General features: G+C 39.6%; 2 non-coding genes across 2 annotated transcripts; one reads left to right on the forward strand and one right to left on the reverse strand.

Annotated features, from left to right (window-relative positions):
- Positions 1-21,788: 21,788 nt before the first annotated feature.
- Positions 21,789-21,863, reverse strand: Trnat-ugu (transfer RNA threonine (anticodon UGU)). The gene has a single exon. It is a non-coding gene; the product is annotated as a tRNA-Thr (tRNA).
- A 427-nt stretch (positions 21,864-22,290) lies between these two features.
- On the forward strand, positions 22,291-22,365 carry Trnat-ugu (transfer RNA threonine (anticodon UGU)). The gene has a single exon. It is a non-coding gene; the product is annotated as a tRNA-Thr (tRNA).
- Positions 22,366-72,089: the final 49,724 nt, after the last annotated feature.

The following is a 72,089-nucleotide window of genomic DNA, read 5'->3' on the forward strand; positions in this document are numbered from 1 at the left end:
CACCAGAAATCATTGCAAAAGTGCACAAAATGGTCATGGAGGATCACTGATTGAAAGTGCATGAAATTGCTCATGCTTGCCAGATGTCACCTGAAAGGGTATATCACATTTTAACTGAAGAACTAGAAATGAAAAAGTTATCTGCAAGATAGGTGCCGCGTCTCTTGACACTGGACCATAAACATGTGCCATCGCCATGGCAAAATTACACAAACTAAGGTATGAATTGTTGCCACACCCGCCTTATTCACCTGATATGGCTCCGTCAGACTTCCTTCTCTTCCCAAAACTGAAAATTTTTCTTGGTGAACAAAGATTCACTTCAAACGAAGAATTTATATCTGAAGTTGACAACTATTTTGAGGGTGTGGAGGAAACTCACTTTTGAGATGGGATCAAGGCACTGGAACATCATGCATTAATCTACAAGGAGACTACATTGAAAAATAAAAAAAGTTTCAGTTATGTAAGTACTTTTTTCTATTCTGTTCTAAGAGCTTCTCAAACGTCCCTCATATTCCCATCCTGTTTAATGCATAAGGGTTTACTGTCCCTAGTTGTGGAGGTATCTTGATACTTATTGATCAGTTTCCAGAATGCCTGCCTTACATTTGTAGATTGTGGGATTTCATTGCTGTGGACTTGTTTTATATGAAAGGCAATACTTCGTGTAGAAACTTCCTCATTCTACACTTTTGGCAGTTTGTGTAGATGGCTGTTATGTGATTTTATTTCAGTGATTACAAAAAAGTTGAATGAGCATGTTGTGCAGCTAAGGCAGCTAATGAATGTCAGTTCCATTGAACAAGGAAATGAATGTATCTAACAGGCTGCAATCCATTCCAGGAAGGAGGAATTCTTGTCAAGTGTGACACACCCCTGACTAAATCATAACCTCACTTCATGTGGTGTTTGGTGGATTGATGTTAGATTGGTATGCCTAATGGATTCAAACTCCATTTTCACAGGATTTGATCCATTGTCATGATATAGTTCCATCAGTTTATTTTTTTGCACAAGATTCCAAACTCCTCGAGATCTCCACATAAGGCATGCGTCTAGATTCGAATCCCAATTGCTACAAAAATTTCCATAAAGTCTTTTCAAGCTCTAGCATGTGCTTACCTAACTGTTGGTGCTAAATAATTTTGATTTGTAACACCTCTTTGTGTGTTGTCAGCAATAACAGTAGGTGTTAGTTTTGACTCTGTTACACAGAAATTTTCATCACATAATTCAGGTTCAAACATGCAATTCCTAGCTTCGGGTGAAAAGGAATTCTATAGTCAGGGTTTCTTTATCTTTAGTCACTGATGTGTGATGGTTCTACTCCCAGTCAGCACTGAACTGTTTGTCACATCATTTCTAGTTCAAACAGCCATACATCTCGCTGCTGGTAAAATGTCCATTTATGGCTAGAAAACAATGGTGATAGGTGCCGGGTTCAAATTGTGTGAAGAAAAACTTATTAATTTATCTTGTTATTTCAAATTTTACCATCTTACTACTGCTGAAAAAATTTTACATTTAACAATTTTTGTGGTTAGTTAACAGGGACAATAGCTGCTGCACAGGAGTCTAGTCTAGTACAAAAAATTTTTTGTGTATAATGTAAAGTTCAGATTTAATAACTCATATTGACTAGAATAGGATTAGAGTGAAATTACTAGTGATAAGCTATTGATGATGAATTTTCCATAGAGCATTTGACACTGTTAATTACATCTAAGAGGGTGCCTACGGGATACAGTGTTCTCAGAATACTATACAATAATTCAAACAAATAACTTTAGTGGTTTTTTTATTTCTAGAAAGCAAATTGACAATACCTAACTTCGGAGATTTACAAGTAGTAGTTTCAAACGAGGGCAACAAGCAATATAATTTTGTCTTTTCTATGTGAACTGTTCAGGCAAGTTGACATGTGTCACTGATAACTAACGTCTGCAATCCAGTGCCAATCCGCATGGCTGAGGCTGGCAGGAGCATTGATTATATTTGCTTCTTCCACATGTCACTCTAGGCGTGGCGCGGTCCGGTTCCGTGCATTGCCAAGTGAACAACAATTATTGGGTGGCTGGGAAACTTTTTAGTGAAGAAGAATACTTCTAATTATCATAGAATTTCGGAGTCCAGATATTTTTGCAAAATGTCTTATTAGCAAAAAAAAAAAATTGTGTAAGTATTACAGAATTATTTATGTGACCAAGTTAATGGCATTAGTTACATTGTGCTAATAAGAATTTTAACATTTTAGAAATGACACTGTCATAATAATTTTGAGTCTATAAGTGTCAAGGACTGTCTCATCTCTAACAACATGTTTCCTGATGTTTGCACTATCGTGGTATTAATTTACATCTGAACTTGTTGCCACACGTAGTAGTGTCCTGTAGTGGTCACTTGTGATAACCATTTTGTGTAGCCACCAACTGTACTAAAAGGAAATTAGTGGGCCTCCAAAAAAATTAAGTTTTGTGCTGTGGAGTAATGTGGATTTCAGCCACCTGATGCAAGCCCTAAATTTATGCCCCCTCCCATTTTCACATACTAAGCTAAAAATAAGACACCTTTGACAATGTGAACCAATATTTGGTTAATGCTTATCAAAAGATGATGAGGACATAATTTTTTGGTAGCTTTCTATGCTTTCCGCTATGCTGAACAAATCATTTTAGGGGATTGTTTATATGACTTATTTGTTTGATTTGTCCATAACAGCAAAGAAAAACATCATATATTTAAGACTGTTCGACAAAGAAAATATATACATTTGTGCATTAAGAGCAAATAATTTGTAACATTTGAACATACATAGAATGGGCTTTTGTAGCAGTGAATTATGCTGTTGTCATTTAAATTTGGGGAGTACTTTTATGTGGATTAAGTCTATAATAACCTCTTATCAATAGCACCTCAATAGGCATTTCCATTGTCCACTACACAAGGTCCATCTAGTCTGCATATGGACAGGCACACTCCACTTCATCGTCATACCACTGTCTGATGGGCTGAATTCAGTTAAACCAGGCGTTTTGGTTCAGCAGAATTCCATGACTCACAAAAGCTTATAAATTTTTTGTACGGTTAGGATGAAAATAATAATAATGAGTAGTTATGCCAAGAGTTTGAGAGTAAATCGGAGAAAGACGAAGGTAATGAGAAGTAGTAGAAATGAGAACAGCGAGAAACTTAACGTCAGGATTGATGGTCACGAAGTCAATGAAGTTAAGGAATTCTGCTACCTAGGCAGTAAAATAACCAATGACGGATGGAGCAAGGAGGACATCAAAAGCAGACTCGCTATGGCAAAAAAGGCATTTCTGGCCAAGAGAAGTCTACTAATATCAAATACCGGCCTTAATTTGAGAAAGAAATTTCTGAGGATGTACGTCTGGAGTACAGCATCATATGGTAGTGAAACATGGACTGTGGGAAAACCAGAACAGAAGAGAATCGAAGCATTTGAGATGTGGTGCTATAGACGAACGTTGAAAATTAGGTGGACTGATAAGGTAAGGAATGAGGAGGTTCTACGCAGAATCGGAGAGGAAAGGAATATGTGGAAAACACTGATAAGGAGAAGGGACAGGATGATAGGACATCTGCTAAGACATGAGGGAATGACTTCGATGGTACTAGAGGGAGCTGTAGAGGGCAAAAACTGTAGAGGAAGACAATTGATTGGAATACGTCAAGCAAATAATTTAGGATGTAGGTTGCAAGTGCTACTCTGAGATGAAGAGGTTAGCACAGGAAAGGAATTCGTGGCAGGCCGCATCAAACCAGTCAGCAGACTGATGAAAAGTTCTATAGCACTATGGTTTTATCATGGACATACAGCTGCAGCTTAGTAATAAGAATTTACTCAATGGCTTCAAGCGCTTGATCAAGGCCACTTAATGGCTTGTATATTGTAGATTGTATTTTATTGGTCCTGTTGTCTACATAGCAGCTTATGCATAAGACATTGGACAAGTCAAGTTATAAATATACAGGCTGAAAGTAATTTCAAGGCATACATATTTAAGCTTACAATAATACATTTTACACGTAAGTATTTATATAACACATTTCATAAATTTAAATATTCTTCAATGGAGTAAAAGCAGTGATGCTGTAAATATGACTTTAAGGATTTTCCAAATGTATTGACCTCAGTGATAGCTTTTATGTTTTCAGGAAGTTTGTTATAAAGCTTAACTCCCATGTGAAAAGTACCTTTTTGGCACAGTGCTGTGCTGATTTGAGTCATATGTAAGTTTCTGTTTTGTCTGGTAAAGTGCTCATGTATATCACAGTTTTTATGTAGTCTCTGGTCCTTGCCTATTACATTTAATTTAAAGAAGAAAAGGGTTTCCATAATGTATACACATGGTAATGGGGGAATACGAGATTTCTTAAACAGGGGTTTACAAGAGTCTCTTGGCTTGCACCCAAACAAGATTCTAATGGCCCTTTTTTGTAGTTTAAAAGTGCTATTAGCTATTTTAGAGTTTCCCCAGAAGGTGACCCCATACCTAAGACGAGAATGAAAGTACGCATGATATGCATTCAATACTGTTTTCTCACTACAGCATGATTTTAATGAACAAAGAAGATAACATGTTTTGCTCAGTTCTGCATTGAGATATTCTATATGCTTATTCCATCTGATGTTACTCTGCAGCCAAAGTCCTAAGAATTTGGTTTCAGTACTGTTACCAACTGGTTCGTCATTGATAGAGACTGATGGGATAAACATGTCCTTGTTAGGAACATTGTGGAATTTTAGAGCAACGGTTTTCTTACTGTTTACAGACTGCACATTTTGTGTTGAGGATGTCATTTTCCTCGAACGGATTCCCGTATGTCATTTACCCAGCACTACACGTTTAGAATACAGTCTGCTTGTCATACCTCAGTGAAAATTATCCAATGCACATAACTATTTTAAAATTTCATGTTTGGTTTTACATAATCAAGAGTTTTTTATTTACAATCTAACTAAATTTTTTAGCTATTACATTTCGTCTACTTGAAGCAACAGTCTTTGTTCCTAGAGAAGGAAGTTTTATCCATTTTTAACTGGAATTGTTCAAATGAAGTTATGTTATTTATAGGATTTTCTGTTATAATCAAACAATGGAAAATCCAGGATGGAATGTAACAATACCAGAAAAGGAAAGTTGCTACTCACCATATAGCGGAGATGCTGAGTCGTGATAGGCACAATAAAAAGATTCAGACACTCATAGCTTTCAGCCATTAAGGCCTTTCTCAGCAGTAGACACACACACACACACACACACACACACACACACGCACGCACGTGTCTGCAGTCTCAGAAGATAGCTGAAACTACACTGCGAGCAGCAGCACCAGTGCATGATGGGAGTGGCGACTGGGTGGTGGTAAGGAGGAGGCTGGGGCGCAGAGGGGGAGGGATAGTATGGTGGGAGTGGTGGACAGTGAAGTGTTGCAGTTTAGACGGAGGGCAGGAGAGAAGGTGCGGAGGGGGGAGGGGGTAGGTAGCAGAAAGGAGAGAAATAAAAATAAATCAAAAGACTGGGTGTGGCAGTGAAATGATGGCTGTGTAGTGCTGGAATTGGAACAGGAGGGGGCTGGATGGGTGAGGAAGTGACTAACGAAGGTTGAGGCCAGGAGGGTTACGGGAACATAGGATGTATTGCAGGGAGGGTTCCCACCTGTGCAATTAAGAAAAGCTGGTGTTGGTGGGAAGGATCCATATGACACAGGCTGTGAAGCAATCATTGAGATGAGGGGTATCATGTTTGGCAGCGTGTTCAGCAACAGAGCGGTCCACTTTCCCCCCCCCCCCCCCCCCACACACACACACACACGCACGCACACAGTTTGTTGGGTGGCCATTCATGCGGACAGACAGCATGTTGGTTGTCACGCCTACATAGAATGCAGCACAGTGGTTGCAGCTTAGCTTGTAAATCACATGACTGGTTTCACAGGTAGCCCTGCCTTTGATGGGGTAGGTGATGTTAGTGACCGGACTGGAGTAGGTGGTGGTAGGAGGATTATGGGACAGGTCTTGCATCTAGAACTATTACAGGGCTATGAGACATGAGGTAAGGGATTGGGAGCAGGGGTTGTGTAAGGATGGACGAGTATATTGTGTAGGTTCGGTGGACAGCGGAATACCACAGTAGGAGGGATGGGAAGGATAGTGGGCAGGACGTTTCTCATTTCAGGGCATGGCGAGAGGTAATCAAAATCCTGCCGGAGAATGTAATTCAGAATCCACAATGGGGTTGGTACCACTTCATAGTAGTTTTTTTCATTTGGGGTTTTAGATACAGTGGACATTGATATACTGTTCCAGTGAAAGGACAAATTTAACCCTTTGCACTCAGTAAGGCAGACACAGGGTGGCTCAGCGCGCTCTTATTTAAATCGCCGCCACCTGGGCGGCAGTGCACCGCAGAGATTTGCGCTGGTCTTTTTGTGGAAACAATGTGGCCACTGGCCAACAATTGGGGTATACATTAAAACAAAATGTGTGCTTTCATTCATATATTTACGTAAGCTTTTACAGTACAAAACTTTCCATTGTGTGGTATTTTTTGAAACACTCTTCAGGGTGGAGAGCTGGGTTTCGTGAGCATGTTTCGCAGTAATACAGTTTCACGCCTGCCACCTTTCTTTTTTCTGTCTGAGCACACTGCACAATCCTTATGCTTGTTCCCAGGAAGCTTGTTGATAATGTGCAACTTTCCGTTCAAGCGATCCTCGTCATCAGAAGTTGAACAACGTCCTCGTTTCTGTCCTTGAGTTCTTTCTTCGGCAACTAATCCTCTTATAACACTTTTACGCAATGCTTTGTGAGACGGTATTGTCAAGTTGTTTTTCTCACAGTGGTTCTTGTATAGTAAATAGCTGTTTACAAGTCCTACCTCCAACAGCCAGAAGTATAGTTTTCGCCACCACTTGAGACTTTTCATTAGAAAACCGTAACTGGAAATAAAATGGTCAGATCAATCAACTCCACCCATCTTTGAAGTATAATCAATACTCACATTTGGTTTCTTTATTTCTTCCCTTTCCTTTCTGTTTCTCCTTTCTATAAGTGACACTGAATTATTGGCTTTTGTAGAAAGCATGAAAACTGTTCGTTTATCTTGCCATGCCAGAACCATCATTCTGTTGTTGCGGAGGCATTTTATTTCGTGCTTCCATAGACGCAGAGCTCCTTTCTTGATTGCAGCTGGAAGGTTTTTGCGGTTGGCCTGAATCGTTCCTGTGAGATGCATGTTCTGTTTCAACAGCTCATCAGCTAATGCAACACTTGTATAAAATGGTCAGTGTACAAATGATACCCTGATTGCCCTGTAGCATTTCTGATATTAGCTAGCAGCTGAAGAACTATTCTCTCAGAAAAATTCAAGTGTGGACAAATCAATGACTCAGTTGTTATAGCACCAAAATAGGGTATCAAACTGCAGATATAACCATTTTATGAATCCGAAATTACATAAACTCTGAGTCCCCATTTTGTTGGTTTTTGAGGATTGTACATTTTGAATAATACATGACCCTTGAACGATACTGTAGATTCGTCAGCAGCTAAATACTGATATGGTCGATAAATTTCGAGAAACGTGCCAGACAAGTAATTCTGTACATTTGTCACGTTACTCAGACGTGACTGAACCTGACTGTTGACATATGTAGCACTCGTCGGATTAGAAACATGAAGTGCCCAGAAAATTTGCATAAATCGTCGGCGATTAAAACAGTCTGGAAATAAGTTGGATGATTGTAATCATTCTCTTGCAAAAAAGTCCTGCAAGTTCTTACACTTTTGTAGTGCCATATTCAGTAGCACACCATGGAAGCGTTTCATTTCTTCCATGGTAACATTTCTCCAGTCCCACGATGCAGAATGTTGTGAAAATGGTGTCCTTTACGTATTCGTTTCACCTGCTATTTGTTGAAATAGGTTATCTGTAAAAATTAACTGAAAGAATCCAACGGGCGACGATGGAACAGAACTACTTTCTGTTATAGAACCACACTTTGATTCATCAAAAGGAAAATCTGTGAAGTCAGTGCCACGAATCCTCTGCTGAATCACTAGAAACCTGCAGATTGTCACTGTTTTCTTCGTCATTGTCACTGGAATTGTTTTGAAATGAATCACTATCATAATCAAAATCATTTTTACTTAGAGATTGCTCTAAAAGATCTAAAATCTCTTCCTCAGAAAGGACTGTACGTGAAGAACTAGCCATTTCGAGCGCGTGGACTTGAACGTAATAATTACAATCTTTGACTAAACACAGCTGCTACTGTTCGACACCGAGTTAACACTAGTTCTCCTAGATGGCAGCACACTGCAGCAATAATGCGTAGTAGACTCAAAATACATCTGAGAGCTTCGAAAAGTCGTGTCGAATGAGGCTCGACATCGGAGCGGAAAACAAATTTTGCGATGTCAAGTGGCAATCGACATTGGAGTGGAAAGGGTTAAGTGAAATTTAATGAACATTTGAGTATTTTTTCAAAGAATCTGAACGATGCTGCCTTACATGCTAAAGTGAAGTGAGAAATGACCTGCAGTAAACTGAAACAAACTAGTTTGGCAGATGCAGCCGACAAAGTATTTATATATTCTCAACAATTAAGACCAGTACACTTATTGTTGATATTAAAATTTCATTGAATTTATAATTACAAAAATTAACTCTAAGTCAAATAGTATGCCATTTACTTAATAAGGTGCAAAACATATCAGTTATTCAGAACAAGATATTTAATATTTTAATTTGAAATTTATAATGTAACCAATTTTGACAATCAGAAGTCAGCAAATCTCAAGCATTGAATTAATGTTGTGACATTTTTGTTATCAGTATGGTATAATATAGCATTGGATATTCTTGTGTGGTGTATTTCATTAGAAATTGCATGAAGAGGAAATATGCCAGTGACGTGCATGGGATATTGACAGAATGTTTACATATTTGAAAATAAGTTAACATACAGTTTCTACCTGACAATAAGATTTTTTTCTTTTTTTTTATTAAAAAAGGGGGTCCTTGAGAACTTTTTATTTTTAATATATTCTGTCTAATCAGAATTGCAAATTGTTTTATTTATATAAAGTAGCTACATTATGAAGTTACCATTATACACCTGTTCTAACCTTATGCCATTCGTCATTTTGGTAATACAAGGAAAAATAAAATATAGGAAAAGAAATGGTTACATTAATTTCTATCTTCACTTCCCTTTTTGCTTATTATCTTAGCAAATAGTTCATAGTACTTGTATTTTTAACAACAGCAGCAACTTGTACCAACTTCCTTTGTAAGCCTGCTGCCATTTCATCCTTCCTTTGACTCTTCCCATATTGTCATCCACAGCATTGGATGAGCAACATTTCTTGACTTCCTTCATTATAGATTCAGTAAAGATTTTTCCCCAGGCAGTAAGAATCCGTGGGCCTAGCATAGATATTACAGGTTTCTTCGACTTTCCTCCTGGACTGAGGGCCCAGTCTCCTTGAAGAAACAACTCATGTAACTTGAACAAGTGAGCCTTAAAAGGTCTCTTCACAAAAACATCCATTACTTGAAGCTGTGAAATCATGCAACCATTAATTATTACCTGGTCTGTGGTGTTCTTTGATATCAAATCCTTGACTTCCTGGGTGAAGTGACCCACTGAAAGAATCTAGCACTAACATCTTCTCTCTATTATGCAAAGAGCCTGGCATTCTGTTCCAAACAACATTCACCCCATCTAACATCAGGTGATTAGTCATCCATCCATTTTCTTGCTATCTAAAGGTAAGCCCCATAGACAGATTTTCTTTTGGTTTGGTTTTCCTGCAACGAATTATATGTGGTAGGAGCTTCCATTCATTTCTCCCTTCATTACTGTTGTTCTGGCCATTCCATTGCTAGAACACTTGTTACGCCTTGAGCATCAACAGCAACCTTTTACAGAATGTAAAAATAACCAGGCATATGAGTGACATTGCCCATATGGCCTAGCAAACAGTATTCCATTTCCTTAGATTGATTGTATAACACTGATATTTAATTAGTTTTTTATCAAATGCTGTGGGAAGTTGTTGAGCTAGCATTGTCCTGTATCATAAGGTAAGCACCATCCTCTTCATAGTCCTCTCATAACGGCCAGTACTTGCTTTGAATTCCATGATGCATGCAGTTGGAAATTCTTCTTCAATTCCAGCTCCTTCATTCAGATAATTTCTTGAGTAAACAGGACGCTTTCATTGTGTTTCATCTGCACGTACTGAGAGATTTGCTACAAAAAATTTATGAAACTTTCCCCAGTTTAGTCCCCTAAAAGTTTGGCCATTGGAACTGGCATTCTTTAATTTAAGCTTCATCTTATGCAACCTGTGAACATTCACTTCTGTGATGTAAAATTTTCTTTCTGCTGCACAGTTGATTATGGCCTCTGCTTAATGACTCACTGTTAACCTAAAATTAGCATTGTGTTGTCTGCATAAATGAGTTGTGAATTGTGAACTGATAGTTCCACCTTTCTCAGAAGACTCACGGCTGTGATTTGCATCCTTTACCGATTGATACAGTTTACAGGTTTTACAGAGCTTTGACAATATGAGTGAACGGAATGACAATAACATGGTGTCCTCTTCAGTGTAATGGACCAAGCTGGTATTGTACCAATTCTGACATTATTATATTATTTTCTTTAATTGATTGCATTTTATTAAAGGCACAGTTACAAGATTTGCTACTTTCTTATTCAAACAGGAATGAATAAAATTTTATTGTTGATAGTTTAATTCCTCAATTACTGATAACAATAGTCTAATTATTGAGAAAATAATTTTGTATAAAGTTATACAACTCAATGAAAAGCCTTTATTCTCCTCTTCTCCAAAAACATCTTACTTTTTCCAAAAATGTATTCCAAAAATTAATCACAATCAAAGTTATCATGTTCCATAATGTTTGAATTCAGCACATTAATTTTGTAACTCAGATTTTTTCTGTCTCCAAAAATGTCAACTTTCTCTAAGACTCTAAGAGTACATGTTTGTTTGCCAATTATTAGATCTGCTAACTTTCATGTTCTGGTACTGCGAACGGCTGACTGCAAGGGGAAACTACAGCTGAAATTTTTCCCGAGGACATTTAGCTTTACTGTATGATTAAATGATGATGGCGTCCTCTTGGGTAAAATATTCTTGAGGTAAAATAGTCCCCCATTCGGATCTCCGGGCGGGGACTCAAGAGGACGTCGTTATCAGGAGAAAGAAAACTGGCGTTCTACGGATCGGAGCATTGAATGTCAGATCCCTTACCGGGCAGGTAGGTTAGAAAATTTAAAAAGGGAAATGGATAGGTTAAAGTTAGATATAGTGGGAATTAGTGAAGTTCGGTGGCAGGAGGAACAAGACTTTTGGTCAGGTGAATACAGGGTTATAAATACAAAATCAAATAGGGGTAATGCAAGAGTAGGTTTAATAATGAATAAAAAAATAGAAGTGCAGATAAGCTGCTACAAACAGCATAGTGAATGCATTATTGTGGCCAAGATAGACACGAAGCCCACGCCTACTACAGTAGTACAAGTTTATATGCCAACTACCTCTGCAGATGATGATGAAATTGATGAAATGTATGATGAGATAAAAGAAATTATTCAGGTAGTGAAGGGAGACGAAAATTTAACAGTCATGGGTGACTCGAATTCGAGAGTAGGAAAAGGGAGAGAAGGAAACATAGTAGGTGAATATGGATTGGGGGTAAGAAATGAAAGAGGAAACCGCTTGGTAGAATTTTGTGCAGAGCATAACTTAATCATAGCTAACACATGGTTCAAGAATCATGAAAGAAGGTTGTATACATGGAAGAACCCTGGAGATACTAAAAGGTATCAGATAGATTATATAATGCTAAGACAGAGATTTTGGAACCAGGTTTTAAATTGTAAGACATTTCCAGGTGCAGATGTGGACTCTGACCACAATCTATTGGTTATGAACTGTAGATTAAAACTGAAGAAACTGCAAAAAGGTGGGAATTTAATGAGATAGGACCTGGATACTCTGAAAGAAGCAGAGGTAGTACAGAGTTTCAGAGAGACCATAAGGGAACAATTGACAGGAATGGGGGAAAGAAATACAGTAGAAGAAGAATGGGTAGCTTTGAGGGATGAAATAGTGAAGGCAGCAGAGGATCAAATAGGTAAAAAGATGGGGGCTAGTAGAAACCCTTGGGTAACAGAAGAAATATTGAATTTAATTGATGAAAGGAGAAAATATAAAAATGCAATATATGAAGCAGACAAAAAGGAATACAAACGTCTCAAAAATGATATCGACAAGAAGTTCAAAATGGCTAAGCAGGGATGGCTAGAGGGCAAATCTAAGGATGTAGAGGCTTATCTCACAAGGGGTAAGATAGATACTGCCTACAGGAAAATTAAAGAGACCTTTGGAGAAAAGAGAACCACTTGCATGAATATCAAGAGCTTTGATGGAAACCCAGTTCTAAGCAAAGAAGGGAAAGCAGAAAGGTGGAAGGAGTATATAGAGGGTCTATACAAGGCCGATGTACTTGAGGACAATATTATGGAAATGGAAGAGGATGTAGATGAAGATGAAATGGGAGATATGATACTGCATGAAGAGTTTTGACAGAGCACTGAAAGACCTGAGTCGAAACAAGGCCCCGGGAGTAGACAACATTCCATTAGAACTACTGACAGCCTTGGGAATGCCAGTCCTGACAAAACTCTGCCGTCTGGTGAGCAAGATGTATGAGACAAGCAAAATACCCTCAGACTTCAAGAACAATATAATAATTCCAATCCCAAAGAAAGCAGGTGTTGACAGATGTGAAAATTACCGAACTATTAGTTTAATAAATCACAGCTGCAAAATACTAACGCAAATTCTTTACGGACGAATGGAAAAACTGGTGGAAGCCGACCTCAGGGAAGATCAGTTTGGATTCCTTAGAAATGTTGTGAAGCAATACTGACCTTACGACTTATCTTAGAAGAAAGATTAAGGAAAGGCAAACCTACGTTTCTAGCATTTGTAGACTTAGAGAAAACTTTTGACAATGTTGATTGGAATACTCTCTTTCAAATTCTGAAGGTGGCAGGGGTAAAATACAGGGAGCGAAAGGCTATTTACAATTTGTACAGAAAGCAGATGGCAGTTATAAGAGTCGAGGGGTATGAAAGGGAAGCAGTGGTTGGGAAGGGAGTGAGTCAGGTTTGTAGCCTATCCCTGATGTTATTCAATCTGTATATTGAGCAAGCAATAAAGGAAACAAAAGAAAATTTCGGAGTAGGTATTAAAATCCTTGGAGAAGAAATGATAACTTTGAGGTTTTCTGGTGACATTGTAATTCTGTCAGAGACAGCAAGGGACTTGGAAGAGCAGTTGAATGGAATGGACAGTGTCTTGAAAGGAGGGTATAAAATGAACATCAACAAAAGCAAAATGAGGATAATGGAATTAAGTCGAATTAAGTCGGGTGATGCTGAGGGAATTAGATTAGGAAATGAGACACTTAAAGTAGTAAAGGAGTTTTGCTATTTGGGGAGCAAAATAACTGATGATGGATATAAAGATATAAACTGTAAACTGGCAATGGCAAGGAAAGCGTTTATGAAGAAGAGAAATTTGTTAACATCGAGTATAGATTTAAATGTCAGGAAGTCGTTTCTTAAAGTATTTGTATGGAGTGTAGCCATCCATGTATGGAACTGAAACGTGGACGATAACTAGATTAGACAGGAAGAGAATATAAGCTTTCGAAATGTGGTGTTACAGAAGAATGCTGAAGATTAGATGGGTAGATCACATAACTAATGAAGAGGTATTGAATAGAATTGGGGAGAAGAGGAGCTTGTGGCACAACTTGACTAGAAGAATGGATCGATTGGTAGGACATGTTCTAAGACATCGAGGGATCACCAATTTAGTATTGGAGGGCAGCGTGGAGGGTAAAAGTCGTAGAGGTAGACCAAGAGATGAATACACTAAGCAGAGTCCGAAGGATGTAGGCTGCAGTAGGTACTGGGAGATGAAGAAGCTTGCACAGGATAGAGTAGCATGGAGAGCTGCATCAAACCAGTCTCAGGACTGAAGACCACAACAGCAACAACAACATTGAAATGAAATAATGCAATAAAACTAACAATTAATTCAAATAATAGAGAAAAGTAATAATGCAATACAAATGAAACATACCTTACATCTACTCTTTCTAGTGTTTATGAAGTGTACCTTATGTATACCCTTTTAGTGTTTATGAGAAACATTAGCCTGATGTGTCCTCATGATTTCTTCAATGCTTGGAGATATATTTGAAAGACAACTCTCATTTCCTCATCAATACATTGAAGAGTCCCTCTTTTTTTTACATATAATTGGGACTGAGGGAAGAACATCCTAATTCTCATAAATATGATGTTCAAACCCTTTTTAGATATCAACACATGTTCTTCTTTTATAAATATCCAAAAGGCTTCAAGACACAATTCCTTATGCTTAATCATCAGTCCACAATCAGTAGATATAGCTGCCAGTTCTCCTTCTTCTGTTAATGTTAACCGGAAATCGCTGAGGTTTCCATGAAGAGGTTTCATCCAATTGTACTGTTCAGTGGTAAGGGATGGCAAATATAAACTCAGTTTCGGTTCTAAACTTATTAAATGATCTACTACTATTGGAAGTACTTCATTTATGCATATGCTCCTTACCAACAGGAACATTTCCAAGTTACCTTGAACAGTTTTTCTTTTGCAGTTTTCTGTGAAACGCTTTAATTTTGTTGGTGGATTTGAGGATGTTTTCTTCTTTCCCTTGCATGCTAGTTTTCAAAACATTGAACTGCTGAAATACACTCCTGGAAATTGAAATAAGAACACCGTGAATTCATTGTCCCAGGAAGGGGAAACTTTATTGACACATTCCTGGGGTCAGATACATCACATGATCACACTGACAGAACCACAGGCACATAGACACAGGCAACAGAGCATGCACAATGTCGGCACTAGTACAGTGTATATCCACCTTTCGCAGCAATGCAGGCTGCTATTCTCCCATGGAGACGATCGTAGAGATGCTGGATGTAGTCCTGTGGAACGGCTTGCCATGCCATTTCCACCTGGCGCCTCAGTTGGACCAGCGTTCGTGCTGGACGTGCAGACCGCGTGAGACGACGCTTCATCCAGTCCCAAACATGCTCAATGGGGGACAGATCCGGAGATATTGCTGGCCAGGGTAGTTGGCTTACACCTTCTAGAGCACGTTGGGTGGCACGGGATACATGCGGACGTGCATTGTCCTGTTGGAACAGCAAGTTCCCTTGCCGGTCTAGGAATGGTAGAACGATGGGTTCGATGACGGTTTGGATGTACCGTGCACTATTCAGTGTCCCCTCGACGATCACCAGTGGTGTACGGCCAGTGTAGGAGATCGCTCCCCACACCATGATGCCGGGTGTTGGCCCTGTGTGCCTCGGTCGTATGCAGTCCTGATTATGGCGCTCACCTGCACGGCGCCAAACACGCATACGACCATCATTGGCACCAAGGCAGAAGCGACTCTCATCGCTGAAGACGACACGTCTCCATTCGTCCCTCCATTCACGCCTGTCGCGACACCACTGGAGGCGGGCTGCACGATGTTGGGGCGTGAGCGGAAGACGGCCTAACGGTGTGCGGGACCGTAGCCCAGCTTCATGGAGACGGTTGCGAATGGTCCTCGCCGATACCCCAGGAGCAACAGTGTCCCTAATTTGCTGGGAAGTGGCGGTGCGGTCCCCTACGGCACTGCGTAGGATCCTACGGTCTTGGCGTGCATCCGTGCGTCGCTGCGGTCCGGTCCCAGGTCGACGGGCATGTGCACCTTCCACCGACCACTGGCGACAACATCGATGTACTGTGGAGACCTCACGCCCCACGTGTTGAGCAATTCGGCGGTACGTCCACCCGGCCTCCCGCATGCCCACTATACGCCCTCGCTCAAAGTCCGTCAACTGCACATACGGTTCACGTCCACACTGTCGCGGCATGCTACCAGTGTTAAAGACTGCGATGGAGCTCCGTATGCCACGGCAAACTGGCTGACACTGACGGCGGCGGTGCACAAATGCTGCGCAGCTAGCGCCATTCGACGGCCAACACCGCGGTTCCTGGTGTGTCCGCTGTGCCGTGCGTGTGATCATTGCTTGTACAGCCCTCTCGCAGTGTCCGGAGCAAGTATGGTGGGTCTGACACACCGGTGTCAATGTGTTCTTTTTTCCATTTCCAGGAGTGTATATCGGCCAAATATTCCAATCTGGCAATCCAAAATTCAAAGGTTATCACTTAAAATGTTGAAAGCATCCTCACCTTTAGTAGACACACTTCATTCTTTTCATAAAAGAAACTGATTTACTATTTGATCTTGATTAATGAAACAGACTAATGCTAAGAGTTTTGATTTGCTGATAATGACTGTTGAGTCAGCATCATCATGACACATTATTTTGCAAGTAGGCAAAATAAGTGACTCACCTATAGTATGAGCTTTCATACTCTTTGCTACTAGTTCAGAGACTTGGTAGGAAGCGATCAGAGCTATTATCAGAAACAGACATTGCACTTTTAAAAGAATTTGCTGCTCTTGTTTGCTGTTCAGACAATCTCTTGAAATAGCTTACAGGTTTATCTTGCAAATGTGAATGTATTGTTTTAAAATGTTTGCTTTAAAGTGTTTACTAGGAAGCAGAGATTGATTTGCTATTTTACTAAACGTACTGGGAAAGGATAAGCTTCACTCCCAGTTCAAGTGAAACCATAGCTTATGTAGCTTTCATTGTACTTATGAATAAGGTTGCTTTTTTACTCTCACTTAGCATTTGTTCACTCCCAGAATCAGATTCTTCAACAGCATGCTTGTTTTTTCAGAAATCTGCACATTTTATTTGATTGTATTTTGCATATAAGTTTCACTTCTAGCACTTTAAAAATAAGCAGTATGCTGTACAGAAAACACAAGCCCCATGTATGCTAACAAAAACTCACTGAAATATTACCTGAAAGCTCTGCGATAATGACAAGCGCACAACAACGGAAACGCATTTTCCTTCTGGATCTGGATTCTCGTGCCTCCATGGGTTAACAGTGCTGCCAACCATAATTTTCAAGTTCTGTTTACCTTGTTGGAAGCTTCTGTCATCACGAATCTACTGGATCACTAAACTGCAGTGGAAATGATGCTCAGAAGTAGCAAGGCTTCATGAACAATGATGATCATGTTCACATGTTCTTTTCATCTGTAGCAAAGAACGTGAAATGAAATTCTTTTAGTAACAGACAGCTCAAGGTCAAACAATAAGTAGCTCTCATAAATAATTTCCTCTCCCAGTTTCTCCTTTCAATAATATTTTATTGACAACAAAAACATATGCATTTTCAGTACAATATTATTATTGAGAAGTGACTGTTTGCGAATGTTATTTATAATTTTTGATACACTGTTATTGTACCCAAATAGGTCATAATGACCAATAATAATAGTATGCAATTCACTTCCTATGTGCTGTTGCAGCGCCACTCTGATTGAGTGGAATAGGTTCGCAATCATTAGGAACGATAGAAAACCTTCCGAAATCTATGGACAAGTTGTGATCACATGCATAGCACACAAGGTCAATTTCAGCATGGCTACCATTATAAAAGGAAAACGTCCGTAGGCAAATCAACTGGGAAACAAAAGCACAACACAACGAGATAATATCTGTAAAACTTTCCGTCTGAAAAATCCATCAGTCATTAAATATTTTTTCACCACTTTCTCCTAATTCTGAGTGTTTAGATCTTACCAGAAATCCATTAATACTTGACGATACAGTGGATTAACTCAATATTTATTTACAAACTTTAAGTGCAACACAAGTATCATACTGTTTGGTTACAGGAAGAAGGCATGGAACGAGGAATGCGAAAATAATTTGCACAGGCCTACAGGTCGAAGGGTGGTGGGAGGGGGGGGGTTGGGAAGGAAAATTTCACGACCAGTGCTAGTCATCCATGGATGCCTTTGTGCCTGGTACTGACCAGTGACTAAGATAATTATGTTTTTCACACAAAAGTAGAAAGGGTTCACTAAAAGCACATTTCTTCTATGAAAAATTGTGAAATTAAGGTAAGACTGTTGTATCCACTATAATTATCTGGGCTGTTATGCCGTGGTCGGTTGATGAATTCTGTGTCAATTCCCAACGTTTCATCTGCGGAGGACATCTTCAAGGGGATCTGTAGCTCGATGGAAGGTCCAACACACCCACTGACTCGCTACTGACTGCTGCTAAATTCCGTGTCTGCGAGTTCCCGCGCCGAGGCTGACATCACGTGTTTTGAAAAGTCAGTGCAATTGGCCGTTGTCCGCTGCCGTCGATCGCCGTTGCCATCACCCGGTGGTGGATGGGTGATACACATCTTCTTCAACACCGGCACCCATATATCATTTAATTTCATGCCCTCCTCCTTTTGATTGAAATTATTAGGGTGTCTGGCGATTTCGATTGCCTCCCTGTAGAGCCTTTCATAATATCCGCTTGTGGCCACTAGTACTTGCGTCTCCTCAAAACAAATTTGGTGGTTACCTGGTTGGAAAGCAAGCTCCGCAACAGCTGATCGTTCCGTTTCTCCTCTTCTACAATTGCCCTTGTGCTCTTCCAAACGTTTTGAGACAGTTCTTTTAGTGGTACCCACACAAACATCTCCATAGCTGCATGGGATCCTATACACTCCAGCTTTTTCCAATGGTTTGAGAGCGTCCTTGGCAGGCTTAAGGTATTCCTGTATCTTCCTGGTGGGCTTGTAAATTAACAGCGGACAGGGGCCAATTGCACTGACATTTTCAAAACACGTGACGTCATGCCTCGGTGCAGGAGCGCACGGACACAGAATTTAGCAGCAGTCAGTAGCAAGCCAGTGAGTGTGTTGGACCTTCCATCGAGCTACAACCCCCTTGAATATGTCCTCTGCAGACGGGGACGAAACATCGGGAATTGACACAGAATTCATCAACCAACCACGGCATAACAGCCCGGATAATTATAATGGACATGACATTTCTGACAAGGCATTTGCACCATATGTTAATTATGAATGACCTTGAAGCATTATGTTGTAAGAAACTTGCAGTCCATGGTTGCTGTCTTGCACTGCAAGTTTTTTACAACATATCAAACCAGTTACTGTGTTGGCCACACCAAACTTTACCATGGATAAAATGTTACATTTATAAATACAGTTACATTCATTATTAAACAAATTAATCACTCCCACCACTGCATATTGTTATAATTGTAGCAATGTGACAATTATCTGACCATTCTGTTTCTCCAGACCCTAGCATTCTACCATCCAAATAATTATTTTTCTCATCCCACTGTGAGTTTCACTTTCCCTAGAATTCCTTGCACTTCTTGGTCATGTCAGGGATGATCTCGCTAGGCCAGCAATGGCTTTATGATCACTCATTATTTTAAAACACCTTTGCCCAGTTCCCAAACAGCTGCTACTGTTAGATTGCTAAGATTAGCAGCAATGGAAGAGAGAAGAGAGTCAGCATGAAACGTTCCGAATACTGTCGACACTACAAGGAGAATAAGCCACCTTATTTCCTTAACCAAAGTGAACTATTTGACAAAACTTAAAGACTCGTTCCTTATTATACCTGTCATGGAATGGATAAAATTGAGTAGCTATATGTTCTTTTATATTTGGCCATATGTTTCCCTAAAATATTATCGAAGGCATCCACAAATGTTCTAGGGCACTCCAGTGAGCCTTGGTGCACACTTTGAGAACCACTAATGTAAGGAATGCCCCACCATTGGCAGCATACTACAGGCAAGTGGAATACAGCCACAATACTAGTTCAAAATGGCTGCCCCACTTGCGACATGCACCAACGAAGAACAGCAATCCGTCATATATTTTCTGATCAGTGAAGGTATAAAACCTTTTCAAATACATTGGTGAATGAAGGTCCAGTACAATGATACATTCTATCATGGTAGAAAGAGTATGAGTGGAGTAGAAGGTTTGGGAAAATGCGTGACTTCTGTGACGGGGAAGCTCATTGGCAGGGTCAGGCACACCGCTCTGTGACACCAGAGTCTACCAGTTGAAGCTATTGTGCTGGAAAATTGCCATTTTGTGGTGGATGAAATAGCTTCAGATTGGAACGTTACTCATTGCTCAGCACATCACATCACATCATTCATGAAGTGCTTTTGTGAAAATTATTACAGGAGATGAAACCTGGGTATGCTAACTCCAACCTAAAACAAAAAGAGCAAGTATGGAATGGCGCCATTCCTCATCACCAAAACCCAAGAAGTTTTGGAAGCAGCCACCTCCAGGGAAGGTTTTGCTGACTATGTTTTGGAATGAATGAGGTGTTGTCTTGGAATAATACATAACTTGGTTAAACTCGATCACCACTGTGCCATATTCTGATATGTTAAAAAATCAGCTTCAGCCTGCAGTAAGATCAAAGTGATGTGTACTTCTGAGTATAGATGTCATTTTGCAATATGACAATGCTCAGCCTTGTACTACCTGTGCAACTGTCAGTGAGCTGCACTTTGATATACTGCCATATCCACCACACTCGTCAGATCTCGTACTGAGTGATTACCATTTGTTTGGACCACTCAGAGATTCAATGGGAGGAAAGAAATTTCATTATGGTGACAAGGTGCAGCAGGGAGCAATAGTAGCTGTGCACACAATCACACATTTTCTGGTGCACGTACTGGTGCACCAGGTGGAAGCACTCTCTGCAGCTTGAACATTGGTCATCAGCGGGAATTCGCGAAGCCATCCTATTGGAGCTGTAACAAAACAATTTTGTGTAAGTTGTTTTCACTATATTTTGTATCAGCATACATAAGATAACGGAAAAATATTAAGTTCTAAAAAAATGGTGATGTGTTGAAAAATGTCATTTATTTCACTCAAAACATCAAAAGAAAGCATGCACCGATGATAGACTTTTCACGACATCACAAAATGGCTACTTAGCGCTGATTGAGAATTCAATTTAGAATGCCTGTGTCTAATTCCAAGCAAAATCGTATGTACCATCCTAAACATTTGTTTCTCATCAGATTGAAAAATACGGTTTCGAAAAAACATGTTTAAAAATCCGGGTTACATCTTTTGCAGTGAAGTTAAATGTGCCTCTAGCCACCAGTCTCTGAGCCTGTGTCTAATTCCAAGCAAAATCGTATGTACCATCCTAAACATTTGTTTCTCATCAGATTGAAAAATACGGTTTCGAAAAAACATGTTTAAAAATCCGGGTTACATCTTTTGCAGTGAAGTTAAATGTGCCTCTAGCCACCAGTCTCTGAGCCATACAGCAATTGATCCAGATATAAAAGGAGGTCCTCCCCCATCTTCTTCCTGGCCATATTGGTCCTGCCGTCCTCTTTGGCAGCTTCTGTCATCCACTGCACTGCTTGCTAGATACACTTTTCATCCAATTTTGTGCAGAAGTTGTAACATTGGCCAGTCCAACCTCAAGTTCAAGCTGTAATGTCCTTAATGCGTGGCAGGCCATCACTGAAATTACATGCTGACACATTGGCCACAATGTCAACCAATTTGGTGAATGGTTTTTGCAGACACTTTTTTCACAGATCACCTTATAACTCTATAATGGTGTAATGATAATTAAATTGACACCCTAGCTGCAAACAGGCGTTGATATACTTCACTGGGGACATGTTGAAAATGTGTGCCCCGACCGGGACTCGAACCCGGGATCTCCTGCTTACATGGCAGACGCTCTATCCATCTGAGCCACCGAGGGCACAGAGGATAGTGCATCTGCCATGTAAGCAGGAGATCCCGGGTTCGAGTCCCGGTCGGGGCACACATTTTCAACATGTCCCCAGTGAAGTATATCAACGCCTGTTTGCAGCTAGGGTGTCAATTTAATTATCATTTCATTTCTAGCAAAGCTGCATGGTCATCCACGGTATGTGTTCTTTCGAGAACAGATACTACCGTCATATATAGTTAAAATGTGGCTTCCCGGCCATTGACCTTCTTGTGTGAACGCACACGCTATGCCCGAACTCGTACGGGACTTGGTAGATTAATCTGCCACGAGTAATGAGTATGATGGTCAAACATCTATTAGGCGCACTACGAATGTAGTGGTGTGGACATGTTGGGAATGTGGATCTCATGGGGAGCGTGCAAGGGATAAGTCCCTGCAGACGCACTATCCTCTGTGCCCTCGGTGGCTCAGATGGATAGAGCGTCTGCCATGTAAGCAGGAGATCCCGGGTTCGAGTCCCGGTCGGGGCACACATTTTCAACATGTCCCCAGTGAAGTATATCAACACCTGTTTGCAGCTAGGGTGTCAATTTAATTATCATTTCATTTCTAGCAAAGCTGCATGGTCATCCACGGTATGTGTTCTTTCGAGAACAGATACTACCGTCATATATATTTCTATAATGGTGTTTCTGGAAAGCTTGGGATGAACACTGCAATAAAGCAGATGACCAAAAGAACATTTTAAGCAAAAATTACCCCCTTAACATACAGTATTGTGTCTGCTTTACAGAATCATCAATTCCTTATTGCTTAATAATGCACTCCTATTTATAAAATGGTGGCATTTTCCTATTTGGATATGTCAACGAAAGCAGCACAATGTATGTGGTCTTTTACAATAATCAGTATCATTCACATTTAGTTGTTGTTGTTGTTGTTGTTGTGGTCTTCAGTCTGAAGACTGGTGTGATGCAGCTCTCCATGCTACTTTATCCTGTCTTGTCTCCAAATAACTACTGCAACCTGCATCTTTCTGAATCTGCTTATTGTGTTCATCCCTCAATCTCCCTCTATGTTTTTTACCCCACCCTCTCACTCATACACACACACACACACACACACACACACACACTTATCTCCAGTATTAAATTGGTGATCCCTTGATGTCTCAGAATTTGTTCTATCAATTTATCCATTCTTTTGGTCAAGTTGGGCCAAAATATTTTTGTCCCTCCAGTTTCATTCAGTACTCCCTCTTTAGTTACATGTTTGACACATCTAATCATCAGAATTCTTCTGTAGCACTACATTTCAAAAGCTTCTATTTTCTTTTTGTCTAAACTGTTTATTGTCCACGTTTGATTCCATCATGGCTACACTCCAGACAAATAGCTTCAGAAAAGACTTCCTAACACTTAAATCTATATTTGATGTTACCAAATTTCTCTTCTTCAGAAATGCTTTTCCTGCCATTGCCAGTCTACATTTTATATCCTCTCTACTTTGACCACCATCAGTTACTTTGCTCCCCAAATAGCAGAACTCATCTATTACTTTTAGTGTCTGTCACCTGATTTAATTTGACTACAGTTCATTATCCTTGTTTTTCATTTATTGATGTTCATCTTATACCCTTCTTGCAATGCACTGTCCATTCCATTCTGTTTCTCTTCCAAGTCCTTTGCTATCTCTGACAGAATGAAAGTATTATAGGCAAACCTCAAAGCTTTTATTTCTTCTCCCTGAACCTAGTTTTATTCCAAATTTGTCTTTGGTGTCCTTTACTGTTTGTTCAGTGTACAAATTTAATAACATCAGGGGTAAGCTACAACCCTGCCTCATTCCCTTTTCAACCACTACCTTCCCTTCATGCCGCTTGACTCTTATAACTGCCACCTGGTTTCTGTACAAGTTGTAAATAGCCCTTTGATTCCTGTATTTTACACTGCTACCTTTAAAATTTAAAAGGGACTACTCCAGTCAACAGTGCCAAAAGCTTCTCTCAGTGTACAAATGCTATAAATGTTGGTTGGCTGTTCCTTAATCTATCTATGGTAGGGTCAGTATTGCCTCACGTGTTCCCACATTTCTCCGGAATCCAGACAGACCTTCCCCAAGAGGTTGGCTTCTACAGTTTTTCCATTCTCCTGTGAAGAATTTGTGTTAGTATTTTGCTACCACGACTTATTAAACTTATACTTTGGTAATTTTCACTCCTGTCAGCAATTGATTTCTTTGGAATTGGAATTACGTACATTCTTCTTGCACCCTGAGGGTATTTTGCCTGTCTCATACATCTTGCACACCAGATGGAAGAGTTTTATCATGGTTGGCACCACCAAGATTGTCTGTAGTTCTGATGTAATATCGTCTACCCCTGGGGCCTTGTTTTGATGTAGATCTTTCAGAGCTTTATCAAAAATTCTCACAGTATCATATCTTCTTTCTCCCCTTTTCCTGAAGGTCTCTCTAATTTTCCTGGAAGTGGTATCTATCTTTCCCTAGTGAAATATGCTTCTAAATCATTACATTTGTCTTCTAGCCATTCCTTCTTAGCAGTTCTGCACTTCCTGTCAATCTCATTTTCTAACATTTGTATTGCCTTTCGCCTGCTTCATTTGCTGTATTTTTAAATTTTCTCTTTTCATCAATTAAATTCAATATCTCCTGTGTTAACCAAGGATTTTCATTGGCCTTCTCTTTTTACCAATATGATCCTCTGCTGCCTTCACTCTTTCATCTCTTAAAGCTACCTATTCGTCTTCTATTATATTCCTTTCCTCCGTTCTAGTCGACTGTTGCCTAACACTCCCTCTGAAACTGTCAACAAACTCTGGCTCTTTCAACTTACCTGGGTCCCATCTCCTTAAGTTTGTACCTTTTTCCAATTTCTCCAGTTTTAATCTACTGTTAATAACCAGTAAATTTTGATCAGAGTCCACTTCTGCCCCTGGAATTGTCTTAGAATTTAAAATTTAGTTCTTAAATCTCTATCTTAGCATTATATAATCAATCTGAAACATTTTGGTGTCTGCAGGTCTCTTCCACGTATAAACCATTCTTTTATGATTCGTAAACCAGTTGTTAACAGTGATTAAATAATGCTCTGTGGAAAATTCTACTATGCAGCTCCCTCTTTCGTTCCTTTCCTCCAGTCCATATTCACCTGCTATTTTTCCTTCTCTTACTTTTCCTTCTATCTAATTCCAGTCCCTCAACACAATTAAATTTTTGTCTCTTTTGACTATCCGAATCATTTCTTTTATCTCATCATACATTTATTCAATCTCTTCATCATCTGTGCAGCTATTTGGCATGTAAACTTGTACTACTGTGGTAGGAATGTGCTTCGTGCCTATCTTGGCTACAATTGTGTATTCACTATGCTGTTCATAGTAGCTTACCCACATTTCTATTTTCTTATTCATTATTAATCCCACTCTTGCGTTACTCCTATTTGACATTGCATTTATACCTGTATTCACCTGACCGGAAGTCCTGTTCCTCATGCCACTAATTCCCATGATATCCAACTTCAGTGTATCGACTTCCCTTTTTAAATTTTCTAACCTACCTCCCACTTAAGGGATCTAACATTCCATGCTCTGATCTGTAGAATGCCAGTCTTATTTCTCCTGATGATGACATCCTCCTGAGGAGTCCCAGTCTGGAGACCCGAATCGGGGACTATTTCATCTCCTGACTATTTTACCCAAGAGGACACTATATCATGTAACCATACAGTAGATCTGCACATCCTCGGGAAAAATTACAGATATAGTTTCCCCTTGCTTTCAGCCATTCGCATTACCAGCACAGCTAGGCCACTTTGGTTGACGTTACAATGCCAGATTAGTCAATTATCCGGGCTGTTGCCCCTGCAACTATTTGAAAGCCTGCTGCCCTTCTTCAGGAACCACACGTTTGTCTGGTTTCTCAACAGATGCCCCTCAGTGGTGGTTGTACCTACGGTATAGCTATCTGTATCACAAGCCACCCCACCGATGGCAATATGCGTGGTTTATGGGAGGTGGGGGCAGGGGGAGGGGTGTATTAGATACAAAAGGCATGCTGAAATAGATCTGGATCCTTTATGTGAATACAATAACAACAACAGCAACATTAAAGTAATATAAAATGCTCCAGTACTTAACAATCAGTACAGTGTGCATTCTTCTTCAGTGGGGTATTGTCCAATAACAAGATGAGATTTATATTGGGAGTGTGGTAGATGCTGCTCACTCAAAATATGAAACATAAACCATGTCCACAAACACTGAAGAAAGACAAATTACATTGAAGAGTAGACAGGTAACAGCCATTTCATTCAAAGTCTCGCCATCTTTCTAGATACCATCATTATCTGTGCAGCATCCCATGGAAGAGTCAGTGGAATTGCCCAGGGATATACTTTATTTTCTATCTTACTTTCTATACCTACAGCACTTTCCCAGGCTTCTTTAACAACAATTTCTCTGTGGCATAGAAAACCACTCCATATTTGTTCCACATAATGTTTGAGCTGTGTCCAAGTCATTTTGATGGGATTAAAGTACCGTATTTACTCAAATCTAAGCCACACTTTTTTTCCGGTTTTTGTAATCCAAAAAACCGCCTGCGGCTTAGAATCGAGAGCAAAGTAAGCAGAAGTTCTGAAAAATGTTGGTAGGTGCCGCCACAAGTAACTTCTGCCATCGAATATATGTAGCGCTGCACAGGCATGCTTTCAGGCACAAAGATAAATATTGGCGCCAAAACCTCTGCGTCAGTAAATAAATTTTAAAAAAGGTGGAAGACGTGCTTTTTTCTCCGCCCCGAGTTTCGACCACTGCATTTTCATACATTACCCAACGAAGTGAATACAAATTCCGTATTGTTCATCTTCGAATGTAGCAGCATTTCAGTGTACTACGAAAATCCGACTGGCAAGACTGCCTGTTTGGGATGTTTGTCAATATGGTCAACTCTACGTTCTGAATTTTTTCCTAGCTGTCAGAAGAGATGGTTGCTAGTAGGAAATTTTATGAATTGTGAATCACATGCAGTATTCTCTTCACCATAGATTAGATTAGATTAGATTAGATTAGATTAATACTAGTTCCATGGATCATGAATACGATATTTCGTAATGATGTGGAACGAGTCAAATTTTCCAATACATGACATAATTAGGTTAATTTAACAACATACTTAAGTTAATATAACAACTTTATTTTTTGTGTTTTTTTGTTTTTCCTTATTTTTTATTTTTATTTATTATTTTTTTTCTTAATTTATATCTAAAAATTCCTCTATGGAGTAGAAGGAGTTGTCATTCAGAAATTCTTTTAATTTCTTCTTAAATACTTGTTGGTTATCTGTCAGACTTTTGATACTATTTGGTAAGTGACCAAAGACTTTAGTGCCAGTATAATTCACCCCTTTCTGTGCCAAAGTTAGATTTAATCTTGAATAGTGAAGATCATCCTTTCTCCTAGTATTGTAGTTATGCACACTGCTATTACTTTTGAATTGGGTTTGGTTGTTAATAACAAATTTCATAAGAGAGTATATATACTGAGAAGCTACTGTGAATATCCCTAGATCCTTAAATAAATGTCTGCAGGATGATCTTGGGTGGACTCCAGCTATTATTCTGATTACACGCTTTTGTGCAATAAATGCTTTATTCCTCAGTGATGAATTACCTCAAAATATGATGCCATATGAAAGCAATGAGTGAAAATAGGTGTAGTAAGCTAATTTACTAAGATGTTTATCACCAAAATTTGCAATGACCCTTATTGCATAAGTAGCTGAACTCAAACGTTTCAGTAGATCATCAATGTGTTTCTTCCAATTTAATCTCTCATCAATGGACACACCTAAAAATTTGGAATATTCTACCTTAGCTATATGCTTCTGATTAAGGTCTATATTTATTAATGGCGTCATACCATTCACTGTACAGAACTGTATGTACTGTGTCTTATCAAAATTCAGTGAGAGTCCGTTTACAAGGAACCACTTAGTAATTTTCTGAAAGACAGTATTGACAATTTCATCAGTTAATTCTTGTTTGTCAGGTGTGATTACTATACTTGTATCATCAGCAAAGAGAACTAACTTTGCCTCTTCATGAATATAGAATGGCAAGTCATTAATATATAATAAGAACAACAAAGGACCCAAGACTGACCCTTGTGGAACCCCATTCTTGATAGTTCCCCAGTTTGAGGAATGTGCTGATCTTTGCATGTTATGAGAACTACTTATTTCAACTTTCTGCACTCTTCCAGTTAGGTACGAATTAAACCATTTGTGCACTGTCCCACTCATGCCACAATACTTGAGCTTGTCTAGCAGAATTTCATGATTTACACAATCAGAAGCCTTTGAGAGATCACAAAAAATCCCAATGGGTGGCGTTCGGTTATTAAGATCATTCAAAATTTGACTGGTGAAAGCATATATGGCATTTTCTGTTGAAAAACCTTTCTGGAAACCAAACTCACATTTTGTTGGTACTTCATTTTTACAGATACGTGAAGCTACTCTTGAATACATTACTTTCTCAAAAATTTTGGATAAAGCTGTTAGGAGGGAGATTGAGCGGTAATTGTTGACATCAGATCTATCCCCCTTTTTATGCAAAGGTATAACAATAGCATATTTCAGTCTATCAGGGAAAATGCCCTGTTCCAGAGAGCTATTACACAGGTGGCTGAGAATCTTACTTATCTGTTGAGAACAAGCTTTTAGTATTTTGCTGGAAATGCCATCAATTCCATGTGAGTTTTTGCTTTTAAGCAAGTTTATTATTTTCCTAATTTCAGAGGGAGAAGTGGGTGAGATTTCAATTGTATCAAATTGCATAGGTATGGCCTCTTCCATTAACAGCCTAGCATCTTCTAATGAACACCTGGATCCTACTATATCCACAACATTTAGAAAATGATTATTAAAAATATTTTCAACTTCTGACTTTTTGTTCGTAAAGTTTTCATTCAATTTGATGGTAATACTGTTTTCCTCTGCTCTTGGTTGACCTGTTTCTCTTTTAATAATATTCCAAATTGTTTTAATTTTATCATCAGAGTTGCTGATTTCAGACATGATACACATACTCCTGGATTTTTTAATAACTTTTCTTAATATAACACAGTAGTTTTTATAATTTTTGATAGTTTCTGGGTCACTACTCTTTCTTGCTGTCAGATACATTTCCCTTTTCCGGTTACAAGATATTTTTATACCCTTAGTAAGCCATGGTTTGTTACAAGGTTTCTTACGAGTATATTTAACTATTTTCTTGGGGAAGCAGTTTTCAAATGCATTTACAAAAATGTCATGAAATAAATTGTATTTTAAATTGGCATCAGGTTCACGGTACACCTCAACCCAGTCTAACTGCTGTAGGCTTTCCCTGAAATTTGCAATTGTTAAATCGTTGACTGAACGTACTACTTTGGAGGACTGTTTAGTATTGCTGAATGGAGCTATGTCATATATTGTAACTAGCTGTGCACCATGATCAGAAAGACCATTCTCAACAGGCTGAGCATTTATCTGGTTAAACTTATCTTGGTCTATAAAGAAGTTATCTATCAGTGAGGTGCTATCCTTTACCACCCGAGTAGGAAAATCAATAACGAGTGTCAAATTGAAAGAACCGAGTAATACTTTCAGAGAATCTACATTGAAGTCCCCAAAAATAATAATTTGCTTCCCCCTGTCTGACAGATAGCGCAACAAGGAGTCCAAATTTTTCAGAAACAGATGAAAATTTCCCGATGGGGACCTATATACAGTTACAATTATAAATGTGCCTTTATTTAATTTAAGCTCACAGGCACATGCTTCTATATGTTTCTCTACACAAAACTTTTTTGTTTCTATACTTTTTGCACAATGATAACTTTTGACATATATGGCAACTCCTCCTTTCTCCATATTTTCTCTCATTACATGTGCAGAGAGCTTATATCCACTTACATTTACCTTATCCATATCAGTAACAATGTGATGCTCAGACAGGCATAGTATATCTATTTCATTCTCAGCTTCTAAATCTTCTAAACAAACCAGAAGCTCATCTACTTTATTCTTTAAACTCCCAATATTTTGATGAAATGTACTTACATTATTTTTAATTATACTTTTATGAGAACCTTTCCTTATTCTAACATTTGCAGTACTCTCCTGTCTGAGTTTCTCATTGTGCTTAGGCCTAGTTCCTATACCAGTGGTCACATGGTGTTCAGAGAGGCAGATTATGTCAGCTGGGTTGGGTGACTTTAATTCATCAATGCAATTACCTAGGACTGAGATACAACTTGGTGGAGATAAAATTTCTGGTGATTGGTGAAAATTTATAATTGACAGCTGTGATTGGTGATCCAATGTGCTAGAATTGTGCTGTTTAATTTCTTTCCTAAACTGAAGATTTGTTTCAATCCTGACCTCTCGTAGAACTTGACATCTTCTTTAGTACGTTACATTCTGCACAGAAATTAAGAGTCATCTTAGATTCAAAAATCTAGTCAATTGCCATGCTTCATTTCTCACTGTATCACTATTAGGCATAAGAATAATACGAATATAAACATTTTGCCATGTATTCTTTCGTGTTTGCTGCTATCTCATTTAAATCCTGTCTGCCTGATAAACTACGAAACTAGTGTGAGATAACAGCAAACGCGGAAGAATATACATATCATGTCATGTTTGCATTCGTATTATTCTTATGCCTAATAGTGATACAGTGAGAAATGAAGCACGGCAATTGACTAGATTTTTGAATCTAAGATTACTCTTAATTTCTGTGCAGAATGTAACGTACTAAAGAAGCGTCTGCAAAGATTTTCAAACGGAGAACAATTTTCGCTAAACTCTCGTTCAGAACATCTTCTATCATTCGCAGTCTATTATTTGGTTCTTGTTGATCATTATAAAAGAAAGCAGCAGTGTAAGTAACAGCAAATGGCAGTCTCTTGCCATTGTTTTGATAATGAGACAAGTCCCCTTTTTTTTATTGTAAGCGGCGGTAGCGCGCATAAAAGCAAACCATGCCGCCAGCTGTGACAGGCCGTAAACACTCATTGTCAAAATGCGACAAACAATGCATGACACAATACAGTAATGCATTTTAGCTTAGAGTGGCGTAAACACCTATAACAAAGAGAACGGCACTTATCAGATCAAAGAAAAATAAGCAATCAATTCAAACCAGACGAAGCACATGAAAAAGGAAGGGTACCCGTATAAATACGGACGGAGCGCCTGACGCATAGCAATGGCTACCTGGTAAAGCTTAACTGCTAAGCTTACAACTCGAACCAAACTACTGTAGCTGTATCGTCATTCATTCGACCTAAATTGTGTCTCATATTACAATGGACCAACTTTGTTTCGATTTGGAGGTGCGGTCTAAAACTTTTCTCTCCCCTTGAATTTCGAGTCTCAAATTTCAGGTGCGGCTTAGATTCGAGAAATTTTTTTTTCCCTTGATTTCGAGTCTCATTTTTTCAGGTGCGGCTTAGATTCGAGTAAATACGGTAGCAGCGATACATTGGAAGCCTAAGGACCCTGTGACCTTGTTCTTTAGACATCTCATCAACAACATATTGTTGAAACTGCTGTGGCTCATTTTGCTTTCACAAGTTCCAGGAGCTCCTCCTTGCACAAATTGTCCTGAACTTGCACAGACTGTCCTGAACTTGCGCAATGTGATGTTTCAACCTCTCAGTGTCAAAAAACTTCCTGGCAGGTTAAAACTGTGTGTCCGACCGAGACCCGAACTCGGGACCTTTGCCTTTCGCGGGCAAGTGCTCTACCGTCTGAGCTACCGAAGCACGACTCACGCCCGGTACTCACAGCTTTACTTCTGCCAGTAAGCTGTGAGTACCGGGCGTGAGTCGTGCTTCGGTAGCTCAGATGGTAGAGCATTTGCCCGCGAAAGGCAAAGGTCCCAAGTTCGAGTCTCGGTCGGGCACACAGTTTTAATCTGCCAGGAAGTTTCATATCAGCGCACACTCCGCTGCAGAGTGAAAATCTCATTCTGGAAACATCTCAGTGTCAGCTTTTTCCTTTGCCACTGTTGGACCTTTAGCTTTACTATCTGAGCAGTATGGGGCATTACACACTGGAAAAGGAGAAAAAAAAAAAAGGTGCACCTGCCTAATATCGTGCAGGCCCCCCGTGAGCACACTGAAGTGCCGCAACACGACACTAATCCTGCAGGGCTGTCCATAAACACGTAATGGTACGAGAGGGTGAAGATCTCTTCTGTCTGAACAACACATTGCAAGGCATCCCGGATATGCTCAATAATGTTCATGTCTGGGGAGTTTGGTGGCCAGTGGAAGTGTTAAACCCTTTGACTGTTGGAGGCGCACCACTGCTTGGCACGCTGAGGCGCCGCAGCCTGCAACGTAATCTGGCACTACCTGCACTAAGTGTCTCTTCCTCGAGCTGCTGCCGGGACTGGAGCGGCCTGTTCTGCCCAACTCACCATGTGCTGAATGCATCTGGACTGAATACCACTCGTGCAGAGTCAGCGTGAATTTTTGGCGACTTTGAGCTGTAATATCTCGGACTGTAGTTTTTGTTAAGAAATCAAATTCGGTCATCTTGTACAACTTAATGCATTCTCTTAAGAATAATAATGAAAAGAATTTTACAAGCCATATTGAGCCAGAAAATGGTAGGTAAAATCGGCTGAAAAAATAGGTGCCTGAAAAAATTTAGAAGTTTGGCTTCTTGCATCTCCTGGACTAATCCTATGATGAATGTTAAACTTGGCATGCAGTAACCTAACTACACAAGGTTCTCAAATATAAAGTTTCATTTGCATAGCACTTTCCAGTACTGAATGAATAAAGTGGAAAATTGAGGATTTTGTAAAAATGTCAAAAATGCAGTATTTTCATTCTGATTTTGCTAAAAAAAACTATGTTCTATAAAACATTCCAAGCTGTATAACTGTAATGAAAGTTGGGCCTGAAAACAATGTAAAATTCAGATTTGCATATCTAGTAGAGTGAACACATGATGAAAATGAAATTTAGAGTGCAATAGATTGATACCACAAAGATATGGAATAAAAAATTTTATTTCGCTACTATTTTCCCAATAATCTACAAGTTAGTCAAAAAGATGTTGATTTTTATGAAAAGATGAAAGTGGGGTATATTCAATACTTCTTTTACAAATACCATTTTCTATTAATACTTTAAAGCCTGTCTCATTCAAACAATCAATTTTAAGCCCCCCACCCGCCCCAGAACAGTGAATTTTAATTTCAAATATTGGCTAACAGCAGAGGCAAAGCAGCAAGAAAAATTGCACTGAGAACAGACTTTTAAATTCAGCATGTTATTTCTTGTTGATCAAAGGCGTTTGAAATCAGTTATGGAAAACAGGTTTTATACAAGTAGACCAAATGTGATCTATATTTGTACTATTGAGGATAAAATAATATAACTGTCTGTTGTTGTTGTCTTCAGTCCTGAGACTGGTTTGATGCAGCTGTCCATGCTACTCTATCCTGTGCAAGCTTCTTCATCTCCCAGTACCTACTGCAACCTACATCCTTCTGAATCTGCTTAGTGTATTCATCTCTTGGTCTCCCACTACGATTTTTACCCTCCACACTGCCCTCTAATATTAAATTGGTGATCCCTTGATGCCTCAGACAATATCCTACCAACCGATCCCTTCTTCTGGTCAAGTTGTGCCACAAACTTCTCTTCTCCCCAATCCTATTCAATACTTCCTCATTAGTTATGTGATCTACCCATCTAATCTTCAGCATTCTTCTGTAGCACTGTCTATGTTATGTGTTAATAATTGAAATGTATCGTACATATATCAATACATGGGTTTTGTTATACTGGCACAATGTACTTGGCGTAATTACATATGCCACAGTACAGATATTGCACCATTTCAATCACCAAGTCCATTCATTTGCCAGAAAACTGCTACACATGAAGAAGTCAGGCATTGTTTGAATAATTTTACACCTGTTGCATCTATTTTCCATGCTTCTTTTCAATCCGGGCTTTGGACTGGCACTGGCGAAGTAAAAAATAGATTTATATTTTCTTTTTTACATTTTTTGCCCTTTTTTTAGTAATTCTTTCAGAAATGTCAATAAATTTTCTCAGATGCTTCTTTGTATGATAAGTCTCAAAGCAAGGTACAACACATGATGGAACGTTGCAAGTTTTGCATTGGTATCTAGTTTCCCAGTGCACTTTCTGTTTCGTGCAAACCACGCATCTGCACATTACTGTACTTTTCTGTGAATGTTCACTCACAATAACAGCTGGAAAATGTCTCCCTGTGAATCACAGAGGATTCTCGCCACCATAGCACCTTCCCCTACCAGCTTTCTTCCGTTCTGTAGCATATTTTTCTGCAATCTCCCTTAAGAGAGAAAGGTGAAACTCTGTGAGTGCCATTTTTCACCCTGTTACCAACTGGTGGAGAGCATGAACATTTAGAATGCACACATCTAGAGTGTTAAAAAAATATTTCTTGTACCATTTCACAGTCTTACACACTGATCCCACTGAGCTCAGTAACATTTGACAAAGGTCAACTGCAGCCATACTCGAACTGTAATCTACAATTCCTTGCGGTTTCTTTATCTTTTTGCCAGTATTTCTGTCAGTCATCTCTTTTTCAACCATTTGTGTTGTTTAGCCTGTGGTCAACATGCACACCTCTCTCTTATCACACCACTTGATAGCAAGGATTTTGTCAGTGGACTTAAACTCTGTATCTCCTCGTTTTAATTTCTTTTGCAGTTTTGGCATGTTGCGCCTATTCTTACGTACAGTGACACATGTGGGTGTTCCATGGTTGTGATGCCAGAGGAACATTTCCGCACTGGAGTACCAATTATTGACATATGGGACCGTATTTGAAATACGGTCATATTCTATAAGAGTCACCATTTTTCTCTAAATTGTGGAACCCAGTTTCTGTTGTTGCTCCTATATATACAATAAAATTCAAAATATACCCACTCTGACAGTCACAGTACAAATGTCTTTATTCCAAATCTACTTCACTTGGTTGGAAGAAAGTGCTTACAAGATAATTGTCCTTAGAACAGTAAGAGACTTTCATCTATACAAAGCTTGTGATGTGGATGAAATGAATTACGAAATGTCTTACTAATTTTGTCAACAATCGTCTTAATTTCAAATAGACAGTCACCCCCAGTACTCGCAGAGTTATCATTGAAGTGTAGCATTCTCAGAAGTAGACAAAAATGGTATCAGGATATAATTTCGCTGCAAACTGGTGTGTTCAAAAGTGTATCTTAACTTCTTAACTTGCACCATTAGGAGGCAGATAGCAACAAAACAATACATTTCCTCAAATTCAGTGTCATTTCACACTAACAGTTGAGATTTCACAGATTCTGTAGTATTTTCTCTGGTGTAAACATAAAAAACGATTTGTTTTGTCTTCAGACATAAATATCACAAAGAATGAAAGAATGCTCCGATTAATATCTAGTTGACATTTGTGTTCTGAACTCAAGTCACCAAATTAATGGTTTAACGGCTGGAAATCAGTTTCTTTCTAGTCAAATGTGTCACTTAAGTGCGCTCTTTTCCGAAACATTTAACTGTCACTTTCTGATTCAGAAGAATTGCTGACTGTAATTCTTGCTCTCCCATCTGATGTAAAGGGCTGAGGACTACAGCTTCAAGATTCTTTTGAAGATTTGTCACTGCTAGCGGCATCAGATAACCCATACTCACAGTTACTCCTAGTGAGCGTATCCAGGATCTCTTTGTCTGTGCAACCACAGCGACATGATATATCTGCCATGGAAAACAAGAAAATTGACAAAAACACAGGAAGAAAAGCCAAATTCTGCAAAGAGGAACACAGCACTCTCAAACTCTAGAGTCAGACCACTGAACAGCTACTGGAAGATCAGGGCGGTAAGACAGCTCTGCGTGTTTGCACGACTGTCACACTCAGGTAGCTGTGACTCAGTGTGCCTAAACTCATCTCTAGAAGTGAAAAGGCCAGTGGCACAGTATGCAACATGTCCTTAGTGCTGTAGGTAAAACCCAAGGACAGCGCTTAAACACATCAGGCGCACTAGGGGAACAGCGAGGCTTGGCGAGTAAACACGTCTACTGCAGTCAAAGGGTTAAACTCAGAAGAGTGTTGTTGGAGCTACTAAGTAGCAATTCTGGACATATGGGGTGTTGCATTGTCCTGCTGGAATTGCCCAAGTCCATCGTAATGCACAATGTACATGAATGGATGATCAGACAGGATGCTTGCACGTGTGTCACCTGTCAGAGTTGTATCTAGACATATCAGGGGCCCATTATCACTCCAACTGCACATGCCCCACACCATTACAGAGCCTCCACCAGCTTGAACAGTCCTCTGCCGACATAAAGGACCATGGAATCATGAGATTGTCTCCATACTCGTACACATCCATCCCTTCGATACAATTTGAAATGAGATTCGTCCGACCAGGCAACATGTTTCCAGACATCAGGAGTACAGTGTCGGTGTTGATGGGCCCAGATGAGGTGTAAAGCTGTGTGTTGTGCAGTTATCGAGTGGGCCTTTGGCTCCAAAAGCCCATATTGATGATGTTTCATTGAATGGTTTGCACACTGAAACTAGTTGATGCCCCAGCATTGAAATATGCAGCAATTTGCTGTGGGGTTGCAGTTCTGTCATGGTGAACGATTCTCTTCAGTTGTTGGCCCCGTTTCTGCGGGATCTTTTTCCAGCCACGGCAATGTCAGAGATTTGGTGTTTTACCGGATTCCTGATATTCACGGTACACTCGTGAAATGGTCCAAAGGTAAAATCGCCACTTCATTGCTACCTCAGAGATGCTGTCTGCCATTGCTCATACGCCGACTATAACACCATGTTCAAACTCACTTAAATCTTGATAACATGCCATTGCAACAGCAGTAACCAATCTAACAACTGCGCCAAACACTTGTTGTCTTATATAGGCGTTGCCGACCACAGCTCATATTCTACCTGTTTACACATCACGGTATTTGAATACGCATGCCTATACCAGTGTCTTTGGTGCTCCAGTGTACATTACAGTGACAGACAGATGATTTAACACTCTCAACAGCTGGCCACTGAACCGCTTCATAAAACTAGTGTGACTTACCTCCTCATGGCAACTGCTTGCTTTTCTCTATTTGTAAACCAGAGACATATAGTAAGTTGCAGCATGTGAGACAATAATAGTTGTTTCCAGTCCCACAGGAACAACAGTACTTCCACATGTGTAGTGTCGTCTCTCCAGTCTTTCATGCTTTAATGACTGGCATTTACCCACTTCACATCGAGCCACACAGTGCCCTCAGAAGGTACCTTAATGATGTCTTTTCAGAGTGTATACGACCCGGGACAACCAGGAGATCCGGGAAAAACCCGGGAATTTTTTCATCCGGGAGAAAACCGGGAAAAACCTGGGAATTTTTCATTGTTTTAGTTTTCAGTTAAATTTTTGTAGTTTTGACCGATTAGAACCGACACTCTAACAAAGGATATTACTGTATCCAGGTACTGCAGAATAATACTTCAACAATAAAACATGAACGAGAGTAAAAAACGAAAATAACTTAAATTGCAAAGGAAATGCGCCACATACAACCACACACAGTGCTCATGCAAGCGTCTGCCAACAGCAAAATGTGTCAAAGGCCTTAGGAAGACTATACAATGCTTCATAAAAGCAAATTGCCTCCGAAGAGCGTGAAGTCACAACTGATTACATTAGATTCGTTTTAGATTTACAAGCGGGCTCATGCGCATGCACAGTTGAGTCACATTTGAGTTGCAGATTCTCCCGCTTCTGGCTACAGGTATGTGGTGGCTGTTGGCTGTGCAAGCAGTCGCAGCAAGCAGCTAGATGCTATCGGGAAAAGGGGGCGCCAAATTCATATTCTTGAGGAAAAGAAGTTGTTTCACAAAATGCCAAGCATCCAGCACGTTTGTCTATCGATTATTCATATGATTTTGAAACGCTTCCCTGTTGGTTTTTGAACATTTTTGAACACATTTTAAGTTGATTACTGAATGAATCACAAGTTGATTTTTGAATGCGTGATGTCTCTGTCAGGAGAATCCTCATCGCAACTAGAAATAAACTTTCCGCAGACAAAAGGGGACAGGGCTATACGAGCTGAGTGAAGAAAACGGATGAATACGAATAATCAGCGTTGTTATAATTACTAGAGAAATCTATAGATTCAGACTACCAGAATGGAAATAAACAACTGACAGGAATAACAGGTGAGAAATATTTCGTATTATCTTCTCGGTGTATCCAAGAAAATGAAATTTTTACAAAAAATTTTTGGCCAGTTCGCTATACTAGCAAGGACCAGTTATACAGTCCCCAGCTAGCAGCCGCTTAAGTTCTATTTTGGAAGTCACGCGGAAAACGAGTTGTACGAACACGTAATAGCTTCTAAAAGGAAAATAATCGCGGGATAACTAAACCTGTGCCGGTCGGAGTGGCCGAGTGGTTCTAGGTGCCACAGTCTGGAACCGCGCGACTGCTACAGTCGCAGGTTCAAATCCTGCCTCAGACATGGATGTGTGTGATGTCCTTAGGTTAGTTAGGTTTAAGTAGTTCTAAGTTCTAGGGGACTGATGACCACAGATGTTAAATTCTATAGTACTCAGAGCCATTTGAACCATTTTTTTTTATCACACAAAACAGCAAGTTATTAGTTAATAGGCAACATAGAGTGCGAATTTCCTGAAGAGTTCTTGTTCTCCCAATTACAAATAATCCCATCCGCTGTTAATTGCGAGATTTTTTTTAAGGAAGAAAAAAAAGGGGAGCAGTCTGTCAAACCGGCCGACTGGGAGGAGGAGAGGCAATACAGGACATTTAAATTTCCACTGTCCTGAATATAGTTTGATGGCATCCATCACAAAATATACGCGTTTCAATTCCACAGAGCGAAATACATTGATGTGCTGCTGTAGAAGAATGCTTTATGAAGAGGTGTGGCACTGCAGTTTGTCACACTTAAAACCAAATACTGTCTCTTAACATTTCCTCGAACACACGTTTTATGTTTCGGACTTTTCAGAAAGATATGCGCTACAAGATGAACATATATTTGAAAATTCGATTTTTTTAGTATTGACCCGGTTCGCAAGTATCGTAGATCCGGGGCTGATGTGAATAGGAGTCTGAGTTATAGTGGGTAGTCTCCATGTAACCTGTGTTTGTATTTAGTGATTTTGCTGTTTCCCCCTCGTTTACTCTCACGTCAAATGAAAACAAAACGGATATCTGTGGCCGGGACCTATCAAGTTAATTACAATGCATTCATATAATTACGGAAGGCTAAAATATGTCATTAGTTTCAGATTTTATTTAATTTCCACTTTCCTGACAGTCAAGCATTAATCACCTTGCGGAACAATGAAGTTACTTTTGTCTGTTTGCTAAAGAAATTTGACTTTTATAAACTTTTTCCACAGAAGCAGTCAATGTATTTGAAATGAAATGTTTAATTCCACAGTACTAGCTAGTTACAGCTGTTCGCTGCATTTCAAGTGCATGTTTTTGTCTTCAAGCACATATGGCATTTTGCCATAATAAAGAACCAAATATGATATAATACAGTAATGGTGCTCCAAGAAAATTTACATCCCGAAAACCACACTGAAAAGCTTAATATTAGGTTGAGTTCTACTTCATTGGGAATCTGGACATACAAATGTGTACTTTAAGTATGCACTTTAAATGTGCACATTTTAGTATGGTTCACGAAATTCCGATGCTCGTGGAGTATCCTCTGATGTCTTGTTTCTTTTATGACATAATGTATGATCTTTTAATATTTTACATGTACGTACATACGGGCTTCCTACGTCATGATAGCTGTGCAAACGCGGTGACGCCTGTTATCTGTGTTCTTTGTCAACTGCTGAAACGAACCTATTTCTAACAGGTCGCGGGAAAATATTGCGAATGGTGGTTTGAAAAGCGTTACTTTCAAAGTAAATATCCTTTTACCTAAGTTGAACTATGTGCGAGAATGTACCATGAATTTATTAAATCACAGAGCGTTTGACTTGCATTTAAAAATAAACTCTTGGATGACAAGCCATTTAGAAGAATTTTGAACCCTGAAGACCAGACATTTATGTCATTATTAAAAATTTTACTGCCTCATTTATGTGACATATCTTAAGTGTAACACGCGGAAAAAAGATCAACATTATATGCGAAAGCTTGGCTTCTCTTGCAGCTTATTAACCTTAGAGACCAGTATTATATGTGAAAGCTTTCCTTTTCTTGTAGCAACACTATGTATATTAATTAATGTAAATTATTAACTTTCCCTGTTTTTGTGTTCGTGCTACTCATAGTGATGTTGCTGTTGGCTGACTACATCACGTGTCCTATGCTCTGAATATCGGCTGCCACCGGCTGGCGAGATCACGTGACATGAGCAATGACTGGCTTACAATCGTGCATCGCAAACTCGATTTCAATGATTCGGAAAGTAACATGTGGTGTTTGGTGGAATTCCAGTATATACTTTCGTAATATGAAAATACGCAGCGTGCATGTTGGTGCATATCAAAGTTATTTCCAAAACGTGTCTTTGTCCCTGAGTTTCGTTTTCTGAAGTGCGGGGAAATTCTACCCCCATGTATAAAACCATAACTAGTCAAAGGATTGATAAAGGAAAATATACTGTCACTTAACACGGAAAACGTGTTTTCACCCGGTAGAAAGTGTATTTTTAACCGGGATATCCAGGAAAAATCCGGGAATTTTTTTTTCCTTGTCCGCGTATACACCCTGCTTTTAAAAACATACAATGCCACACAAGGATTTCACTTCTCTCCATTATAATTTTGCATCCCTTATTTTTTTTTTTTTATACCTGAAACAGAGATCTCCAACAACTTTTAACAAAGAAGTCTGGCTGCCACTAAATGATTCTGCTTCAAGAATAGTTTTTGTATGATTGGATGTTTTTCTGCTCTCGTAATGCTCATATATGAAGCAACGAATAGCAACTTGTTGAAATGAGTCAAAGATCATTACTAGTTTTGTCTTCCTCTTTTCACCAAGTGTCTATAGCTTAGATGAACCAGCCATTCCTATTCTGCACAGTATTTTTCCTCACAAGCTTTCACAACAGTGTTTTTATGATCTTCAAAGCATCTACAGTCCTTTGTGCTACCTTCAACAGAGGTAGTAGTATGAAGACTTGGGCCAGTGCAGTGGCCCGTGTCATAGCTAGGGTATCTGCCACCACAGACAGCTGCAGTCAGTGACTTGCCGAGACAGCAGCCCAGCAGCAGCAGGTGCTTCCATGCGTTAACCTCCTTCTGTGTTGCTACAGCTACCCTGCTACAGCTCCCCCCCCCCCCCCCCCACCTTCCTCCCACCGTCTCCAGCCTGTGGCTCCATGTTCATCACCCTGGGCAGTTCCGTGGTCCTCCACTTGGTCGGCCCACCTGACTTCAACTACAGATCACTGTGTTGCTGTGTCACCATCCTGACCAAACAGCTGCTGAGTGTTGCAATGCAGAGGTAGCAAAGCTGTGCACTACCATTCACATCTAAGAGAATCACGTTTGTCAGCGCATCTGAATTGTCGTGCCTGGGGCCGAGGTTCAATCCTCAAGGCCTGCCTGCCATATGCCTGCTGCAGGTACATTGATCTACATTTTGTTCATGATTGGAGTTTCTACTTCACAAAATATTCCCGCACCAAATGTGCAAACTCATGTGTCTGACCATGGGAAATAAGAGACTGATGTTCTTCGTTTAGCAACCAAATTTCTCTGCACACTTATGCTGCAAACTTCAAACATTCCGAAGCATAAAATAGACTCGCTGCACAGAGAAATGAAGCACACAGTAAAAGGGATCATAACTATTTGGCTGGAATGGCGACAGCACACAGCTTCTTGCAGATCCAGGTGGCACAGTGCTGCACATCTTCTGTTTCCACTGCACTTAGTACAGGTGACAGCTACAGTGATGCATCATCTTCCTTCTACTAATAGCGTTTAAAGTAGTATTAACAGTGACTTCCACTGTTAGTTCACCACACTTATGATAAAACACTACTAATTTCTACTGTTTATTTCTCTTGCCATGCCTCCTTTATCTCCTCTTCATCTAAATCTCTGTGTCAGCCAAGTTGTTGTTGTTGTTCCCCAACTGGCTGTTTACACAGATCCATGATCTATGCCTCCTTTATCTCCTCTTCATCTAAATCTCTGTGTCAGCCAAGTTGTTGTTGTTGTTGTTCCCCACTGGCTGTTTTCACAGATCCATGGTCTATTGGTGTCACCAGTGAGGTTAGTTTGGCTAGTTTTCTTTTATCCTAGTCTAGTCACTCTCACATTCTCAAATCTCTTCTGGATATTTCATGTATTGAACGGAAATAAAAAGTTAGAATCAGTCTCAAACAGGTAATACTAGTCTTTAGTCCAACTGTGCAATAGGGGCCTGTAAACTATTGAAACAGATAATGCGAAAACAGCTGTAGAGGGTTGCCTGTAGTTTGCGTTCCACTTGACATTCCAGGTTTCCCTAACTGCAAAACACTTAAAGTGAGGTAATGAAAATATTGTCGCTGAAATTATATAACCACAGTTCCAACATCTGGATTTTGGATTAGGGCAGCACATGAAAACTCATGAAACTGAGATGAAGGAGGAGAGTACTTCCCCCCTATCTCTCTCTCTCTCTCTCTCTCTCTCTCTCTCTCTCTCTCTCTCTCTCTCAGTACTGTCCTGCACCTTTTGTGAACAATCAGATTAATTTGCTTTCCCACAGGGTGTCTGCAAGCTAATAATTATGTTTAACTGAACCAGTTTTTCCCATCTCGACTAAAAGCAATTAAGAACAATGTTCTCACACATTAATGATAAAAAATCTTAATATGCTCTGATTTATTGTGGCGTAACGTTTCCTTATGTTCCTTTTGACAGGTGAATATAACATATTGTTTTATTATGTACAGAACCTGACCTTTGCTGTAACTACTATTTTATTTTAAAAAATAGAAGGCAGTTAGTATGAAAATAATGTTCTCTATTCAAGGCAGTTAATGTTGATGATTGACAGCGACTTTTTCTCATGTTTCTTTTTCGTTTTTGGTATTTCAAGTTTGCACTGTTATGTAACTCCTCCTACCACCTGCAGTACTTCTAGCACAAAGGAAAATACCGTACATTATCTTCATTTCAGTTGTACACCTGGTAACACAGGAATAATACGACACTACACTGTAATTGTTCTTATCTAAATTCAGGACATTGTTTAACTGCCTCTACCTACAGAATTCAAATGTGCCAGATTTAAGAGAAATATCCTTCATACAAACTAATTCAGAAGAATATATTGAACTTTGTGAAAGGATGACATAGGTCTATATGTTGGATGTAAGCTGGTAATGTGTATGTGGAGACACCTTCAGTCAGCCTGTTCTTATAAAGTTCTCATCTGGTACCAATAACATTTTGAAAATATTTTTAAAAAAATACAATTTTCAGTATGTTGTCACATCTTGGCCACCACTCACATACGTATCAGTTTGGAGGAAGGAGAAAAATGAAATGAATTCCTCCCTTCTTCCCTTGCTCAGATGTGTGTTATGGTCTTGTGTTAATTGCTTGAGATTAATTGACATGAAAATCTTAAACTTTTCACCATTCACTGCAAAACTAAGATTTTCCCCCTTCCCCTCCCCTTGCTCAGATGCTGGATATGATCTTGTCTTAGTTGCTTAACATTAATTGACATGAATAAGAAGTTGTTTGATTTCATTGCTATTACATTTGCTCCATGTACCTTAATTATGTCTTCTAATAAGGCAATACCACAGGCCATTCCATAGTTCATCACTGTGAAATGTGCATAGAAACACAGTTATGAAAAGCACATTTTTAATAAAATTTTAAACATCAGAAATCATAGCTGTGTTATGTTTTATGTTCCAGGAAGCAACATATCACAAGACAAGACATTCAGTTGTAATACTCCTACAGATGAGCTACATCAGATGTTGAAAACATCAAGTGGTTTAGAATTTGATGACATTGAAAGTATCTACCTTTCCACCAATAAATCAATGCTCTCTGCAGAAGGGTTTGAAGAGTTTGATGCCATGTTATCAGACACAGAGTTTCAGGAATCCAGTGAACTGAAAGAAAACAAGGCACCATCTTTCAAAACTCTTTCATCCAACACAGGTGATATTTCAGAAACTTGTGTTTCATCTTCAGCATTCGACCACGTGAAGTTGGCTCATTCCTCTTGCAGTAAATCATTTTATTCTCCTAGTTCACACTCAAGTCATAGTCAAGATATGAAGAAGTCATTACCAGAGATTTCAGCTATTGAGAAGATACAAGTTTGGATGAAAACTGTTCCAGATCCCAAATCTGAAACTTCTAATGTTTGTGAGAAACTTGTTCCAAAGTTACATTCAGCTGGTAATGACCCTGCCACAATTGTTTATACTAAACATTCTTCTGATTTGTCACCAAATGCTGATTCGTGCCATTCAGTTACCAACAACGAAGAATGTTCACTTGACCAGCATAGCTCTGAAAAGAGTGAAGGAAATTTGAATACATCATCCCCTGCACTTAGAAAAGATGAAAATATCTCTGAATTACATGAAACTGATTCACAGCATGATAGTGGTGATAATATATCAGATTCCTGTTCCAGATCTGACAATATTCAACAACTGACTGGTGATCAGTGTTGTGGAAAGAGTTGGAGAATTACTGACTTGAATGCAGAATCTACGTCTGGCGAGGAAAATAGCTTAGATGTATTCACCTCACTGAAGAATGATGTATCAGAAAATAGTCTGTACAACAGTGCTCATCATGTGTCAAATTTTGGCTTATGTTCATTGAGCAACACTGACTCAGCATCTGTTAATGCTCAACAAAGTTCTGAAAAACATGTGCAAATCTATAAACAGTCCTCACTAGCTAGTACCACTGAAGATGAAAATATATCGTCTGTGTGCAAATTGTACACAAATTGTAGAATAAATAACGTATCAAGTACCAGTGGATGTGATTTATTAAACTCTGGGTTGCAGTCCTCTGCTACTGATAATCAAGAGATCTATAATAATCAACAATATGGTGAAAGGTTACTAAATGCTTTTGATACATCTGGCCCAAGTGGGAATGAAAATCTATCAGATGCAGGTCCATCAGTTGTATGTGGTAAGACAACAGATAAATCATGTAACTCTCAGAAAGAACAGCCACTTTTTGATGTTATCAACTACCCTCATCGCAAACTAACCAACAGAACTACAGACTGCTTTTCTCCCAGTAGTTCTGAGTTTATTCCAATGTGTAATGATACTGTGTACTCTAATTCCTGCGAAAACATAAAACTATCAGCATTTAATGAAATACCATGTGTATATTCTGAAACTAGAAATGTAATTCTTGACGATTGTGATTTGCTTCCTCAGCAAGACAGATCCATAGAACACATGTCTGTCACACAAAGTTCTTCCAAAATATTCAATACAGTCGTTATTGAATGCACTGAAGACATCCCACTTCCCTCTGCTGGTGACCTTGGAGCCAATGTAGTTGAATTTAGTGTGCTTAGAGGAGATCACGAAAGCAAAGAAGTTTATTGTGCATACAAAATTCTTAAATCTGATTCACAATACTCGTCTTACATGCCAGATGAAGACCATCATGTTTCTAATGTAATTGAATGTGAACATTGCAGAACCTTATCAGCTGAACAAAGTAGATGTAACTATTGTGAACATTGCAGAACCTTATCAGTTGAACAAAGTAGATGTAACTGTTGTGAACATTGCAGAACATTATCAACTCAGCAAAGTGGATGTAAGTTTTGTGACACCAGTATGTGCAATTACAATGAAGAGCAAGATATTTCATCCACAGGTTTATGGGCACCACCAGCTAATTCAGAAGATAGCATTTGTTCCATGAACTCTTGTTTACTGCAATGTGAAGAATGTTCTTTGACAGAAGTGAGCACCTCTGCTTCAAATCAAATGGAAATGATGACATTAAGAGAAATGCTGCATATACAACAACCTATTGCATCTCAAGAAATTAGGAGTAGTCCAGAGAACAGCAGCTCTACTGATCCACAACCTCACTGTGTGTCTCAGCAAGCAACCATAAATCAAAAAAGGAAAATAGACATGAACTCAGGAAAAAATGCCCAGAAAAATAAAAGTAATAGAAGAAGGAAAGGGAAAAATAAAAGATTATGCATGCGAAAGCAAAGGGGAAAGACAGCAAATAAATCAAGGTTTAACAAACAGGATATTGTAGCATCAGTTGTAAGACTTGATGTTTCTGATTTCAATGGAGATTTAGAACTAACTCTATTATAATGCACTTAAAAGCTATTTCCTGTTATTCATCCTTCAGACACAGTGTCACCTAGCATCTACATGAAAATCTAGTAACTTGGAACTGTCAATGAAAAATGTAAGGATATTTTTGTTGTTGTTGTGTTCTTTCCTCAAGCACTAAGAGGAAACCCTCTCCCACATTCATCTTAAAATAAGTTTTGTCTACAATCTATTGAAGTGTTAATGAACATGGTCAAACTTGTAATGTGCCATTATAATATTATATGAATAGCTAACCAAGAGTCCATATGTTTACATATATTTTACTAAAAAGGCTGAGTACACTATTTGTGGATGAGCAAGAAGAGACAAAAAAAAGTTTATGTACTCCCTGCCTCTTCATTCGTACTCTGAAAGTCACTATACAGTCTGCCAGAAGACCACTGTGTACCAGTTTAAGACGAATTCCTGCTGTGCAGACTTGAATATATCTAAGTTTACCATATTCTTCATCGAGTATTTATGGATATATGTTCCTTGTCTCCTCCCTGAAAATTTGTTCACTATAGTTTCTTCAGCCTTGTTCATGGGAGTTTTAGAGAATTTCTGTGACAGTTTAAGTATGACTAAGCTAACTCTTGATTGATTCAGATACATTAACAGTACCCATGAATGGCTTGGACCAGTTCTGTAAGCAATAATATAATTATAATATTCTACAACAAAGCCTCATGACGTTGTGTGTTACTTTTATCCTTATTCTGTAATGTGTGTGTGTGTGTGTGTGTGTGTGTGTGTGTGTGTGTGTGTGTGTGTGAGAGAGAGAGAGAGAGAGAGATTAATGTCTGCCACAGTTGTAGGCCTTTCAACGAATCTTGTGAGCAACTGGACTAGATTAAGGAGGTGAAATCTAAAACAGCACTTGTCTAATTGTTCACTGTTGTCATTTCAACATACCTCCTCCTGAATTAACTAATGAGCATTATTACAGCTTGTGGCTATGATTCAGGTCACACCTCATAAAGCTATTTATACAAATAGCCTCTTTACCCTGAAATAGCATTAATCTAGTCACATAGAGACCAAAACAATGAAATATTTATGAATACAGCTCAGCACAATGCAGTTTAAGCTGACACAGATGAAAATTACACATACAGTATCAACAATAAATAAGATTACTGAAATAAAGTAATCATTCCCATACTTTTATAACACCACAGTCATACTACCTCTCATGTAAAGATATTCACATAGAGTGTGATACATTGAATAATAAATGAAGTAAATAGTCTCAGTTTTCAAGGAAGCTAGGTGACTTAAGTGCAGAGTCATCAGTTTAGTAATACAACAATGACTGCAACGAGCTGCAAAGTCTGTCAGTATTCCACCTTCCTCCTTAGCAATTTACAGACTCCTCCATAAAGATATTGAGATTAATTTCATCAGCTACTCCTGGTGTGAGAACTCTGACATCTGAAAGAAGTAATGTAGTAACACTTTTCTAGTAATAAATTGTGTAAATGCATCATCAAAGAGATCAGCATGTCTGTCTAAACTCTTCAGCAGTGTCTACAGTTGTCACGCTTCATTGTGACAGCTTATAAGGTTACTAAACTTAGTGTTTCATCTGATGTCCCCACTGCCTTGATTGATGATTAAGTGATACATGTAGTAAAAAATTTTCAGTGGTTAAGATGTCTCTTCAGAAATTTAAATTGCAGTGATTGTACATTTATTTTCTCAACCACACACGATGATAAGCTTGTTTTGTTTCACGAAATCAGGTCATTAACTTACATAGATAGTGAGGAGCACAGCTTAATAGTTACTGAATACTGACAATAAGTTGATTTCAATAGTGACTTTGCAATGTCTTGAGCGACACATAAGTGACAAGTTTCATAACATAACTGATTGGCTGTTTAGCTGCTGTTACCTGTACATTGTTCACAATACCTATTTGAAATGTGCATAGGAATATTTCTAAAAGTAATTTTAAAACATTAAATTGTTGTCTAAGTATGTATATTTATTGGATATATAGAACAGGAACTAAAGCAGCACTTGTATGCGTTTATGGATTAAGTTATTCTTCTTTAATTATTGCCTAGGTATTATTTAAAAGCCTCTTGTATTGTCCTATTTTCTGAGCAGATTTTTGGGTGTGTAAATATCTTTCAGTTTTTTTAAATAAATCCTGCCAATATTATTGTACAAATACACACATTATCAGATCAAAAATACCCAGACACCATACATAATGCAGAATTGAGTGCTAGATGCCATGATATATGGTTCCGCCTGAATAAAAGGAGGAGGGAAAATTCTGCTGTCTGTAGAGAAGCAGTAACAGCATAGTGGGTCAGTCAGGAGAGCTCAGCGACTTTGAACATGGACTAGTCATTCAATGTCACCTGAGTAGCAGATCCCTGAGGTACATTTCAACCCTTCTAAAGCTGTCCAAGTCAACTGTTGGTGATAATTGTAAAGTGTAAACATAAAGGAACAACCACAGCTAAACAAAGACCAGGTGGGCCTCATGTACCGACATACAGGGACCATCAAGCATTGTAGAGGGTGGTTGCAAAAAATCACATGAAATTATTGGAAGGAATCACTCACATATTCTAAAGTACTACCAACAGACCATTAGTTCATGAACTGTACATAGGGAGTTAAAAAGAATGGTGTACAGAGTTCTACCGGCACCTCATAATCCACACATTTCTGTAGTCAGTGCTAAGCAATGCTTGTGGTTGTAAAGTATGACACTACTAGACAAAGAATGACTGGAAACAAATTATTTAGACTGATGAATCATGCTATACTCTGTGGCAAACAGATGGAATCATTTGGGTTTGGCAAATGCCTGAAAAGTGTTTCCTGCCATTGTGTGTAGTGCCAACAGTGAAATATGGAGGAGGTAATGTTATATTATGAAGACACTTTTCATGGTTAGATGGTTATCTCCTTATTGTGCCTAAGAAAATGCTAAATGCAGAAGGCTATGAACATACGGGGTGTGGCAGCATTCATAGTAGGATATTAAAAACACACCATCAGGCAATAACTGTAATTCATTTATTATCTCTTGTGTCTATTAGTAATTAAAGGTATGCCATTTACTGATGTGTAAGTCATTGTCCATTGCGTGGTGAATACGTCTACTGTCAAATGATGCCCCCTCTGCACAACACATTCATCTAGGTGGCGTTGGAAGCTTTCCATAGCTCAGCGTAACGTATTCCCTGGGACAGTGCTGACGGCAGTTCTGATGTGATCCTTCAACTCGAGAATGGTGGCACAACGTGTTCAGTACACTTCTTGCTTCAGGTAGCCCCAAAAAGAAAAAGTCTGCACATGAAAGATCAGGGGAGCGAGGTGGCCAGGAAATGTCACCAAAATGGGAAATTACTCTACCGGGAAATGTCTGTTGCAAGAAATCCATGCAAATTCTGACTCTATGAGAGGTCGATCCATCTTGTTGAAACCTTACTTGTTCCACATCCACATCGACCATACCTAATTGGGGAAGAACGAAGTCTTGCAGCAGTTTCGAAAAAGACAGTCGTGTGAAACCCAGCTCGCGCTATTCGTCCACGAGACTCGGAGGGCCATAGACACCGGTTCACAGGTAGATGCCGTGTTTCTTGACTTCCGCAAGGCGTTCGATACAGTTCCCCACAGTCGTTTAATGAACAAAGTAAGAGCATATGGACTATCAGACCAATTGTGTGATTGGATTGAAGAGTTCCTAGATAACAGAACGCAGCATCTCATTCTCAATGGAGAGAAGTCTTCCGTAGTAAGAGTGATTTCAGGTGTGCCGCAGGGGAGTGTCGTAGGACCGTTGCTATTCACAATATACATAAATGACCTTGTGGATGACATCGGAAGTTCACTGAGGCTTTTTGCGGATGATGCTGTGGTATATCGAGAGGTTGTAACATTGGAAAATTGTACGGAAATGCAGGAGGATCTGCAGTGAATTGATGCATGGTGCAGGGAATGGCAATTGAATCTCAATGTAGACAAGTGTAATGTGCTGCGAATACATAAAAAGAAAGATCCCTTATCATTTAGCTACAATATAGCAGGTCAGCAACTGGAAGCAGTTAATTCCATAAATTATCTGGGAGTATGCATTAGGAGTGATTTAAAATGGAATGATCATATAAAGTTGATCGTCGGTAAAGCAGATGCCAGACTGAGATTCATTGGAAGAATCCTAAGGAAATGCAATCCGAAAACAAAGGAAGTAGGTTACAGTACGCTTGTTCGCCCACTGCTTGAATACTGCTCAGCAGTGTGGGATCCATACCAAATAGGGTTGATAGAAGAGATAGAGAAGATCCAACGGAGAGCAGCGCGCTTCGTTACAAGATCATTTAGTAATCGCGAAAGCGTTACGGAGATGATAGATAAACGCCAGTGGAAGACTCTGCAGGAGAGACGCTCAGTAGCTCGGTGCGGGCTTTTGTTGAAGTTTCGAGAACATACCTTCACCGAAGAGTCAACCAGTATATTGCTCCCTCCTATGTATATCTCGCGAAGAGACCATGAGGACAAAATCAGAGATTAGAGCTCACACAGAAGCATACCGACAATCCTTCTCTCCATGAACAATACGACACTGGAATAGAAGGGAGAACCGATAGAGGTACTCAGGGTACCCTCCGCCACACACCATCAGGTGGCTTGCGGAGTATGGATGTAGATGTAGATGTAGATTCTACTGTACGTGGTCAACGGCAATAAAGAATCTGGAGTGCACAGCATCGTGCCATTGCTGTTGAAAGTTATTTCAAGAATAATGACTCTGTTATTGCTACCCAGCGTCTATTTTGGCAACATTTCAACCTGGGACGTCATGGGAAAGTTCCAGATGGACGGACCATTGTGAGGGTACGTGCATTTCAAACAACAGGTTCTGTTTGCAATGGCAAACTAGGAAGAAGTGAATGAACTGTACGGACACCAGAAGCTGTGGAAAATGTTCATGCTGCACTATTGCGTAGCCTGAAAAGATCTGCTCGTCATCGTGCACAAACTGTGCATATGTCCAATTGCTCATTCAGGAGAATATTGCATGAAGATCTCCATTTTCACCCATATAAGCTGCAGATTGTTCAGGAGATTAGGCCTTGCGATTGGGTTTCACGTGAAACATTCTGCTTAACCATGCATGATCCCCTTCGCTAAAATCTACAAATGTTGCACACCATACTGATGTCAGATGAAGCTCATTTCGAGTTATGTGGTTCAGTGAATAAACAGAATATGCGTTATTGGAGTGATGTAAACCCACATGAACTGCACACTTCTCATGTCACAGTGTGGTGTCGAGCTGCTTCCTTGGGATTATTGGCCCTTACTTCTTTGAGGATACAGCGATGTGGCTGTAACTGTCACCAGTGAACACCACCTAAAGATCTACATCTACATCCATACTCCGCAAGCCACCTGACGGTGTGTGGCGGAGGGTACCTTGAGTATCTCTATCGGTTCTCCCCTCTATTCCAGTTTGTGCACGATGACGAGCAGATCTTTTCAGGCTACGCAATAGTGCAGCATGAACATTTTCCACAGCTTCTGGTGTCCGTACAGTTCATTCACTTCTTCCTAGTTTGCCATTGCAAACAGAACCTGTTGTTTGAAATGCACGTACCCGCCTCACAATGGTCCGTCCATCTGGAACTTTCCCATGACGTCCCAGGTTGAAATGTTGCCAAAATAGACGCTGGGTAGCAATAACAGAGTCATTATTCTTGAAATAACTTTCAACAGCAATGGCGCGATGCTGTGCACTCCACCGCTCCATATTACTGTCGCACTCAAAATGGTAGCTCATTAGTAAATGAATGTGGCACGAGCTGGTCCGCATTCCTGCAGTACATCATTGTACTATGCAAGTGAAATTACGTTATGAACACTGCCGCACCCTGTATTTTACAGCATTGTTCACCGTGTACAGTAGAGGAACAGTTCGGAGACAATGGTTGTTTATCTCAGCATGACAGTGCATCCTGTTATAAAGAAGTGTCTGTAAGGCAATGGTTTGCGGACAGTAACACTCCACAGATGGACTGGCCTACCCAGAGTACTGACTTGAACCAAATGTAAAATTTGTGGGTGAGCTAGAACATCAGCTTTGCTCCAGAGAGCAATGTCCAACGTCACTATTTTATTTGGTTTTGACTCCTGAAGAAGAATGGGCTGCCATTCCTAAGCAGACATCTCATTGAAAGTGTTCCCAGCAGTGTGCAAACTGTTATGAAGGTGAAGAGTGAAGACAAGCCATATTTATATCCACTAACAGGTGTCCAGATACTTCAGATCAGGTAGTGTGTTTCATCAAGTAAAAGATTTTCTCAGTAATAATATACATTTCTGTCACCAGAAACATTAGCCTAAAAAATGGCAACACTTGGTTTTTGAATAGTAATATTTCCTAAACTACAAAATTTTGAAAGACAACACAATCTTCTTCTGTACCCAGAAGAAAATAAGCATTTAAAATGAGGAATATTGTTCAAGCTTCAAACAGTTATTAATGGGGCCAAAATCTAGAGCTTTTAGTTTAACAAAGTCCAAATCATTATGACATTTCAGTAGATAATAATGTACAAGTATATCGATTAGATACAGAAACAGTATGTATAGTAGAAATTATATCAGAGAAAGTGTAGCTATTCTGCCTTGCTATGTTCCTTCGCTCCTCAATTAATTGTAAAGATAATTATTGATAATAACTAGCTGCATAATCCAATATATAGTGTTACAAAACCAAAAATTTTGAATTAAAAAAAATTACAAACATCACCAAAATGTATTTATGTATTGTATATTAACTACTGAAAGTCAATCATTAATACTTATAAATCAAAAGTTTTAACAACAATATGTTAATCATATTAGATATGGCAAAGCTTTCAGTCTTTTCTTTCTAGATTAATATGTTCTTCATATAAACTTACAATGACCAGACTGTGTTTTTTTCTTTTAAAGTAGATGTGCTGTTAGTGTGTTTAGATGATCTCAAAAATAAGAATGAGATTGATATACTCTGTCTGTCTGAACACCATGTAACTGTTAGAATGGACAGTGTCAGTTTAAATTGGTATAATTTAGCATCTTACACTTGCAGATCTAGCATGGGTAAAGAAGTTGCCATTTACACGAAATGAGGGTATAAATACAAGAGTGTAGAAGCAAGCAAATTTTGTGTCAATCAGCATTTTGAAATTTGTCCATGTGAACTACAGCTATTGAATGTAGTGCTGATATTAGCAACAGTGTACAGGTTCCCATTAGGAGATCGGGAGTTATTCATAAAACATTTTACTCCCTATTATGCAGTCTGCCAGACAAAAAGAAGTTATTAATCTGTGGTGATTTCAGTGTATATTTTCTAAGCAATTCTGATAGGAAAAATGAACTAGAAGTCTTATTAATGACATATAACTTAGAATCAGTGATCAATTTCCCTAAACATATAGCTCACGACACTAGCACTCTAAATAGATAATGTATTTGCATAGCAAGAGAATGTAAAACTAACATATCCTTTCCCTGTCATAAATGGATTATCAGATCATGATGCACAATTGATTAACTTACAAAGCATAGCAGGGTGTACAGTTCAGAAACCATTAAGTAAAAGTGTAATGTTGCTCAACCCAGTAAGGTTTAATAAATGTTAATTGGGGAGATGTACAGGGCTATTACAAATGATTGAAGCGATTTCATAAATTCACTGTAGCTCCATTCATTGACATATGGTCACGACACACTACAGATACGTAGAAAAACTCATAAAGTTTTGTTCGGCTGAAGCCGCACTTCAGGTTTCTGCCGCCAGAGCGCTCGAGAGCGCAGTGAGACAAAATGGCGACAGGAGCCGAGAAAGCGTATGTCGTTCTTGAAATGCACTCACATCAGTCAGTCATAACAGAGCAACGACACTTCAGGACAAAGTTCAACAAAGATCCACCAACTGCTAACTCCATTCGGCGATGGTATGCGCAGTTTAAAGTTTCTGGATGCCTCTGTAAGGGGAAATCAACGGGTCGGCCTGCAGTGACCGAAGAAACGGCTGAACGCGTGCGGGCAAGTTTCACGCGTAGCCCGCGGAAGTCGACAAATAAAGCAAGCAGGGAGCTAAACGTACCACAGCCGACGGTTTGGAAAATCTTACGGAAAAGGCTAAAGCATAAGCCTTACCGTTTACAATTGCTACAAGCCCTGACACCCGATAACAAAGTCAAACGCTTTGAATTTTCGGCGCAGTTGCAACAGCTCATGGAAGAGGATGCGAAACTTGTTTTCAGTGATGAAGCAACATTTTTTCTTAATGGTGAAGTGAACAGACACAATGTGCGAATCTGGGTGGTAGAGAATCCTCACGCATTCGTGCAGCAAATTCGCAATTCACCAAAAGTTAACGTGTTTTGTGCAATCTCACGGTTTAAAGTTTACGGCCCCTTTTTCTTCCGCCAAAAAAAGGTTACAGGACATGTGTATCTGGACATGCTGGAAAATTGGCTCATGCCACAACTGGAGACCGACAGCGCCGACTTCATCTTTCAACAGGATGGTGCTCCACCACACTTCCATCATGATGTTCAGCATTTCTGAAACAGGAGATTGGAAAACCGATGGATCGGTCGTGGTGGAGATCATGATCAGCAATTCATGTCATGGCCTCCACGCTCTCCAGACTTAACCCCATGCGATTTCTTTCTGTGGGGTTATGTGAAAGATTCAGTGTTTAAACCTCCTCTACCAAGAAACGTGCCAGAGCTGCGAGCTCGCATCAACGATGCTTTCGAACTCATTGATGGGGACATGCTGCGCTGAGTGTGGGAGGTACTTGATTATCGGCTTGATGTCTGCTGAATCACTAAAGGGGCACATATCGAACATTTGTGTATGCCTAAAAAAACTTTTTGAGTTTTTGTATGTGTGTGCAAAGCACTGTGAAAATATCTCAAATAATAAAGTTATTGTAGAGCTGTGGAATCGCTTCAATCATTTGTAATAACCCTGTATATAATGAGCCGTATGCTGATGATCAATGCAATATATTTCTTCATAAATTTATAACACTTTTTGAACATTCTTGCCCGAAAAAGAAGTACCAAATGTAACTCCAAACAGTTTTCAAAGAAACCTTGGATTAATACAGGTATTAAAGTGTCTTTAGAAAGAAAAAGGAAACTGTGAGGCACCAAGAATTAGTAAAGACCCAGAAGTAATTTTACACTATAAAAATTATTCTAACATACTGAGAAAAGTTGTCAGAAAATCAAGAAATATGTATGTTAGAGATGAAATTAACATCTCGGGCAATAGAATCAAATCAATATGGAATGTTGTTAGAAGGGAGATAGGAAAAGTAACCACTGGGGTAGGTAGTATTACTATTAAAATGGATGAGACCCTGTTAACCAACAGTACACAAGCAGTTAATGTATTTAACAACCGTTTCTTTAACTGTAGGTGAAAACATTTGTGAGAATAAATCAAAAGAAAAAACCAAGCAGTATATGGAAGAGTCAGTTTTGAGAAGTCTTAGTCAGCTTAATTTTTGCCTAACAACCTCTTGTGAAATAAGGAAAATCATTAAATCTTTGACAAATAAATGTTCTGTTGGAGTAGTCATATCTCTAACGAGATATTAAAACAATGTGGAGCAGTTACAGCTGATGTTCTGATTCACATATGTAATGCATCACTAGGTCAAGGTATTTTCTCATACAGGTTGAAGTATACCATTTTCAAGCTTCTCTATAAAAATGGGGGCACCACAGACATTAATAATTACTGGCCAGCATCCTTGCTTACAGAATTTTCAAAAACTGTCGAGAAAGTAATGTACTCAGGAGTGGTTAGTCATCTTAACAGTAGTGGAATACATAGTAAATCACAGTTTGGATTTCAAAAATGCTGTTCCATTGAGACCGCAGTGTACAGTTTCACTGACCACATAATAGTCTTTAAATAGTAAAGGAATTTTCTGTGACTTATCCAAAGCAGGATATTACTGAACTACGTTAATTTATACTAGTTTACAAATTCTATAGGTCAGACAGTTCGTCTTTTATTAGCTATTGGTTTGTCATTGTATTTGGGGTTGTGTATTTTTTCTCCTGGGTAGCTTCTGTTAAAGTATGCATTATTACTTTATGCCTGTGCAATAGAAGCCCTAGATTTATGACCATGAGATCTATCTTGTGTATTAAAATTTAGTTATTTTGGTGATTTTTAATTAAGGACTCTTGCTCATTAATATGGCTATCAATAGATTCAGAAAAGTCAGATGATCAAAAGTATATCAACAGATCCCAAAAATTTTCAGTAGGTTGCTATAACTAGCACTAAAAGTTTAGATCCTCTGAAATCTTTAACACTAGAAGTACCCCGTGGGTCATTTTGAGCCATGAGGGTTTTTCAAGGGCCTTACGTCCCTCCATAATCATCACAGGACCAAACACTCCTCTGACTTTTCATTATTTATGGGGTTGTAGAACTCACCAAAATTTCATCCCCCTAGAGGCTCTTGATGTGGCTCTGTAAAATTTCCCAGCATAGTAATTGAAGATATCCTCCCTCTGTGGGAAGGTGGTATTTGAACTTTTAAGGAAGTTTGATAAACTTTGTAAGAAGAAGGAGAAGTTGCTGAGCACCCCCACTCTTCTGCGAAGATGCCAGAATGAAGGTATAATACCTAAATTTGCCAGAATTGTTTACTGGCAAAGAAATGGCCTACAAAAGTAAGAAGCATGCTGGTTTTGCCTTGGTGAGGGAGTGCATTCGTTATACATGCAGACAACTGGATATCATATCCAAATATTTATTTTATTTGCGTTTGGAACACATTGCTGCCTGCTGCATCCTGAGATTGGGTTGGCAGTTCGGCCTGTGCAATGTCAGACTGGATCTAAGCAAACACCATCAGCAGGCAATCTTTGAAGTTTCAAGGCTTTCTTCTCAGTCTACAATAAGGGATGATGATACCTGTCGACATGTTGTGATTAATCTCCCAACCAAACAACTGGACGATGCTACATTGGCAGTATTGGAAAAGGGATTAAATTTTGCCCCTACATTCAGGAACGTTCCCATTACAAAATTCACTGGAGATTTGAGATGGATATATAAGACTTCCTGTTGCTTTTCGATATGGTACCTTAATATCACCTAATTTGACTGCTTCGAAGTCCAAATCAACTTCAAGCGATGTTGACACCAGCTTGGCTTCACTCATTCGAAATTTCTCCAGAATATTTTTTGCATAGGACTTCTGGGAGATCCAAATTTTTCGTTTATCATGTCGGTGTTGTTTCCATGCCTAGGCATTGACTTACCTGCCCTAAAACTTTTATCTCAAAAAAAATCTCTTCAAAGAACGTTTAAAATGGTCCAAAATACTTCTGTCAATTAGGATAATAATCTTATCATCGACATATAAAGCTATGATGACTAGTTTGGTGCCATCTGTGTAAAAATAAATACGTGGATCAGTGTTTGAACTGTTCGATTTAAGTTTTCTTATCACCTTATCAATTTTTTTATTCCAATTCCTACCAGCCTGATTGAGTCCATAAACAGCTTTCTCCAGCCCACGTACTTTTCCAGGAATTGAAAATTTTCTGGTGGAATGACTTGAATTTCTTCATTTAAGTCTCCATAGAGATAAGCAGTAGTGATGTCAACATGGTCGATCACCAGGTCCTCTAGAACTGCCATGGACAAGATATGTCTAATGGATGCATGCTTGACCACAGATGCAAAGGTTTCATGATAATTAACATCTTGAACTTGGGTGCATCCTTTTACCACTAGGCATGCCATAAATGTTTCTGGTGTACTGCTAGTCCCAGGCTTTATTTTTAATACCCACTTAGTCTTGAGCGATTTATGCCCCTGAGTAGCTCTACTTCTACAAATGTGTTATTATGAACTAGAGATGATAATTCTGTCTTCATTGCTTTTTTCCATTCTTCATTATTTGCCCCTTCCAAAGCTTCCTAGACATTGATATCTTCACTTGGAAATCCTTCTTTTAAACAGTAAGTAGCACAATCAAGCCATGCCTTGGGTTTTGGATCTCTGTTTGACCTTCAATGTGTACCCTCTTCAACTATGTTTCGACTGTCACAACCCTCGTCTAAAGCTTCAGTTTCTATTGAATCACTGTCAAAGCCATAAAAGGGTTCATTATCACTGTCTTCTGATTTAACTTCTTCTTCAGTTTGTAACGTACTGACATCCTGAAGAAATACCCTAAGGCATTTGTGGTCTTAGGTTCCTCTGTCTTTGAACTTGAAAAATTCTCATCCTCCAGGAATTTTACTTTGCTGCTGACAGTTATCTGGCCAGTCTCCCTACTGATGAATCGATAGCCTTTGGTTAACTTCTGTGACTTTTATCCCCCTTCTTGTGATCTCAAAGTGTGGTGGACAGCAAATGATTTGACAGGTATGCAGCGCACAGCTTCAGCCAAATACTCCTTTGGTAAGACCTGAGTTTCTCCTGGCGTATACAACTTTCAAATAACTTCCGGGAATTCAGCCAGGTAACACTTTCAGCGACCACAGATATTTCGGCAGGAGAACACCCCGCCATTTTCAAGGCAAACTGCAACGGGAAGGCGACGTACATGCAAATTTAAAACCTCGGTTCCCGGACTGAAGCAGGAAAGATAACACACACACTGAACACTAGTGCCACCAAAGATGACCAGAGTCAGAGCTATCGATAGTGAGACTACGAATTCGCAGGTGAGGTAGCATTGAGTCTGTCCCTCTGTTTTTTGACAAGGCAGAGAGCCGGATTCCGAAAAGGGTTTAAACAGAAACCTCCATCCTTGTTAACGAGCTTGCTCGCTAATTTAATCTCAACTGCCTCCTTAATAACACTGTCCCAATAGCTGGACGTGCATGCCAATATCTCGGTGTTATAATATAACATGGGGTGACCAGTATCCAAGCAATGTTCGGCAATAGCTGATCTACTTGACTACTGTAATCGTGTGTGCCGTTTATTCTCAGTACATCGGTCTTCCACGGTCCTGATAGTTTGACCAATATATGCCATGTCGCAGCTACAAGGAATACGATATACACCCGCTTTATGCAGACCAAGATCATCCTTAATGGAACTCAAAAGCGCTCTAATTTTAGATGGAGAACAGAAAACAAATTTCACATCGTATTTCCGTAAAATACGACAGATCTTGTTGGAAGTGTTTCCTACGTAAGGCAAAAAGGCAGTAGACTTAGGTGTTGACTCAGAATTATCATCAATCACCCGATGTACAGTTGGTCGATAGCGCAACGCACGTTCAATCTGTCTATCACTATAACCATTTTGACGAAATGTAACTTCAAGATGGGACACTTCAGGTGGCAAAGTCTCAGCGTCAGAAACGACATGTGCACTGTGTACCAAGGTACGAAGTACCCCTTCACACTGAGCCGGATGGTGACAACTATTAGCCTGTAAGTACAAGTCGGTGTGAGTTCGTTTCCTGAAGACTGCATGTCCCAATGATCCATCATCCTTCCTCCTAACCAACACGTCAAGAAAGCGAAGGCAACCATCCTCTTCCACCTCCATCGTTCGAGCGGATCGAGTTCAGATGTTCTAGAAAGACATTCAAATTCTCCCGCCGAAATATCGGCGGTCGCTGAAAGTGTTATCTGGCTGAATTCCCGCAAGTTATTTCGAATTCCTTTGGTAGGTTAGCATTGAACATCATGGTATGAGTTTTTCAACCAATGTTCTATTAGCTCTCTCAGCAACACCATTTTGCCGTGGACTGTAAGGCACAGTAAGCTGGTGGATAGCTTCAGAAGTCAGAAATCTTTTTAGTTCATAATTGACACACTCCTCTCCGTCGTCAGACTGCAACCTTCTTGATGTTTCTGCCTCTCTGTTTTTTCCACCATGACTCTGAAGTTTTTAAATTTCTGTGTTACCTCACATTTCTTCTTCAAGAAATAAATGACTAGAATCTTGAAATATCGACAGTGAGTATGAGAAAATAATGATTTCCACCAATAGATGCTGCCTAAATTTGCTCGTGCACATCAGAATATACTAAGTCTAAGATGTGTTTAGAATACCCTTTGCGAATTTTGAATGGAAGACATGACTGTTCCCCTATGATGCACAACTCACAGGGATCCTTACCAGCAATGTCTTCATTTAGTTGAAACCTTTGACAATTTCAGCATACTTTTGCGATTCATATTTTTTGTGGTATCTAAAATTTAATAACCTCTCTCACACCGACCTGATTTAGCTTCACTGATCAGGATAGTAAAAAAAAAACCATGCATATATTAAGGGAATCTTCATTCACAAAGCAGGCTTATCACATTCACACAGTTCAGTACTGTTCTATCCTGATTAAATTGAGCTTAACTTAAATTCTATAAGGCAGTGAAGCGATTTCGAAGTCTCGGTGCGACGAAAATTGTCAGTCGATCTCCTGAAAACATTTGTAATAATTATTAACTTTCGGTGATTACATGGGGAAGACCGGAGATCTGCTGGTAAGACCGTGTTAGCCCATTTATTGTGATAAACTGGATATCTTGAGCATACAAAACGGCAGGTTCATCCAGTGTAAATCAGATGTTCCCCACTGATCCCGTGCAACACAGCGTAGTAAGCAGACACTGTCAATAATAATCAGTTAAATAATACGCGAACACACTTACTTTGGTTTAGTTCATGTATTAAATTCCTTCTCATACAGAATCTCATCAAGATGGCGACTAGCTCAACAATACATACATATACATCCTCCTTCTTTCACAGCTACTCGGCAAGATCCGAATCCTTCTTCTCATAAGAGAAAACATAGATAGCAGAGAAGCTAGTCCATGGAGTAAATGCACGCTCCAAGGAATAATAGGGCTTGAAACTACTTTGCATTGATAATCATGGTATATTAAAGTTTAGGAATCGGTAAGATAAGAAGAGATATTTCGAGATATGTACTAAGTTGTAGAGAGACCACGGCAAGAGACATCACAGTACATCCAAGCCTGTGGTGCTATAAGAATCCACTACCTTTTGTTTAGTAGCACTGTTTCATTTCACTCTTATTTAAATAATACATCCCACTCTCAGGCATTTCTTTGGCAATTAGTTTGCCTTCCACATCGCAAAGGAATCCACCTTTTTTGTTAAAAGTCGCTTTATGCTCTTTGCTTTCAATTTTATTAACTGACAGCAAAATTACATCTGAGTTGGGTTATGTATGACGTCAGATGCTTCTACTTCTACTATTTTATCACCAGTGTAGAACATCAGATCAACACAGTCTCTGCTACTAAGGCATCACCTCCCATATTGGTCACTGAACTACTACATGGCTTGACATTATGAAGCTTCCTTCCATCATTAGTAATGTGAGTCAAGGCACAGGAATCTAAATGCCACATATTCTTTTCGTGAGACCGTTTAACATCAGCAGCATGAAAAGCTTTCTTTTGTTGTGTCTGTTTCCTAAATACATATCCGTCATCGTTATTTTTTCACGAGCTTCCTTCTTTTTCGTCCTTGCTAGAACAATATTTAGTAATGTGATTCGGTTTGCGTTTGTGGCATTTAGTAACACGTTTTGTAGGCATCTTCTTATTTGTAAATAGAGCAGATTCTTCATTTCCACTTGCATCTTCGTGTTTGATGTCTTGTGTAGTTTCATTTTAATAGAATATCTCGTGATATGTGTGGCACTATTTTCAAGTGCCATGATTATAGGCTGATAATGATCAGGTAATCCAGCGAGAAGCAACATTTCTATCCACTCTTCACGCACCACAAACTTCCTCTAACTCATAAGAGATCGTTATTTTTCGATCGCAGTAGTCGTCTACTTACTTGCATTTATCTAATTTGGTAGTGATTAATTATCTAAGCAACACCACTCTACATGTGAGTCCTGAGTCTTCAAGTGCCTTTTCCAAGGCCATCCAGGCTTCTGCTGCCGTCTCTGTGTCCCTTATGTGGGAATAATTCATCTTGTCGGCGAAAAGTATAATACAAGAATGTGCCTTTGTGTCTTCTTCCAAGAATCGTCCCGTTTCGTCGGATCCGGAAGAGCGTTTTCAACAGCATCCCACAGTTCGTCAAGGGCTAAATGCGCCTTCATGGCAATTTTCGACGTCGAGTAATTTTCACGTCCGATCAACTTTTCAGTCACTGGAAGTCTAGCTGAGGCTGTACCGCTCATTTTTAGCTTTTAGTGAGAGAAAGAAATATCGTCAGTCTGCACGCAACAATGATAAATAGGTAAAATATGAATGATCGGCACACGCATAACTTCCGTACCGGCCCTGGATTTGCGCGCACGTCTTCGATTCTAACATTTATAAAACCATACTTTCACACCTGTCCCTGGGCCCATAACCTTTTGCTGAGCATTTTTTAATATACACGTGAAATCTTTCTGGAACAACGTTTTATTAATTAATCAGTATGGGCTTAACGATAGCTACACCCTCCAGAACACTTAATAACCACTGAGTAATTATTAATCATGCAACCAAAGCTGAGCCCTGGCGCTGTAGGTGGTGGGGGAGCAGAATCGACCAAAGTCGAAAGACAGTGTACGACTTTGATCCGATATTCATTTGTTTCGGATGTCTGCCAACCTTTCTCTAATATAGGTGCTGGGCAACACTGGTATTATTGTTTTCAATCTGTGTTGCCTTCGATGTGTTGAGTTTTATGTTGTGGGCAAATATTGTTTTTAAAAGTGTTTCGTAATGAGTGGTGCTGGTCCTTCTGAGGAGTTATTAACTCCTTCCACTCCTAAATGCAAAAGGAGAAAATGTTGCATAGCCAAACACATAAAATATTGCTTAATGTCATAAAGTGCTGCAAAGAAGAAAAAAAGCAGAAGAAATTGTTCTACCCACTTTCACAGGTGGGGAAGAGAGCTGCTAAGTACACAGGACGAAGTGAGTCGAGTACGAAGAGAATGGTAAAATTTACGAAAACTAATCCTGGCGAGTCTCCAAGAACGCCAAAAAAGAAAAGGTTAGTTTAATTTAGTAGTCTGCTGTTCCACTGTTCTTTGGTAGAAGCCTCTATTGGATATTAATTTTTCTTTTCATGTGTCGTTGATTACACTTCAATGATTTTGTGTATAAGTACTGTATTGTATTTCGATATAGTCACTGTACAATGCGATCAAAGTTTTGAAGAGGTGTTCCTTTCTTTCCTTAATAGGAGCTGTAATACCGTTCAAGAGGAACTGGATGGATTTGACAAGCGTGTCATTGGTGACGCGATAAGAGACTTTTATACTATGCAGAAAGTTGTTCCCAGCATAACCAAATTGTTCCAGCATAACGAAACTGTTGCCAGTTCTGAGATCCAAGTACGATGTAATTGATGTGGTAATTCGCTTAGAACAATTTATAAGGCAATGGGCTTCATGTGGAAAACATCTCAAAACAAGAGGACAGTGTCCCGTCGGAGGTTCGAGTCCTCCCTCGGGCATGGGTATGTGTGTTTGTCCTTAGGATAATTTAGTTTAAGTAGTGTGTAAGCTTAGGGACTGATGACCATAGTAGTTAAGTCCCGTACGATTTAACACACATTTCATTTCAGGAGGACATTGTTACTCGAACGTGAGGACATTGTGGAGTGGAGATCTCGTTTTCTTGTAGAGATAAAAGCCGTTAGGGAGGCAGGTAGCGAAATTTTCTACCTAGACGAATCTTGGCTCGACAACAATCTTACTTGTCGCAAATGTTAGCAAAGGGAAGACATGGTTGGTGTGACAGCTTGGGGAAGAGTTTCTAAGAGATTAATAGTACCATGTGTTAGTTCTAAGAACGGTTTTGTGAGGGCAGCTGAGCTCAAGTTCTTTGCCAGAACCAGCCAAGGAGATTACCATGGGAAGATGAACTGTAATATCTTTGAAAAGTGGTTTGAAGAAATGGTTTTACCCAATCTCCACCCCCCCCCCCCAACTCAGTTATTCAGTTAGACAATGCGCCCTATCACAGTAGGCAGCCGGACAAACCTCCCACATACTACGATTCCAAGGCAGAAATGCTCGACTGAGGAAAAAAAACATCGAGTGCGACGTGAGCATGTGAAAGGAGACTCTCTGCTCGTTAATTTGGCTACATAAGCCTGCAGATAAATGCTATGCTGTCGACACGTTGGCTGCAAGCAAAGGTCACAGAGTGATACGCTTACCACCCTATAACTGTGACCTAAATGCAATCGAACTTGCGTGGGCGAAAGTAAAGAGAGTGTTTAGGGAACAAAATGTCACTGGAGACATGTCTGAGGAAAATCTCCTTAAACTTGCGGACGATTCGCTTGTGTCAGTCACTGAGGATGACTGGGCAGGCTACTGTCGTAAGGAGGAGCATTTGGAGAGTGAGTACTGGACAAACGATGGTATTATGGAAGTTGCCATTGATAACATCAATTTTATTGTTGGAACAGGTTACTCCAGTGAATCGTCAGAATGCAGTTTAGATAGAGCTGAAGATGTTAGTGCGGTGTCTGACCTTGAATGACTTTGCACAGAATTCATATTGTTTCTTCTTCATTGCTTCATTTTCATACTGTATATTGTGCATATAAGAATATAAGTAAAAATCACTAGTGAACTTCTATTCCGTCTATCACATTTGCCTAAATACCTTCATACAGAGATTTCGTAGCTACTGCATTAAGCAAATTGTAGCAGTGGCTATGTTAATAAGCACAATGTTCAATAAGTTAAGACTTCTTTAACCATAATCACTGAAGTAATACGTATAATACTGATGCTGTCGCTAACTCTCTCACGTCTGCTATCGTAAACAAACAGATAACGCACTAACGCTGTAATGCTTTCTGCTAGCGTGCTCAGATTAGGCTGGCAACGAGGGAAAACTGTCACTGATGGTCGAATGCATTCGATTTGTATCGAATCAACCACCTCCCATAAGTCAGCTCGCCGGGTCTCAACTTTGCGCGATTAACACAACACAACGAAGCAAACAAAAAAATTGTCGATATCAATTTACATAGCTTAACAGAAATAATAGATGAGCATACAGAATTTACACACAGATACTACCTCAAATACTTTATTGAACTTTCAAGACGACGAAAATGGATGAATTACGTTTGAAGTTAATATATGACCTCTTAGATCATTTTGTAGACACAGGGTTGGCAGATGATTGTGTAAATAATTAGTCTACATCAAACTATGTAAATAGATTATTTGGATGCGTAATATTTTGGAAATATAAAAAACAAGGAAGTGTACAAAATCTTCTACTGTTCTTAGTGTGTACCATTTTGTGAATGAATGTTATATGAATGGAATTACAGTCATTTGTATAGTAGATTCAGAAAACAAGGAGCAGATATTTCTACCAAATTTTTTAGCAAGGATAAATTTGGAAAGTTTTGAGAAATGTTGAGTCTAACGTGATTGCCGTGTACATGTAAGGTGTGTTGGAATGTGGCACATTTTTGTAGCCAGCATCGAGTGCTCTCAACAATGGGAGTATGCATGTGTACAACAATTAGTCCCATGCTGTGCATATATATATATATATATATATATATATATATATATATATATATATATATATATATATATATATATATATGTGTGTGTGTGTGTGTGTGTGTGTGTGTGTGTGTGTGTATATCAGCAACAAATAATGTTATCTTCGTACCACTCCATAGTTCACTCAAGTAGAAAACATAGCAGACAGAAGTTTTCAGTACCGCTAGCACCTAAGCTGAGAGAGTACTAACTTCCGTTGATGATTTGGTAAATAATTTACAACCAGTGGATTACAAGTGAACAGCTGCAAAATTCGAACGACACATAATGGAATGCCATTTGCGAATGTGGCCCTAGCATTTACACTGCAATGAATTCTTGTTGGCTGCTGCAGATTCGTTTGTGTTCACTTTGGTTTTAAAGGAACTGTAGCAGGTGCCATAGAAAATTAGTTTTTGAAATACCTACCAACAAAAGGTGGAACTTGAGACCGTATGTGTTTCACTTGCCTTGACATTTAGTCATTGTTCCAAGCTGATGAGCTGAAAGAAATGCTTGCACAATAGTTATTCACACAAGACTATGCCTCTGGGTCCATAGCCTGACAGAGATATAGCTCTGTGTGGTTGCAAGCAGCCAACACTCAAAGCAAAGAAAATTGGATTCATCGAATTTATTGTAATGTATTTGCTCACTCTTGGAAGAAACAGTCAAACATACATTATACAATTAGAGATAGGTCTACATGTATGGTAATAGTTCTAACGTATTGTACAGCAAAAATTCAGTTTATGAGCATAACCAATACAGAAGCACATGTGAATCACCTGCGAATCCAACTGAAACCATCTATCACAGAAAGTGGTTTTATAATGTGCACTCTTGATTATTGATTGTGTCACTTCCACACAGCTCCCCACACCCCCTCCCAGTGGGGAAGAACACCAGGGTTGCCAGGGTACTTAAATCTGACCTCACACCCTGCACCTGTATGGATGGCTGGGTGCCGGCCGAAGTGGCCGTGCGGTTAAAGGCGCTGCAGTCTGGAACCGCAAGACCGCTACGGTCGCAGGTTCGAATCCTGCCTCGGGCATGGATGTTTGTGATGTCCTTAGGTTAGTTAGGTTTAACTAGTTCCAAGTTCTAGGGGACTAATGACCTCAGCAGTTGAGTCCCATAGTGCTCAGAGCCATTTGAACCATTTTTTTTTTTTTTTTTTTTTATGGCTGGGTGCGCTGGGCTGGTGAATAACTGACTATGCCTGCAGTTCCATGCTGTGAAGTTCAAGTATGGCACAGACCAGAGACGTCGGGGTCGCAGTTCTTTGAGGAGCAACATGTGAGTGCGTTGGGGAAGTGCTGGAATATGTAAGAAGAATGTTAGTTGATTTTACCCACTCGATGGAAACCTTGGTTGGTTTTTCCTGTAGAAGAGTGTCCACTATGTGTTTGTTTTCACGTCCTAAAACGTGGTATGGTCTGGTGTATGGAAGTTGTAGAGAGGAGCTTACAAGGTCCACTTGGAGCCTGACATGGGAACAGTTATCAGAGAGAGTTGTTCATAAGAACTGGATGAGTACCATGTTGTGATCCTGGAGCAGCACATAGTTTGGCAGAGCTGGTGTACCAGGTTGGATAACTGTATCACATTGGGGCATGGAACAGGTGCAAGAAATTCCAGCAGGACATATAGTGGTTCTCTATATACCAACTCCACCAATTGGCAACCGAGGACAATCCATGCATCCAGGAGTCTTCTTAGCAGATCAGCATGACGTTGAAGGTGTTGTGCCACCTTTCCTCCACGCTGTTGCTGGGTGGTAGTTTGTGGTTTGATTGTGCTGAAAGCTGCATAATCTTGACACTTCCTGAAAAAATGATAATGAGAATTGGTGCCCTAGTTCGCTATGATGAAAAAGGCGCACACAAAGCGCATCACCAAAATTTCGACGAACGACTATGCTGTTTTCTCCAACGAATGTTTCTGCTCAGGATGGCCTCAGTCCACTGAGTCCTATGGTCCACCATGGTTAATAAGAGCCTACAATCATTGGAGGGGAGAAGGGACCCTACTAAATTAATGTGGGTGTGCCCAAATCGTTCTGTATATGTCGGAAATTTTAGAGTGCTTGTGGTATCCCACTTCTCTGTTTTGTCACAGGATACTAGCTAGGGGCCCAAGGCCATGAAGCTTCCTTGTTTGAAGCCCCACAATGCGACTCATCACCAGTTTCAACGTGTTAAAGTCACTTGCTGGAACTTGGGTGTAATGTACAGTTGAGGTCTAGTACAGAAGTAGCATCAATTTGTAGCTGTGCCACATAGTAAACGCAGGCCAGAGGATTAGGCAGTTGTGGGCCGGAAAACTGGGCATTGGCTAGATCTGTATAGTTCAACACTTGTCTTAGTCGACTAATGCAAAACAAATATCTGTCGTGAAACTGTCAGCTCCTTGAATGTGACACACATCTGTAGCAAACTGGTATATGTACTCAACATGGTGAGACTGATGGAACAATTTGTCTCTGACTTTCTGGAAGGACACCATGATGGATTAGTGGTGTGCAAAAATATTGACAGGTCTGGCCCCTATAAAGGGGTGGAAGTCTTTGATGCTCATGTACATTTTGAAGAGTTCCCTCTCTTAAGCACTCCAGCGAGTTTGGACATGCTGTAGTTTCTGTGGCAAAAAGAAACCTCAATGGCTGACAGTGTCTGCTCACTTTTTCATGAAGTGCTGCACCAATCACAAGCTGGCTGGTAACTACTAGTAAGGACAAATGTGCGTGGGGATGGGATGTGATGTGTCATGTCAGCAAGGTTTTGTTTGTAGCTTCTTAAATGCAGAATCAATGACTGGCATCCACAGAAGGAGGCGTTTGCCGCTTTTGTTGTGTCCAGATTATGTATTTGTTAGTGGTGTCTGAGTAGCAGCAGTTTGGGGAAGATGGTGGCTATAAAAGTTTGTCATTCAAAGAAACCTCCAGGGTTATTTGTAGTTCTGAGGTCATGGCAGAAAATGTAACACCTCCAACTTTTCTGGTAGAGGGGAGACGCTTTGGGCAGTACTCTGTAGTCAAGGAAAGTTACCACTGGCTCTTCAAACATGCTCTTATCTTCATTCATCATGACTCCATCGGTACTTAGTCTGCTTTGCACTTCATTCAAATGTGTCTCATGGTCCTAGGCATTTTCTGAAAATAGCAAAAGTCATCAGGATGAGCCAAGCAGTAAGGCAGTCTCCTCAGTACACTATCCAGAAAACGCTGCCAAACCTGTGTAGTATTTTAAGCCCGAATGGCATTACCAAAAATTCGAATAGCCCAAATGGGGTAGCCACTGCAGTCTTCAGTATGTCTGGCTTTCCCATAGATATCTGACTGTAAGCTGTACAACACTCTAACATACTGAAAACTTTTGCCCCAGCCAGTGAGTTTGTGATATCTTCGACTTGTGGTATCTATTTGGAATGGTTCTGGCATTCAATACCAAAAAGTGGATGCCATGGCCCATTTTTATTACATGTGCAAGGTTCAGAGGAGAGGTCTATGGGCTGTCAGATGGGCATGTGTTTGTGCTTCTTGTAACATCACACTGAAGATGCCCGTGATTTTTCATAGATGATCTAATGCTATTCAGCGAATGAGCGAGGAAAACAATGGACCTGGCGTTGTCCAGGCATAGTGTACCATTTTGTGTTTGACAACGCCTCTATCCGTCATGGGTTGCAGTGACTCAGAGGCTGTAGCAGAAGGTGAAGAAATCACTCTTTGATGTTGTGCTGTGAGCCATTCTGTAGTTTTTCAAGCAGCCTGCAGGCTGGACTCAACTTCCAAAACAGCAGCCTCCAGAACTCTGTTCTCTCTACGTAATTCATTTGATTCACAGTTTTTTGCTGCATTCTTCTCCTCTAATTTATGGATAGTTGAGTCCAGGTTTCTGTGATCATGCTCCCACCAAGTCTCATCTTTCAGGTGAAGCTTGCTGAGTTTGTTCACCCTGCTTTATACACAAAATGTCAGTTGTCCGGGTTTTTCATAAGGAAATTGGCTCCTATAATGGGTAGGTCAAAATCGACGAGACAAAAGGTCCACTCATGCTTGGTAGAGAGTCCAATGTAAAACACAACTCTTTTTAGTCAATTTGTATGGCAGAAAGGTTAACCTCTTTCAAGGGGTTGCATCAATACATTTTACATTGGGGAAGACACTAACAGGCAGTGAGCTGACTTTGTGCCCTCTGTGTATAGTGATCATAAATGAATAGTCTGTGCATTGCCATACGTCTGACCATTGCTGCGGAAGTCGACCCATATACTATAGCATCACCCTTAATCCTATACGGCTAGCGCTTCCCAACACCAGCCTGTGAAGGTAAGATCTGTTGCACCTTGGGTGGGAGCATGGTGCTTTGCACTTCATAGCTTGAAAACCGAAAAGGCTGCAGAATCAGAAAAACCGTGTCTCGTTAGGTCCATGAGGTCCGAATTGCGAGTCTGCGTGACCAAGCAGTGTGCTTCTGTTTTTCAGAGTTGGTACATCTGCAGTTGTTTAGTCGATTTCTCGTCAGCAGCACAGAGAATAGGAAATACTTTGTGATACTCGGTGGTCGTCAGCTGGTCATGGAGGGACAGGATGGCAGCAATGCGTTAGCTGGGTCCGGCAATGCTTTGTACTCTTTGTGAGCAATGGTAGTTGTGGTGGCGACCACGATAGCGTACGAGTCGGACAGGATGTGCCTTCTATTGGTGTCTTGCAGTAACTCACATAATGGCCGAATTTCCTGAACAGTTAACGTTAAACACAGCTACAAAGGAAACTGTTGCTGCCAAATGTGTAATAGGGGAGTGTCTGAAAGAATACTGGAATCAACCATAGCTCAGAAGTGTCTACATAAGTCGGAAGACCACCTATCGTGTCACTCATGGTAGAGAAGCGGTGTTAGTCGCTTATCCATTGGTTTCTTGGAACGAGAGATCAACACGTCTTGAGTGTACTGTGGAGGGGATGTGTAAAATAATTACTGACACATTAGTCAAGGTAGCAGATCATCGATGTAAATTTTTCAGATACATCGCAAATTTGCTGCAGCATGAAAAGGTTCACCATGATAGCAAAAGAAATATCCAGCTGTTTTGATACCAATGGCGGTCCCTAAATCACGACACAGGTGATCCACGAGAAGCTGTCAAGTGGAAGGTTTGTAGCTTATGTGACCAGCACTGGCACATATGATTGAATCGGAGCATGTTCACATTTGATTTGATATCACACTGTCTTACTATCTGGTTGTGCGAAACAATGTTTTGTGGCAGGAGGTGCATGAGTTGCGGAATCCCCTGACAATGGTAACGTAGAAGGACATTTTAGAACCTCGATCTCATTCTTGATGTAATGCATTGTACCGCCAATGGCGCGCTATAAGGTATGAATTGACGACATGCCGATAAACAATGAGGCGAGTTTGGCATTAATAATATGTCCACTACCACACTACTCTTGTTCCAGGATCACTCCTTGTATAGCATCACTCATACTACATAAACAACGTGTACACAGATATTGTACGGCAAAAATTGACGTTATTAGCACAACCAATACAAAAGCACATTTGAATCATCAGCGAATCCAGCCAAAACCATCTATCCAAGAAGGTAATTTTATATAGGTACACTGCACATGGTGCACTGTCAAGTATGGATTGTGTCACTCCCACAGTGAAACACAGACACAGTCTAACATAGCAGTATTGACACTATGCCTTGTTTTTGTAACTCACTGTCAAAGCAGCGCAACTAAGCGGCCAGCAAACTACTACGATATGGGACGAGTGCGAATGGTATCGTTTATATTTATTTGTAAACGTATTTTTTACACTAGGGCACATTTGTCTTTCTTATTTTCGCAAGAACACTCCCTAAAACATACGAAACAATACAGTACAGGACAGTTTATTTACGATTCTCTTGTAGTTTGCAGATATTTACTGAAGAAAAAGGTTTTCCATTAAGAACACAAAACTGCAAGTGAACTCTAGAAGACATGGAATATATCTCCAACAGCGCGAAGTTTTGTTCGCTACACTTACAGTTAAATCAGTGAATGCGAATGTAGTAAACTTGTATGAAATGTAGTACCCATATTACAGTATTTAATATCCCAAATAAGCTACCACGCCTGTAGCGAAAGAGAAGCTACACAGACATGACAATAAAGAGTCAAAAACAATAAAACTGTTTCCTAACACAGAAGAAAGTAGTTCCACAATTTTGCTACATCTGAGCAATAAACAACAAAAATGTTCAC

This window comes from Schistocerca nitens, chromosome 7 (genome assembly GCF_023898315.1).
Source record: "Schistocerca nitens isolate TAMUIC-IGC-003100 chromosome 7, iqSchNite1.1, whole genome shotgun sequence".
Classification (NCBI taxonomy): Eukaryota; Metazoa; Arthropoda; class Insecta; order Orthoptera; family Acrididae; genus Schistocerca; species Schistocerca nitens.